This window comes from Momordica charantia (assembly GCF_013281855.1).
Source record: "Momordica charantia cultivar OHB3-1 chromosome 9 unlocalized genomic scaffold, Mcharantia_2.0 BLBB01000009.1, whole genome shotgun sequence".
NCBI lineage: Eukaryota > Viridiplantae > Streptophyta > Magnoliopsida > Cucurbitales > Cucurbitaceae > Momordica > Momordica charantia.
Genome location: NW_028275167.1, coordinates 15,814,450 through 15,886,538, shown reverse-complemented (window position 1 = coordinate 15,886,538; position 72,089 = coordinate 15,814,450). Strand labels below are relative to the sequence as shown.

Below are 72,089 nucleotides of genomic sequence, written 5' to 3'. Positions count from 1 at the left end.
ACTTCAGGAGTTCTTCCATTGTTGGCTCTATTGTAGAGCACTCCTCGACTTCATCTGAGAGACGCATCGCATCAAGGGCATTGAACGTGACTTGCTCATCATTGACCTTTTTCATGGTGATTTCTCATTTCCTAACGTTAAATACAATGTCACTAGTTGCTAAAAACGGTCTCCCAAGAATGATCGGCACCTCAAGATCTACTTTACAATCTAAAATAATGAAATTCACGGGAAAAGTAAATTTATCTAACAAGCACGTCCTCTATTTTCCCTTCTGGTTTCTTTAGGGCTCTATCGGCTAATTGCAAAGTTACTGTAATGGGACAAGCTTTTCCTAATTCAACTCTTTAAAAACAGAATAAGGCATCAAATTTATACTTGCTCCTAAGTCACACAACCCTCTTCCTAAATTCTTACCACCTATCAAGCAAGAGATAGAGAAACTACCTGTGTTATTACATTTGACAAACAATGGCTTCTCTAGAGCATCACTACTGCATTTTGTTAAAGCTACCGTTTCATGCTTCGGTAATTTCTTATGCCGAGAAATGATATCTTTTAAAAACTTGGTTTAATTGCATCTATCAATGAGATGTTAATATACAACTGATTCAATATTTCAAACAATTTCTTAAAGGTGGAGGCATTTTTAAATTACCTACCTGTGAAGTAGTGTTGCGCACTACTTACTTACCTCTGTCAGTTTCCTTACTAGTCTCATCTAAACCTATTGGTTTGGCTTTCTTTTCTGATTGTGGTGTAGGCACAAATGCAGGAACAGGTGTAGCTACATTGATTCCTTCATCTGGAAATGTGGGTCTGTCATAACTCAATTTGTTTCTCGTGGTAACTACCTTATATTGCTCTTTACCTTCTCGCTTAGGATTTTTTGTGTCCTGGCAATATACCTTGGGGTCTTGACTTCAATTCATTCGCTAACTGCCCCACTTGCATCTCCAAATTTCTCATGGTAGCGTCATTCCTTATCATGTACTCTTTCATCATGGCCTCCAAACTTCCATTGTTACCTCCTTGTTGAGTATTATTCTGCACTCTCCGTTGGTTGTATTGTTTTTGGGGTAACGGTAGGTCGAGTGGGAATCCAAGATGGGTGTAGTTTTGCTTGAATTGTTGAGCAGGTGCTTGAGCGCTGCTACTAGCTCCTCCTTGATTGGTCCAAGAAAAGTTCGTATGGTGCCTCCAACCAAGGTTGTATGAATTCGAATATAGACTGAAATTTCGCTAGGTGTTAAAGTTGACTTATTATTGCAGAAATGTGACATGGTAGGCCTGTTTAACCATAAAAATGAACTCTTTCCCATCATTATTAGCTAAAAAGGCTTACATATTCTTAATGTAGAACATGCATAGAATATTTCTGTATAATTTGCAATATATGGTACTTTAGGAAAAATGTGAGAAAAACGTGGTCAAAGTTCGAAGAAAATCATAAAATTATGTTTTGCAAGAAAAGTGCCTAGCGCATTTTGCCCTAGTCAAACCTCCTAAACGTGCATTTCATTTAATGAGGGGAAAGGGAGTCATTTCCAATATGTTTAAATGAAGCAAAACCATGAGTCCAAGTCAAAGAGAGGTTGTTTGGAGAATCTCAACCCATTTTCTCCTAAAATGGTGGGAAGTTCAACCTCCTTGAGGGCCTGTATAAGGGAGCCTCTCCCCCACCAGCAAATCATCTCATTTTCAACTTCATTTGTTTCATTATTAGTTGTAGTTTTCGTTCATAAGCTTTGGAGTTTATAGGAGTTATGTTTTAGTTGTTGTTTCCTTGTGTTGCTTTTAATTGAAGTTCGTACTTCCATTCTTCATCTATTTTATTCTTTTAAAGTTCTTAAGCAAATTTACACTCCCCTCACACTAGAAAGATAAGAAGGTTAAGCTAGAACTCCTTATACGTCGTTATTATTCATTTAAATTCAATGGAAATTCCTTCTTTTATGTTTTCGTGCGTTTTCATTCTTTTAATTATGCACTAATTTATTTATCAACCTCTCTGTGGAATGCCTTAGCCAAAATGATTTGATTTTCAACATGCTCGGGATTTGCCCAGGTGGTGCAATCTTGGGTTGATTTCTAAAAATTTCTCTTTACGCCTTTTTTTTCCATTTGACCACTGGGAAATTGATTTATGAACTAAAGCTCAACTTTGAGAAGGGTGGGTTAGGTAAAATAATAGGAAACCAATATGGGATGTGACTTAGACATAAGCGCATAAAACACGGTCCTAGACATAGGCCCTCTGACCCATAAATAAAAATGAGTTGATAAATACTTTCTAGGATTGTAATCACACATAGAAATATGATTGTAGGTTACCCTAGCCCCTACAGCAACCAAAAGCGGTTCGTGAAAGAGTAGAACTCATATTCCCAAGTTTAGCCAGATTGTGGCTAACGCATTTTCCCCCAAGCGTGTCTTTCATATTTTCCATCAAAAGCTAAGGTAGGAAGTAGAGAGGTTGTGTTTTATAAAATTGCTTGATATTTGAAACCCTAAACAGTAACAGTTTATCACTATTTCCTTCATAAACCACAATTGCATTTTTGAACCATTTCAGTTCATTAATTGATTTTGAAAGCACAAGTCCCTAAGGATTTGACCTTGGATTACTCCCGAGTATTACTTGTGACCGTCTACGCTTGCACGTGTCTCTTATCTTTTAAATGTAGAGAAATTCCCAACACTGGGTACCTTGACCTACATAGTAAATAGACGCTGGTTAGCTGAATAATTTTCATATAAGAGGTTATCACCACAATAAACACAAGATATATCAGAAATTTGCAAAATAGAATAGGGGTTAAGAATAATCGTTGAAGTTGCGGCTAGCAATTTATTGGGCTTCTCCATTGTTAATGCTTTTAACATTTGGTTCATCGTTGCCATTTCAGCCTACATAGAAGCGGCAGTGTCTAACTCGAAAATTCCTGTTGATGCTTGCTTTTTTGACAGTGACCTTCCTGATTTTCCTTGATCATTAATGTCTGTCATCTGATTCAAGTTGTCTACAATCTCGTTAACTGACTTCTCTAACAATGAATCGTTGGCTGCAGTGTTCAACATCATTCTTGATGGACGATCCAATCCTCTATAGAATTGTTTAGTTTATAGACATGTGGGCAATCCATGGCTTGGGAATCTTCTCAACAACTATTTGGCTCGCACCCAAGCTTCTTTAGTGCTTCATTCTCCTTTTGTCAGAAAGAAACAATATCTTCTCGAAGATTTGTGTTCCTTGTCAGAGTATGGTACTATGCCAAAAATTTCTTCGTCAGTCCCGTCCAAGTGGTGATCAAATTTTGTTCTAAAGCATTGAGTCATGTTCTCGCATTGTCCTTGAGAGAACAACTTAAGTCTAAATGCATCTTCAGAAGCACCGGGAATTTAAAATGCATTAGCAATTTCAATAAAAGATTTAAGATGGGAATAGGGATATTCGTTGATCAATCCTCCAAATTGTCCCATCGTCTGCAACATTTGGAACATGACTTGCTTAAACTCAAACTGCGCGTTTGAGGTAAGGGGTTACTTATCCCGGAGTTTAAATTATTGAACGTATGAGTGACATATTTATGCATGGCTACATCTTAATTATCAGCTAAAAGGATCGGGTTAGGAGTTTTACCTACTCGGTTTGCTCCTTCACCAATCATGTCTCCATTCAAAGGTGGATCTTGTGGAAGTGGTGGATCTTATGGAATAAGTGGATTGCGTGGATTAGGATTCATCTTGATGGTCTCTTCAATTTCGTTCTCTTTTTTGTTTTCTACTTGTCTTCTTAACCTCCGGTCACGTTTATCTTTCTAAGGGTTCTTTCAATTTCTGGATCAAACTTCAACAAGCCAGATCATGTTCTCATACGCAAAACTCCCTTTAAGATCGGATATACCAATTATATTCCAACAACAGAGGTATACACAATCACAATAAAAACCACCTCACTAAAAAGGAAAATAATTTTAAAAAATAAGTCCCTGGCAACGGCTCCAAAAACTAGTAAGGACTATCTCTACCTTAACGGATAAGAGACATGTGCAAGAGCATGGTCACAAGTAATACAAGGAAGTAATTCCAAGGTCAAAAATTCTCTGCGACTTGTGCTTTCAAAATGATTCTAATGAGGTGAAATGGTTCAAACTGCAATTAAGTTTTATGGATAAAAATGAGTGATAAAGTCATGGTTTTGAGTTTCAAATATCAAGCTTCTTTATAAAACACAATCTCTATACTTCCTGCCTTAGTTTTGATAGAAAATACAAAAAATACACACTTGAGGAAAAAGTTGCCAGACGCTACTTGGCTAATTATGGAAATCTAAGTTCTACTCTTTCATAAACCGCTTTTGTTTTTGTAGAGCCTAGGGTAACCTACTATCATATTTCTATGTGTAATTACAATCCTAGAATGTAAATATCAATTAATTTACTTTTATCAGTCAGATGACCTATGTCTAGAACCATGTTTTATGTGCTTATGTCTAAGTCACAACCCATATTGGTTTCCTATTATTTTACCTAACCTAACCTTTTCAGTATTGGGCTTTGGTGGATAAATCAATTTTCAGTGGCCAACTTAAGAAATGACTTGAAGAAAATATTTTAGAAACTAACCTAAGAATGTGCCAGGCGCATTCTGGGCTTTTTCCCGACCGTGTTAAAATAAAATAATTTTAGCTAAGGCATTCCACAAAGAGATTGAAAACTAAATTAATGCATAATTAAAGTAAATAAAAATGCACAAAAACATAAGAGAAGTAATTTTCATTGAATTAAATTAAATAATAACAGCGTACAACGACTTCTAGCTTAACCTTCTTCTCTTTCGAGCTTGAAGGGAATTTAAACTAGCTAAAGAACGTTAAAAGAAATGATTAGATTAAGAACAAATGAAAGAGCTTGAATTAAAACAAGAACAACACTAGAGTTTTCGAAAATTATAAAGAAATAACAAGATAAATAATTACATGAAATCTAAGATTGAAAATGGATGCTAAAAGCTCTTCGAAGGATTGAGAATGAATGGAAAGAATGCTTAAACTGCTGGGGGAGGCTCTCTTTATATAAAACTCCAAGTTGGTTTAAATTCCCCGCTAGGGTTAAGCAAAAGGTTCTGAAAAACCGATCCGATCGATCAAAACCGATGGAACCAACGTCAGTCGATCAGTTTGATAAAAAGATCAGTCGGAGTCGGTTTTTCAAAAATAAAAACCGACTTCTTTTCGGTTGGGTTTGGTCCGATATGTTATTTCCAACCGAAATCGACCGAATGTGTTAGACATGATATATAAAAAAAATTAAATTAAAAGCATTAAATGCCTGCACTGCACGGCGCCTTGGGAAAACTAGCTAGCTAGTTTGGCTTTCCCATGCACCATTATTATCTTTTTTTTAAATTTAAAAAATTTCAAAATTTTCTCTCACCTATCACCTCATTTCTTTTTGTCTTGGTTCTTCTCTCTTTTTCTTTCTTCCTCTATCTTCTTTCAATCTGTCTTATTTCTTTAATTTCTCATCAGATCTTCTCTTAGAGTTCGGTTTTCTTCTCCCCTCTCTTCCCCTTTTTTATCAAGGTTCGTCTTCCTCGTATCTTTTTCTCCATTATTCTCTATTCTTTCTTTCATATTACTCTTCCTCCACCTATGTTATTCTTTACATTTCTTGTCCTCATTGCTTCAACTCTAAAATCGACCAAAATCAACTTACTGAAGGTATAATCGGTCGGTCAGAATGGTATTGTCTTCAAACACCGACGAGCTCCGATCGATGAAAATCGATCTGTCGGTGGTCGACGTCTGTTAGAGTCCAAAACCAACTCCGACCGACCGATGACCACCCTTACTCCCCGCCAAAATAGGAGGAAAAGGAGTTGAGATTATCCCAACAATTCGAATATGACTTGGATTGGGCTGATTTTGTTCCAACAAAACACATGTGAAAGGAATCTCATGCCCTCCATAAGTAAAATGCACGTTTTGGAAAAAAAAGTGGCAAAAATGTAGCAGGCACATAATTCTTGCAACATGAGAATTCTGTGAGTTTTTGCCTAGTTTGACCATGTTTTATCTCAACTTTTCTCAAAACACCCTATATTGCACATTACCCAAAAATATTTTCCTTATGTCCTATTTTAAGAATATGTAAACATTTTTAATTAAATATGAAGAAGAAAATGTTTGTTTTCATGGTCAAACATGCCAAAACAATAAGGTTCTACAGTAAAAAGTCAAACCACCAGCCTACCACACTCTAATGCTTAAGTCAATGTATGAGCCTGAGTGAAGAGAAAGAAGGAATGGGTTGGGAGGCATTGTGTAACTTGAATGGTTTTGGCCCCTTGTATTTATAGGCTATTAGTATAGGATTTGTCCTTTTTTTTTTCAAGTAACATGATAGCTATTAATGAACCTTGTTTTCATGGTTCAAAGATAGGTTTTTATGATACTTTGGAGTGTAAACAATTTATTCGTGTCCTCAAATTTCACATATCGAGCACATGATGTTAATAATTGAGTAGGACACATCATTAATACATTAGTTTTGAAATTAAACACTTTGTGGAGCAAATGTATCGAAAACTTACGTTTTTTTCATTATGCTAGCCAAAAAGCATCTGACACTTCTCTACGACTTTTTTTTTGTAAAACACTTCATTTCGATTGGAAGGCATCAAGAACATTTCCAAAGTATACTTTCCAAGTCAAGTCAACGCTGCTAGAGTCACACGTTTGGTTGAACCAAATCCCATGACTTTTGTTTCAGTCCACTCCTATTTTAGCGGCAAGTAGCAACCATACCCACTCTTATAAATTCAAGGGCTTCCTCAGCAGAAAAGCATCTTAGTTCGTCTCGATTTTAGTTTAGAATTAGCTTTGTTCACCATTTTCTTTAGTTTCTATGGTTTTAGAGTTCTTAGTTCATCACCTTTTTGATTTATTTATGTTTAAGTCTTGTATTACATTTCTTGAACACTTTCCTCTACATTTTATTCCTTGTATTTCATTTATTTCAATTATAAACACTTTTATAGCGAGTTTTATCTCCTTTCAAGTTCGAAAGAGAAGAAAGTTAAGCTAGTTCTAGTTGTTACTTTGTTAAATTTCACTTATTATCAATGACAAGTATTTATTTTATTTCCATGAGTATTTTATGCGTTTTAATTATGCACTAAATTAGTTTCCTCTTCGTGAAATGCCTTAGGATTATTTATTAAAAATACAACACGAGAGAAAAGCTCCAGGTAGTGTCTAGTGCTTTTGGTTAACTCCTCAACATGTTTTCTCGAGCGATTTCTTAAGTTGGCCGCTAAGAAGTTTTGCTAAACTGAAGCTTAGTACTGAAAGGGTTTGGTTAAGTGTTTAATACGATGTTAATATGGAATGTAGCTTAGACATATTCACATAAAATAGATCCTAGACATAGGTCCTCTAATCCATAAAAAACGATAAGTTTGTAGTAATTTCTAGGTCGTAATCACGCATAGACATATGACCAATGGTTGCCTAAGGCTTTGAAATGACCAAAAGCGATTTGTGGCAGGAGAAGAACTCAGTCTAGTAGAATTCAGAAAAGTGCCTGGCGCAATTTTTCATACTTGTGTTGTTTCTTTCAACTTCTAATCACGACTTCATTAACTATTTTTACCAATAAACAGGATTACAATTTGAAACTCTTCACAACATTCTTTTGTAATCAAATTTCCTATGGACACGAACTCAAAATACTGATTCCCTATATTACTTGCGCCAGTGTGCGCTTGCACACAACCTATTATTGCAGGTTCCCTCACACGACGTGCTAGGTGAGCGTCGCATCAATCAAGTGTCGTATTGATCGATGTGCGCATTAGCCTACCGCGCTCTTGGCCATAGGCCGCAACGGTAGCCAAGAACACTGTAGTGGGCCCTTTGGGAAAGAAATGTCTCTACGCTACGGCAGGTTCGACTTGAGCCTACCATGGGTAACCCTTCGATCAGGCTGTGCCCTGGACCTTTTGGGTTCCTCCGATAAAAGGCATAAAAGTTGATGTATAAATTACATTAATATTTGTAAGGCCTTTCTTAGAACAATATAATTTTTTGACATTCTCAAATATAAATAAATAAACACAACTATTCAAATATTTGTAGACATCATTATAAATTTTCTTATAAAATAAATATGCCTATCTAAAAACAAATGGACCATTTTTTTCTTTTTTCTTTTACCAATAAAAGAGGAAACTTCATTAATGGATATTTTTTATCACAAAACTGACCAAGTTGGCGAACCTCGACTCGGATGGAAGATGACCTGGAGGATGAGCTGAAAGCTTGCTGATTAGGTGACCTGCAAAATAGAAGACACTCTGACGCCCAAGTCAAGTGTTGAGTGTGTTGCCCTAAACTCGTAGTTTGTATTATGTAAAAACAAATGTATATTCAATAAAGTTTTATTCAATAAATTTGTTGTTGAAATATAGCATTGCATTGTCTAAATCCAATAAACTAAACATCCAAGGTTATTTGAATGTAATCGGGACAGTATATATACTGGGTATATATTTGATATACGGATTATATATTTGATATACCCCTGATATATGAATGGATAATATCCCGTGAATAACCAAAAGGGTCTATAGTATATGGATAAGGTTAGATACCTTATCCTGGAAACACTATGGATACGACCCACTCTGTAAAGGTTACAGACGACTCGATCCAGGTCGTTCGTGTGGAGACATGCGAGTGGGGGTATCCTGTACAATGAGTTTGTATAAGACCGGACCACGAAATAGGCAATCTTTAGATGTAACACCGTTAACTAATAGGTTGCTATTTATTAGGATGACCAAGCAAGTCATTCTCAATCTTGAGTGAGTTATGGACTTCTGCCCGTGAGGGCTCGTCCTTTGATCTGTATGGGTGAGAGTGGCCCGAGTTGCCGACTCAACATTCCTACCATGATATGAACCAAGGAGCTACCGTTGTTATGCCTCATGGACCCATTACAAGATCGAGAGCTAGGAAACTTCAACAAGCTTTGCTACTTCATGTCCAAGCGTTCTTGAACTCGACAAGAGAAATAAAGGAAGATGTGCAAGAAGTTAGAACTATGCACTTCAATTTGGTGCAAGTTATGCATTTTTAAGTGTTTTTATGGCAAGTTAAAGTCCACTTGGTCAAGGTCAAAGTCAACTCCATCAAGACAAGTTAAAGTCAACTCATTCAATTCAAAAACCAAGTCAAACACTCACATCCCTCATTATGGACGGGATTGCAATTATTTTGGTTGGCTTTCCATGTTCTTAACCTTTTCATTTGATTGTCTTTTCATTTCTCGTAAGTTATGTCTTTTCATTTACAAGTCTTTTCATTTGCTTAAGACTTTTCATATGGCTTGCTAGGATGGCTATATATAGCCTTGAGATGTCTTGTTGTAACACAATTTGAAGTGGAATGAAAAGTGAGTTTTCTCATTAGCTTGGTTGAGAGATTTATCTCCCATTTCTTGTGCAATTTCTTGTGTCTTTAGAATTTGCATGTTAGGATCATTCAAGCGGTGTTGATCATACCTCTTGTGGAGTGATTCGAATCACGAGTTTAGAAACAAGTTTTCTCTACTCTTGATATTGATCATCAAGGTAATCTGTTCTAAAACTTTTCCTTGGGTTGATTCCATACTTGTTTTCGGGGCTTTTGGGATTGAGTTCTATGGGTCTTGTTCGTTAGCAAGGTTCTTAGATCCAACTCTCAAGGGTTTCTTAACATACCATTTTGGGGATGAGACCGAGTGGGGAGCTGGGAACATAACTTCACAAGATGGAATTCACTCCTCCCCGACTTTATGGGAGTAGATAAGTGTTCCCTTAAATGCTGACTCCGGAACTTGAACAAAGAGCCTCACCCTCTCATTGGCCGAGAGGGACTTCCGGTTATTGGTTGGACATAACCGGATTGTTCATTAGAGGAGCAGTGGTGTTTAAGGAGTAAGATGTAACTCAGGGGTAAAACAGTAATTTGACCCAACTTGAGTTACGAGCACTCGTGAAGGATTGACTCGTCATTTATGGTCGTATATCCGTGGACACGAAAACGTTCTGTAGTGAGAAGAGTGCAACTGCGGGTCTTTAGTGGAATGACCCGTAGTTAACGAATCTTGATTAACTCGGTCAATGAGTTTGACCGATTAATCTCTCATCGTTGGAGCTTCTGATCTGTAGATCCATTAGGTCCCCTTGCTAGCTCATAATGGGTAAAACGAGGATCAAGTTTTTGGAAGAATTTGAAATGTTCAAATTACTTAAGGGATTATATGTATATTGATACGTTATAGTATATAGTTAATTATAAATTAAAACTATATATTATGAGAGAAATTATTTGAATGAGATTCAAATAAAATTAATATGAATAAGATTCATGTTAAAACTATAGGTTAAAAATAATGTGCATAAGATTTAGAACTATAGGTTATACGAGAGAAATGTTATAGAATATGATTCTATTTTTATGATAAATAATTAAGTGTTAATTATTTATTTGATTAATATATATATGTTAATTAATTATTAATTGGATTAATAATTAATAATTCTTTATTAATTAATATGATTAATTAATAAATTATTTTTATATTTTAATTATTATATATATATATATATTAATTATTTATAAATATATATATATTATTAATATTAATATTAATTATATTAATATAATAATAATAATATGTATTATTATTAAACTCCCCTACAAAATTGCAGGGGAGTGAGAGGTTTTGTGACGTGGGGAGCTTCTTCTTTTTCTTCAAGTGTTGGAGAATGGGAAGAGTTCTTTTTACAGAAAAGAAAAGAAAAAAACTCCCATCATTTTCTCTCAAAATTCTCTCAATCTCTCCCTCTCTTCGATCAAGGTGCTACCACAAGCACGGTCCCGAGACCCAAGAGGATAGCGAGGAAGACGTAGTGGTGGTGTTCGTGGGAAACTGTAGAAGAAAAGTTCTTCAATGGTATTTAGTTTCCCCTGCATTTTCCTTCTTTGAAATTCAATTTTGTATCCCGAAAATCAGCAACGAAGAACCGCTTCCACTCCGGGATTCACATCATTTCATCAAGAAGTAAGGCTGAAAGAAGACAAGGTCGGCTCGGCCACCTAGAGCGTCGACTTGGTAATAATTGTTAAAATCGAGGCAATGAATCTTGATCTTATGGACTCACGACCACGTGTAATTCTCTTCAAATCAGGATGTGCCACGTGTTGGGTGAAAACTCACCTCCAACATTGGCCCCCACTATGCTGAGTTGCCTAGTCGGCTAAACAAAGTGACATGCTTTAGTGGCGTCCTGACATGAAGCGTCGCTAAAGAAGAGTGGTTGGAGGTGAAGCGTCGAATTGACGTATACTAATGTTGTCCCTCTCTTTTTACCTAGATCGTATCTGGTCGTTGATTTCAAATTTAACGAATGGCTAAGATGATCTCCACATATGCTATAAATAGAAAGGTTGATTTTGCACTTTTTCTCACTTGTGAAATTGAAATCATCTCAAATTCTCTCTAGCCCCAGAGGTGACTTCAGTTCAGCATTCTTTGCAGGTCAGTCTTCCTTATTTTTTCTTCTGCTCATTCGAGTTCAACTATATCTTTTTCTGTGTTGGGGGGCACAATTATTAGACCCTGTGAGCATGTCGGAAAGATGACGCAGGTCCTAGGATAAAACCAAAGATGGATCAACCTTTTGTTGGGTTTTATGTCCTAAATCCGTGGTTTGTAAACATAAAACAAATATCTATTCAATAAAGTTGTTATTGATGTTTCTTTTAGAATTGCATTAACCCAAATACAATAAACTAACATCCGAGGTTATGTCATGTAACTGGAACAGTATATAACAGATATATAGTATACATTCGATATACATTCCAGTAATAACCTAAAGGGTATATAGTATATGGATAAGGTTAGGTACCTTATCCTAGTAACACTATGGATACGGCCCACTTTGTAATAGTTACAAATTACTTGATCCATGTTGTTTGTGTGGAGACATACGAGTAGGAGTATCATATACAATGAGTTTGTATAAGACTGGACCGCGAAATTATTAATCTTTAACTGTAATACCGTTAGCTAATAGATTAATATTTCAATAGGATGACCAGGTAACTCGATCTCAATCCTGAATGAGTTATGGACTCTTGTCTGTTAGGGCTCATCCTTTGATTTGTATGGGTGAGAGTGGCCCGAGTCGCTGACTCAATATTCCTATCATTTTGAGGACGAGACCGAGTAGAGAGTTGGGAACATAACTACACAAGATGAATTCACTCCTTCCTGACTTTAGGGTAAGTATATGAGTGTTCTCTTAACTGCTGATCTGAGACTTGAATAAGGGGTCCCACCCTCTCACTGGTCCAAGAGGGACTTCCAGTTATTGGTCGGACCATAACCGGATTGTTCATTAGAGGATCGGCGTTACTTAAGGTCTAAGTTGTAACACAGGCGTAAAATGGTAATTTGACCCAGTTATGGTTACGAACACTCGTGAAGGATTGACTTACTGATAATGGTCAAAATTCATGGACATAAAATATTCTACAGTGAGAAGAGTGTTGCTGTGGGTCTTTAGTGGAGTGACTGACAGTTAATGAATGTTGATTAATATGGTTAATGAGTTTAATCAATTAATATCGTATCGTTGGAGCTTCTGATCTGTAAGTCCATTAGGTCTCCTTGCTAGCTCGTAAATGATAGTTAAGAATATTTAGTCTTGAAAAGAATTTGAATTATTCAAATTTGTTAAAGGGAATAGTTTCTTGTATGAGATGCAATTAATATAATGTATGTTGATACATTATGATATAAAGTTAATTTTGAAATGGATTCAAAATTATAAGAGAGATGGATTTTTGAATTTTATTCTAATATAGTTGATTAATTTAAGTTTAATTTAATTAAATATGATTTAATTAAATTAACGGGTCGGATTAATTTGGTTAAATTAAATTAGATTAAATTTAATTAAGTTAAAATTCTTTTTTGCAATTAATTAAATTTGATTTAATTAATTACTATTTTAACTAAAATTGTTTTAATTAAAATAAAAAAAATTGGGAAAAGCCTCACACTACTTCCCCGTCACTCTTTCTTCCTTATAAAAGGGAGGTTCTCCCCCTTTTTTGTGTTCGATTGAATAAGTTTCCAAAAACTGTAACGAGAAACTTCTCTATCAATCTCTCAATCTCCCTCTCAATTTTAAGACGACTTCCATAAACTGAGTTCTTAACATCCAGAGCATAGCGAGGAAAGCGTTTTTGGTGGCGTTGATAGATTGAAGAAGTTTTTTCAAAAGTACGTTTCACTACTTCTATTTTTATAAAGCTTTTGTCCTTTCTTTGTTGTATTTCTAAAATAAAATCGAAGTACAAGCATTCACGTGCTTTCGCTGTGAGATTCGATCCCTTCACTTTCAACTTCAAGTCGACGTGGACATGATCCCGAACCCTTAGCTGACTTAGAATCCTTACCTTCCACATGAACTGAGGCAAACCTCAATACCCTTCGTGGATTATATAGGATCCTTGATAGTATCACCATTAGATTGCCTCAGATCGAAGAACATTTAGACAACCCTCCATCAGGGTGGGTCAGCTTCTATCCACAGATGTTCAACCGCGGTGTCCGCCTACCTCTGCACCCTTTTATCCAAATATTCCTCTTCACGATCAACCTGGCCACAGCTCAACTCGCTCTCAATGCATGGGCTGCTCTGTTGGCGGCCGATACACTTGGTGGGCCTTTAGTGTTGGGGAGGACAGGCTCTTTTTAGATGTAGACCAATTCCTAGCCACTCACATAGTTAAGCGTACAATGAGTTCCCAGGTCGGTATTACATATCGGCTCGGAATGACTTTTGTAAGATAGTCCACATACTTTTGGCCAACAAACATTGGAGAAATAAAGGGGGACTGGCTAGCTACCAAGGATGGAGAGCCATTTTGAAAAGTCACTATCGAGTTTGGGGAAGTGGGTAAGGCTCATCTTAGGTTCTAGTCTTCTTTAACATAGGATGACCCAACTTGACTTCTTGCTTATCTAACTTAATTTTTTTCACCATGCAATTTTGCCCATACTTACACCTTGGATCACCCAATATTTGTGGGAGGTATACGACCTTTTGACTGAGCTCGACAAAATCTTGTACAAAGAAGTGCTTGACGAGGTCAATCTTCATTAGTGCGGGCTTGTACAACTCGATCCAAACCGAGCCGCGAAACTCAACAAGATGGTCTCCAAACTCTTCGCCTCAATAAACAAGAAGTACACTACTGAGGCTTCATATCTAGGTGAGGAGGATGCCAGACGAGGTAAATCTTTAAGTGTGCACGCCTCAGCCCCTCGAGGCTCTAAGGGTCTTCTCGACCTTTCCGAGCTGAACCATTACAGACCGTGATGGCTGCTCCTTCGTCTTCGTACAAAAAGGGTCATCCATCTTTTGAACTAAGGGGAAGAAAGTCAGATGAAGCTTTTTCTCGGTTTCCTACAAAGCTTATCAGCATTCCTTTTTAGGACGAGGCTCACCCCATTATTTTGAAAATGGACTTCAGCTACCCCTTCAAGCTCAACTTCATGGGGGGTCGGTGTGTGTGGTTGCTTTTAAGGCCTACAAGAACAGTTCAGCTCAGATGTTGCGAGAGAATGAGGGGGCCTTTTAGAGCCTAATTGACCAAGGCAAGGAAGGCTAGCTTCATGCTGGAGTGTGAAGTAACTAAAACCATTAAAGAGCTGAAAGCTGAGGTAAAGAAACTTCGTATAGAGAACGCTGAGTTCCGGAAATCTACCTCTTCCCTAGAGAACTTCCTAAGTCAGGCTTGGCTCGATGTAAGGGCAACTAAGACAAGGGCGAAGAAGGCCGAGGAAAAGCTTGCCAAGGAAGCCAGGGATCCTGTTGTTGAGAGGGCTGCCTCGTAGGCCAAATGGGGCAGTTATAATGAGCTCAATCAGCTATCAAGGAGCTCCCAGAATTTGACGATCTGGTTAGAGACCTGGCTGACCGTGGCTTCAACATAGCAGTTGCTGCAGTGAAGAAAATTGAACCTGACCTAGAGCTCTCCTCTGTCAACCAGGTGTTCGAAGTTGAGATAGAGGAAGAAGATGAGGCCCCGATTGAGGACCCAGCCGCAATACGAGCTGAGCAAGATGAGGCCCACAGGACTGCTCGACTACGTTTGTTTGCTACTTTGTTGTCTTTTCTTTTATTTTTGCCTCGGGTCGTAGCGACTGTGCTTTAGCCCACCCTTTTTGTATCATTGAGATCTATGTTTCAGTCATTCTTCTTTTGAATTCATGGAATGAAAATTTTTATCATTCGTGTCTTTGGTTTTTGTTTTTACTTATATGTTTGCTAATATTTGAATGCTTGGTTGACCTGACCTTGATATCTTCTTTACTTGTGTGTATTAAGGTAAAGTTCTTTTTAACGCTCAGTATTTGTTGATGGGAGAATTGACCGACCCAAACTTCGCACTAATCGCGTGCTCGGTTCTAATATCGTTTCTCGACCCCATTTGAGTGTAGCTCAACCATTTGAGGTAGACTTGAATATTGAAAGGTGGTAATTTATTAATGATACAATATAATTACAAGTAGATTCTTTTACACTCATTGATAAATACACACGTAGGTGTCAGCATTCAATGGATGAGGCAGCTTGTTGTCGTTCAAGTCGGCTAAGATGTAGGTGTCAAGCCAGACTACCTCTCGGACTTTGTAGGTGATTACGCTTGTTTACATGCGTAAAAAGAAGGTTTTAGATGCTGTTTTTACTATGTTTCAGCTTTGTTTCGGATTTTTCTCGATCGTTTGAGTTCCAATTCATGCAAAATTCATATACTATGGTTTGTGGATGGCTTATATTGTATTTATGACATTTTAGGACCATTTGGGAGTGCAAATTAATCAAAAGAAGCAAAAAGACGAAAAAGTTACATGGGAGGCGCCAGGCGCCTGGGAAGCCTGCAGAAAAACAGGTTTTCTTCCAACTTTGCCCTTAATGAAACGCGTCTTCCAATGCGTTTTGGTGGTTCCAACCGATGCATACGTGTAGAAGAAGTGTTCCACTATCAGTTTGAGCACGATTTGGTCAGTCAAAAGAGTTGGAAATGGGTGATTCACCATCGTTTTAGGACCTACCTAACCAATTCTGCACAGCTATAAATTCCAGCAACTTCTCCACCAAAATCATCAAGCCTTGCTTCCTTCTCTTGATCATTTTTAGTGTTTCTTTGTTGCTTTCTAAGTACTTTTGAGTTGCTTTCATTAGTTACTTTTGGTTTTTAAATCCCGAGCACTTTACATTCTTTTATTGAACTTGTTTTGTTTCCATTTGTACTTAGTTATTTTCTACTTATTCAAATCTATAAAAATCTAGCACTTTGCTTATTCTCTCTTTGCCTTTACTTTATTTTTAGTTAAGAGAGTTGTGTTTTTGGAGGAAAGGGCACGTGACACTCCCCCTTGCTTGAAAGAGAAGGGCGAAGCTCTCAATCCCGATAAAAACTCTCCATTAGATAACTTTTGTTTTTTCACACATGCATTCCACATTCAACCATTTTACTTGCTGTATTTTCTTCAATATGTCTTTCTAAATTCCCGTCTCTAGCCCGGTTATGGATAGTTAGCCTTTTATGTCTAAAAAGGGTTGCTAAGAAGTAGTGTTTTTACTTTCCATTCATTGCTCAACATGTTTTCCCAAAAAGTTAGGATTTAGAGAAGGCCACTGTAAGTCTTAACAAGTCAATACTGAAAAGGTTGCTTATTTGCATTGTTGAGTGATTAAACCGAGGAGAGGAGCGCCTTAGACATAAGGGTTCCGCTTAAGTAGCCTAGACATAGGACCTTAACCCGAGGTTGCGACTATTTCCATCCTAAAACTAAGATATCTCTCATGATAGACATATTAGGGAATGTCTCAGGACTTTGAACTTGCTTAGACATAAGTCAAGTGAGAAGCGTAGTCGTTGGTTTCTAAAGTAAAATGCATATTGTCCTTAGCATGTCCTTGATTCTTTGATGGCTAACTTGAAGTAATTCGGGCTAGGTTTTATTATTATAAGTCCAAATCCCAAATCCAAAACCATTATTTGTGACCACTTCCCATTTACAAGAATCACTCATTTCAACATTCACTATTCTTTAAAACTTCAGAGTTTGGAAATTGTTTAGAAGTCCTTGAGGATCGATACTTGGATACTCCATCCATTTTATATTACTCTGACAGGTGTGTGCTTGCATCTATATAATTGTTACCACGCTTAGCGCGTGCGTTCAGCATAAACATTCCAGTCAGTAGGCCTCTTCCAATTCGGCTCGAGAGCTCCCACATGTTGAAGACGTTTTTTAGGACGAGATCACCTGCCTTGAACGCCCGTGGTTTGGCTCTAGCATTGTAGTATCGCGTCATGCGATATTGATACGTACTCAACTCGGCAGAGTTGGGAATGAGCTCGTTTTTCTTCGAGGAGGTCAAGATTGAGTATACGTGCCTCATCATTGGCTCGCTGGTCGAAGTTCTTGACTCGCAGCATCGATAATTCGATTTCTACTAGAATGACTACTTCTGACTCGATGGGCAAACTGAAGAGAGTTTTGCCAGTGGATCTACGCGTGGTGGTTTGGTATGACCATAATACCTCAAGTAGGTCCTCGGCCTAGCATCACTTTAGTGACTCAAGCTTCATTTTTAATCCTCGCTTTATGATCTTATTTATGGTCTCGACCAGTCCATTAGCCCGAGGATGGGCGAGGGACGAACTGAGTTGCTCGATCCCAAGGTCGTTACAGAACTTGTTAAAGCGCGTGTTGTTGAACTGCTTCCCATTGTCGGTAATTAAGGCATGAGAGATGTTGAACTGACAAATTATGTTTCTCTTTACAAAGTTTGTCCCCTTTTACTTGGTTATCTTTAACATGGTTCATTTGGCCTTTGCCCATAGACAGTGGTTCGATGAGGTTTAGGCCGCATTGCGTAAATGGCCATGGACTAGAGATCGTCGTAAGTACCTCTAGGGGTTGATGCGGTATGTTGGAAAATTGTTGGCACTTATCACACTTTTTGACGAACTCCTTAGCATCGTGGTCCAAACTTGTCCAATAATAGCCTTGTCGGACTATCTTTGCTACCATGGACCGAGCTCTTGAGTGATTTCCAAAAACACCTTCGTGGACTTCCCTCATGATGTAATTTGCCTCGTCCGGATCGAGTCACCTAAGGAGTTGGAGAGAGAATCCCTGTTTGTAGAGTTGGCCATCTTGCATCACATAATGGATAGCTCTATGCTCGAGCTTTTCGCGCCTCGCCTCGGTCGACATGTATGTTTCCACTAGGGTACTCTTTAATTGGATCCATCCATGCGGGAAAACTTGGTTGTAAATATATCACCTCGACTTGATCGATGGACGACTCATTCAGTACTTCCACTGGGACAGATCATGACAGGTTGATTTGTAAGCTGAAGCGACACAAGCTAATGCGTTGGCATTAGAGTATCGACCATGGCACCTACCAGATCACATACTTCTTAAACTGGTTGAAGAGCTTTCTAGCTTTGTTCAAGTAGTGCTCCATCCGACTGTCTTTTGTCTGATACTCTTCATTGATTTGATTGACGATGAGCTGGGAGTCGCTGAGGATGAGGAGGTGGTTCACTCCCATCCCCCCTGCAACTCTAAGTTCTACTATCAGTGCCTCACATTCAACTTCGTTATTAGAGGCTCGAAAGTTAAACCTTAGTGCGTATTCGAAACGCAACTCACTTGGGTCGAGCAGAAGCATTTCGGCCACACAACTCTTCTCATTACAAGATCCATCAACTAAAACATCCATTGGTCCCAGTCATCGGCCCCCGGCCTGTATGGGATTAGGTCAGCAATGAAATTTGCAGCAGCCTGACCCTTCAGGGCGGTTATAAGCTCGAAACCAATGTCATATTCACCGAGTTCTAGGGCCCATTTCATGAGCCTTCCTGAGGTCTCAGGTTTGTGGAAGACTTGCCACAGGGGGAAATTGGTTAGTACCGTGACGTGGTGGCTTGGAAGTATGGTCACAGTCTTCAAGCTGAAGTCACCAAAGCTAAGGCAAGCTTCTCAATGCACAGGCACCTCGTCTCCGCATCAGTCAGTGACTTGCTTGTATAGTAGATGGGGTGTTGATGACCGCTATCTTCCTTGATAAGAGTCGAGCTAACGACTTTTTCCAATACGACTAAGTACAATCGCAACTAGTCGTCTCAGATCGGTTTTACTAGTAACAGAGCAAAATTGAGGTATTGTTCGAGCTGATCAAATGCTTCTAGACATTTGACTGTCCATTCAAACTTCTCCCTTTTCCTTAGGACTTTGAAGAAGGGAGACACTTGTCAGTCGACCTGGAAACAAATTGGTTCAGTGCAACTATCCGACCGTTGAGGCGCTAGAGCTGTTTTAAGTTCTTTGGTCGCTCCATGTCGAGCACGACTTGGATCTTGGCCGGATTAGCCTCAATCCCACATGAAGTCGAGGAACTTGCCTGAAGCGACGCTGAAGGCACACTTCTCTGTGTTCAGCTTCATCTGATAGTAGCAGAGGACTTCAAAGACTTCAGTTAAGCGTCAATATGTGAGCTGGATGACTTACTTTTGACCAACATGTCATCCACATAGACTTCCATGTTTTTGTGATATGTTTGGCGAACATCATGTTCACCATGCGTTCACACATCGGTCCCGTGTTTTTTATGCCAAAGGGCATTACCTTTTAACGGTAGAGCCATTGGTCCGTAACAAATGAGGTGTGCTCTTGGTCAGGAACATTCTTGATTTGATTGTACCATGAATACACGTCCATGAACGTCAGTAGTTCATGGCAGGCGGTGGCATCGACAAGCTGATCTATTCGAGGAAGAGGAACGGATAGTCTTTGTTTAGGCTCGTGAAGTCAATGCAAACACGCCACTTTCTGTTAGATTTTTTTGACTAATACAACATTAGAGAGTCAGACAGGGTAGTGAACCTTTCTTTATAAAATTAGCTCGTAAGAGCTTGTCAACTTTCTTACTTATTAAAAGGCTACGCTCAGCATTCATAGGCCGACGCTTTTGCTTTACAGGTCGGAAAGAAGGATCTACATTAAACCTATGTACCATGATGTTCGGGTCGATTCCCGGCATGTCTTCATACGACCATGCAAATATATCAACATCCGCTTGCAGGAAGTCAAATGAGCTCTTTCCTTGTCTCGACCCTTAGCTTCGTGCCAATGCTGATCTGTTTGTGTGGACTCAAGAGTGGCATAAGCTTAAACTACTCGGCATGCGTTCCTCGGGTCAACTCATCTGAAGACTGGGTTTCTCGACATAACATTCTCTTGATGTTATCTGTCCACCTCGGATAGTGGCAATTCTTGCTGTAGTTGGGTCTGTCATCATCTAATGATAAGTTGAAGGGATTGCCTTCAACTGATGTCTCAAAAGTCGGCCAATGATGGCATTATATGCTGAGGTACGGTCGATTACGACGAACTCTACGATCGTAGTGACCTGGTGCTCCCCTTCATCGAGGATGACTAGAAGCGAAATGCAACCCTCGGCAGTTACTGACTCCCCAGTAAACCCAATCAAGGGCATATGGCTCGGCTTCAACTGCTTCCTCTCCCATCCGAGGGCGGCATAAGTTGAGAAGGTGAACACATTGGTTGAGGCTCGTTGATGAGAGGAGCAATGACCAAGACGTCATCATGGGGCAGGTAGGCACCCTCAGTGTCTTGTTCACAAAAAGGATGGACAGGATCGGCTCCTTCGAATATGAGGTGCTAACCTCATGCGTAGCTTCTCAGATCAGAGCCTTCCTCTTCTGACCTGACTAGCCCCCACTTGGTCCACCCGCAATAGTGTTGATCACCGGGGGTCGGTCACAGGTGCGCTGCAGTGGCGTTTGAGACCATTCCTTCTTGTCATCCTTATTTGACCTGGTTGGTTCAGCCTGATCCCATGAACAAACATCTTTCTTCAGACAACCTTGACAAATCAAGTCTTCAATCTGATCCTTAAGGGCATAGTAGGTTGAGGTGTCATGGTTATGATCCTTATGAAACCAGTAATACTTGCTCTTATCTTTCTTGTTAGCTGGTCGGTGAGTCTTTCTTGGTGGCGACAGTAGATTCTTTAAGCCACCATCTTCTACAGTCGCCAAGATCTCGACAATAGGCGTGTTCATTGAGGTGTACTTGTCGAACTGAGGACGATGCCTAGATTCCGATCTATTATTGTCCCGACGGTCGGAGGGTTAATTGTTGGATCGCTGACCCGAACTGCAGTCATCATCTCGACGTTTTTGGCGGGTCCGGATTTGTTGTCATCCCGACTCTGGTTGCGCTTCACCCATTGGCCTTTTAGAGTTTTAGGCCATCAATATACTTTCGTGCTCGGATGAGCAGTTCATTTAATGAAGTCGCTGACTTGCTGTCGAGCTCAATCACTAGATTCTTGTCGTTTAGCTCCGAGGTAAAATAGATGATGGCCATATCGTCAGTACAATTGACCACCTTTACATGCTCGCCCATGAACCGAGAAATATAATCGGTCAAGGACTCTCGGTCTTGCTGTTAACAGTGTCGAGGTGAGATGGGGGAAGCTTCATGAACTGTGGAGCAGAAAACTGATTGATGAACATCTTACGCAATTGTTGATAGCTGATTGACTTCGACAATGAATATTGATCTTATGGACTCGATAACAATTGTTAAAATCGAAGCAATGAATCTTGATCTTATGGACTCAACGTCACATGTAGTTCTCTTCAAATCAGGACGTGCCACGTGTTGAAAACTCACCAGCAAGAGATATAGTTTTTTTTTTATAAAAGTGACAAAATTGAAATTATGTAAGTATTGAATTCAACAAATGTGGGGCAGAGAGTTTCCGAAACAGAGATCAACGGGGCAAGCCGGCCGTCCGCCCGAGAAAAAACAAAGGAAGAAATGAAAAAACGTTATTATTTATTTGGTCCGGCTAATTATTTTTATTTTTGTTCACAAAAGTCAATAAAAGAGAGAAAAATAATAAATTTAATAACAATAGGGCGTTTACAATTGGGCAGTCAAAGTTTAGAATATTATTTTCCTTTTTTATAGCTCAATCAGTTTAGTTTCTTTTTAAAGAGAGGATTCAACCCTTTAAAGGAAAAGGGTTAAGAATTTTGTTCCAGTAAAATTGTCTTTTTTTTTTTGACCTTTACACACACTCTCTCTCTTCCTTTGCCCAACCTCCTCTTGAAAATATCAGATCACATCTCTCTGCCGATATCTCATCCCTCACTTTCTGCCGGCGACCACGGCGGCGGCGGCGCAACCAAGATCCGGCACACCTACGTTCGACCCGATCACCACCACTCCGAGCATAGACCCACACCCTTCCCGCCATTGAGTTAAGACGGGTAAATATTCCTGAAATTGTATTTCTGAAATTTGGAAATTTTGAAGCTGTTTTGATATTCATAAAATTAAAATAATTAAAAGAACTTTCAAATTACATTTCCATGATTTTTAACAACTCTCTCGAATTCATCAGCTCTCTTTTTAAATAATAAAAATAAAAAGGAAATAAAACTTAAAAATTCTAAATTATAAATTCATCTTTTTTTTTTACCTAGTAAGAAAAAGGAAATAAATTCCTTTTTAAAAAAGGAAATAAAAGAATCAATGTTTAAATATTCTTAAAATCCATAATCGATTTAAAATTGATAAGCAAATAAAAAAGCAAAATCTTAAAAAAAATTCCTGGAATGCGTTGCATAACTTTCTTAGAGTTGACTAAATAAAATACATTCTAAATTTTTAAATGCTCCGACACACTCATTTTACTATTAAAATGTGAATTAATAAAACATTCACTAATAATAAATTAATAAAACAAAAGTAAAAATGATTTTCGTTTTCATGATAAATTTCAGATAAAATATGGTAATTGTTTTTAAAACAGATGTTGTAGGTGCAAACATTTCGTTGGTTACGACTCTAGACTTCTCCTATGGAAACACGCTTTGAGGGTGGATGGCCACTCTACGTCTACTTCGCGATGATGTTGCCTGAAATTTGGTAGTTGATGACTTGAGAGAAAGATAATTGATTTGATAGAATTGATTTGATACAATGCAAGTTCCTTTTCCGCATGATCTCCATCAGGTCACTCTTTTTCCTTCGAATTGCTTAATTTCCCTTTTGCATTCGTCTGATCATTTTTTTCCGATTCAACGCAAATGGAGGTTGACTTTCTTCCTTTTTCTTGCTGTCTTGCTTGAGCTTTTTCTAGGTTTTGATTTCTCGAATTCCCATGCTTTGTATTACAAATGATGAATGCATCGTTTACGTGCTTGTGTGCGCACATTTCTGTACTGGGTTCACTTGGATCCTCCGCGATTGGGTAAAAATTGGTCGATTGTCGGTGGCATGTTTATGTTCTGACGTGTAGGTTCTTCTCTTGGCATGATTTGTTCCACGCTCGAGAATTGTTGCTCTTGGAATGGTTGTTTTAATTCGATCGACTTAAATGGAGTTTATTTTTCTATTTGTTAATTGTGGTCATTAGACTGAGCATCTCTTTCTCTGTGTGGGTGGAATCATGTTGTGTTATGTGGGCAGTATACTCTGCCACTTTCATAATTGTTATACAAAATAAATAATAATGATGTTTAGGGTCATTCCAGTTCTTGTAGGTCTCCTACTTCTTAGATTGTTGTAGGATATATAACTTCATTCGTAGCTCAATCATTTTATCCCCAGATTGATGGAAACATGTTAGAGGGCAAGCCGCCGGAAAATGGCTCTGTTGAACAAGATGAGGATCACGACGACTCGCTATCTGGAAAGGTAAATAATGCATTCATTTTTTTTAAAGCTTAAAAAATATCTAACCCACTTTTCAATGCTATTCAAATAGCTTTAACTTGTGCATTATATTCTTTAAGAAGTGACAAGTTATATCTTATTGTCTGTGCGTCTGATCCACCCATATATGCAGTCTTTTTGAAGTTTGAGTAATTATTGAAGTGTGTTTTGTCAAAAATTTTGCCATTCAAATAAAAAATTTCATGATTTGGGTCACTTTCAAGCTCAATAAGAGAAACTTTGTTGTGAAGTGTGGGCGGTGAGAAGCTAACGAAGTTACCTTCAAAAGAGAGAATTATTTTCATTAAGAGAATTTCCAGGAATCAGACAGTATCTGCTTTCTTCCTTTGCAAATTAAAGGCCCCGTGGCCTAAGTATCCTCATATGGTAAAGGCTTGTTCCCAAATCACTGAGAGTTTGAAGTAATAAGATGTACCTTTTTTAGTGGGATGAGTACAAGTTAGAGGTGTGCCATTTGGAAAAGCAGAGAAAAGGGAGTCAAGGTCTTTCCTTCTCACATATTCCAAGGTGTTCATATGGTTCCACTTGTCTTTGGCAGATTAAGCAGATGATGTACTGATAAATTAATAGTCTTTTTTTTTTTTTTTTTGAACAAGAAACTATTTCATTGATATATGAAATATGATAACAAAAGGGGCCCAAATTGGGCTACAAAAAAGCTCTCCAACTAGATAAGAGAGAGGCGAAACTATAGTGATGAAATATAGGGGAGCATTTACACCAAGATATCACCAAGAAAACTATGGATTCAAATAAGAGATGTGGGGAACGCTCCTTATCTTGGAAGATTCTTTGATTTCTTTCCAACCAAATCGTCCAAAGAAACGCCCGAACAAAATGAAGCCAAAGGCAAAGTTTCTTCTTTTTGAAGGGGTGACCGGTTAGGGTATAGTCCAGAAGCATCGATAAATCGGTAGGTAAAGCCGTCGACCATCCAAAAAGAGAAAGGAGCTTTTGCCAAAAACTTGAGGCTAAATCACAAGAGACAAACACATGACCACTAGATTCGCCATGTTTTTTGCATAAAGTGCACCAGTGAGGAGAAATATTCATGAAGGGCATACGTCTTTGGAGCTTTTCCTGTGTATTGATAGCATTGAGACTAGTTTCCCATAGGAAGAACTTTATCTTCCCCTTGGGTAGTGATCTTTCCAGATAGCACTGTACAGAGAGGAAGTTGTCTGTGATGTTGCTGTTTGGTGGATGTTTTTAATGAGGGAGGAGGTGGTGAATTGTCCATGTGATTCCAAACTCGAAATAATAGTATCCCGATTGGTAGAAGGGCTGATGGGGGAAAGATTGTGGAGGAGAGATGCTAGCTCATCAATCTCAGCATCCTTTAGGTGCCTTCGAAATTGGATGTCCCAATTGTTATCCGACAAGGACCAAAAATCGTGTACAGAGCCCAACTTTCTGGAGTGTAAGGAAAATAGAAGGGGGTAGGCTTGGCAGAGGGGTTCTCTGGTGAGCCAAACATCAATCCAGAACCTTGGGAGAAAGCCTGTACCCACTTTATAAGTGATTCTGTCAAAGATCAAGGATTCTGCTTTTCAATGTCTCTCCATAAACCTTTTGTTGAAGCAAAAATCTGGTTTGTATGAGAATTCCGGTGGTCGGAGAAGGCATATTTTGCCAAAATCACTCTCCTCCAAAGGGCAGTTTCTTCCAAAAGAAATCTCCAGCTCCACTTGGCTAAAAGAGCCCGATTTTTGTCCTTGATACAGCATAGACCCAGCCCACCTTCTTCAATTGGTTTCTGTACTTGATCCCATCTAACCAAGTTTTGTGCCCCGTTGTTGTTTGAACCCTTCCACAAAAACTTCCGGATGAGTTTTTCCAAATCCTTTGCCACTTTAGTTGGGATAGAGAAAATGGATAAGTAATATGTGGGTAGATTGGATAAAGTGGCTTGGATGAGGGTGAGCCGACCTCCTTTCGAGATGATGGAGTGATCCCATGAACTAAGTCTTTTCCTCACTTTCTCCATGACCGGGTCCCAAAAAGATGCTGATTAAGGCTTGCCATGTAGAGGTAGGCCAAGGTAAGATGCCGACCATGATCAAAGACTGAAGGACAGAATCATCTATATTGATGCCAAAAATTTCAGATTTTTGTAGATTGGTGTTAAGGCCGGATGCCTCTTCGAAGGACTTTATGATTCTGAAGAGATTTGTTACCTTGGAATCCTCCATGATAGAGAAGAGAATAGTATCATCAGCAAAATTGAAGATGGGTTATCTGTAGAGGCGGACTACCAATAGAGAAACCTTCAATAGACTTGTAAGCAGATTCACTGATCAACATTCTACTAAAGCAATCCATAATAAGAATAAAGAGGAAGGGTGAAAGGGGATCACCTTGCCTAATCCCCGAGAGGCCTTGATCTTGCCTCGAGGTTTCCCATTGATGATGATAGAAAAATTTGCAGAAGAAACACAACCTCTAATCCATTTTCTCCAACGGAACCCAAAGCCCTTAGCTTCTAAAATGCTATCGATGAAATCCCAGTCGACTTAGTCGACTTTATCAAACGCTTTTTCAATGTCAAGCTTTATCACCACCCCTCTTTCTTGTTTCCTTTCCCAAGCATCTATAAGTTCATTGGCAACAAGCGATGCATCAGAATTTGTCGATTGGCAACAAAGGCAGATTGGTATTCAGTGATGGTAGAGGGAAGAACCTTTTTAAGCCGCTCCGAAAGGACTCTCGCTATGATCTTGTACAAACAAGAAGTCAAACTTATGGGGCGGTAGTCACTGACTATACAAGCATCAACTTTTTTCTGTATTAAGCAAATATAGGTCTCATTGAGGCTTGCATTAATGATGCCTTTTCTAAAAAAGTCTTGGAACACTCTCAAAATGTCTTGTTTGAGAATGTTCCAATACTTTTTATAGAATTCAGCAGTGAAACCATCTGAGCCAGGGGTCTTATTGGTTCCAAGATCCTTAACAGCATGCCAAATCTCAGCTTCCAAAAATGCCACTTCAAGGAGGTCTCGTTGTAGGTGGGAGATGGGGTCCCAGTTAATAGATAAGGGAAGTTGTTTGGAACCAGTCTTTTTGGTGTATAGATCTTCAAAAGGATAGGAATTCGGTCTCTATATCTGTGTCGTCACCAAGCTACTACCATTCTGTGAGAGCAGCTCGAGAATAGAACTCTTTTTACGTCTGGCAGCCACCACCCTGTGAAAAAACCTTGTATTCAGGTCCCCATAGTGCAGCCATTTCAGTTTGCATCGCTGGTGCCAGTGAGCCTCTTCAGAAATGGCTAAAGACAGCAGCTGTGCTTTTAGTGAAGTTCTTTGGGTAATTTGAACTGCATGTAAAGCACCCTCCTCTTCCAGCGAGTCGAGAATGGCCAATTCGGACAGCAGCTGCATTTTTTTCCTCTTTTCCTGTCCAAAAGTCTCAACTTTCCATGCCCTTATGACTCCTTTTAAAGCCTTCAACTTTTGAATGAAGCCGTGGCCAGGCCATCCACTAAGCGGGGTGTTTCTCCACCAACTCTCGATCAATGGAAGGAAGGAAGCATGCTGTATACAGGCATTATCAAAACGAAAGGGAGGGGGGCCCCACTGGTTTATGCCCAAGGAAAGCTGAATTGGATAATGGTCGGATGTTTCCCTGTCCAATCGATAAACCAAAGCATTAGGGAATTTAGTTAGAAAGAGCTCAGTGCATAAAAACCTGTCCAGCAGGGAGAGATGAGGAGTTTCCCTCAAATTTGACCAAGTGAAGAGGCCATTATTAAGGGGGAGATCCATCAGCTTAGATTCAGCAATGAACTTGTTGAAGAGATGCATACTGCGAGTGGGCCTTGTATGAGAAGATTTTTCAGAAGACTATCGAGTGACATTAAAAATCACTGCCCAACAGCCATCCTTCCTTGCAAAGAGATGAGAGTTCTTGCAATTCATCCCAAAAGAGGCCACGGTCTCTGGCCCTTGGGGGTCCATAAATTCCTATCAACCATAATTTGATACCATCAGCAAGGGTGATGAGTAAAGAAAGGGAGAAAGATCCAATTTTGATATCTTCCAGCATAAGAACAGGGTCATTCCACATAATGATGATTCCACCGAAGCCCCAATAGATTCTTTGAACGCCCATGCAATATTCCTCGAGCTCCATAAGGATTTGATTAGCAGTCTATCCACCTTGGAAACCTTGGTCTCTTGGAGAATAGCCATGGTAGGATGATGCGGTTGGATGATGCTCTTCACATGGGCTCTTTTCTCCTTTGAGCCAATACCACGAACATTCCAAGAGAGGATATTCATAAAGAAATAGATGGCCCACCGATGGAGAAGGAAGATGAGGGGCCATCATAGTTGACAGACGAATAAAGCCCAGCAACATATTTGGCTTGTTTTTTCTGGTTTTGTGATTTTTTAGGGGTCTTCGTAGGTAGAGGTAGAATGCCAAGACCCACCGATGTTAACCAAGGGACCACGACTTGGAGATATGCCGAGGGGTGAGTGGTGGGATCAATGAAGGCGGGGAAGGGGGGGGGATAGGTAGAATGGATTCGTCAATAGGTTGCAGGGGATCCGAATCAAGCGAAGGTTGAGGTTCGGGGGGGAAAAGAGTGAGGGGGTTAAGGGTGGAGATGGAGGAGGGAGAGTGGCGCATGTAGAGGGGTAGGGACTGGAAATGTAATTTTCAGAATCTGGTTCGGAGGGAAGAAGATTTGTGGTCTCCTTATTACCAGTCACGAGGAAGGTCTTTTTTGATGCCATTTCAATGGGTTTAAGGGGGGCATTGATGAGAATACTAGGGTCTGGAACAGGGGACATATTAAGGTTGGGTGTTAAGATAGGGGGAAGGGCAGGGGGAGGTGCAGGTCTGATGGAGGCAAAGAATGCCATGGGTAATAAGGTTGTATGCTGGAAGAAACACAGTCTCCCAAAATATGTTTCCCTTTTAAGCTATTAACTCCAATCTCCAAGGAGGGCTTTGTCTGTGGTTCTGCAGGGATATCCAAAAGGGGGATTTATGGGCCGCTCTTGTCAGAAAACAGAGAAGGAAGGACGGCTGGCAGCTCTATTTCGTCTGAAACACGGCAAGAAGGACTGTCAGATTGTGTTGCTCGAGGGTACGGTCCTAGGATTCCATCACCACCACCGAGTGGTTGGAAAACGGGATTTTCCGGCGGTATATCTCCATGGATTCCGGCTAGATAACCAACGTAATACTTTGTGGTAAAAAAAGGGTCAATCTGTACCATCGATTGAACATTTTCAGCAAAGCTTAAAAGGATGGTTGCTGGGATGAATCCAGTGGGGTTTTTTGTGACCCGGATAGTGGCTTCCATGAGATCCAGACGAGAGAGGGTTTTCTTTGATGCCTCTATGTATCCTCCACAACTGTTGCCTATAAAGCGCAGGGTTTCCTCGTTCCATCTATCTAATGGCAGATTCCGAATTTTAATCCATCCCCCATAAGAAGGAACCATGGGGAAGGCTAAGGAAGCCTGGCTATTAATAGTCTGCTATTTAAAAAGGCATATCTACGTGTGTCCTTGGACTGCAGCTTAGGTGGCCTCCCTCAAGAATATATCCTGATGTGCCTTGTTGTTGTCCACAAAATGCTTAGGTGTGTCACTTGGAGGGTGCAGAGGAGGTCATCGGTGGAGCCAACGAATTTACAGTCCATCCCTATTAACGGCTCGGGCATTGACATGAGAAGAATAAATTCCAAGCTTATTGATAATCCATGATCAACTTCCTTTTGTAGTACCCTACTCCCAAGGGAAGTCGAATCCCCCGCTGCCTCCTTGAAAGAGAGATGTCTTCAACGATTAGATGATGGGTGCATACTTTCTCGACTGCCATCATACTATGATCATAATATGAATAGTTTTTTGAAATTGTCAACATAAATATACAGGAATAATTTGAACATCACCAATGCTCACAAGAGGTAAGCAGAGAACGGGTGCCTGTAGCCAACCAAGAGCACAATCTCGAGGCCATCATCATGCAAGGAGGCGAGTGCAAAGAGAATAGCAGTAGGACTTGGTAGATGGACAAACGTGCACGTCGTGAGCATGCAAATGAGTGTGGAACAAAGGTTATGCGTGACACATGTGCAGGATGCACGCCAGATAGGCGAACTAACAACCATGCATGTGCCAATAGGCAGCAGTTCATTGACACTCATGCCTTCAATATAATAGCATTCCTCTTCAAACCATATGCAAAAATGCTTGTTCTCAACATAGTAACTATGATTTCCATGGTAGGAGCAATATTAAAAGACTAAAAACTGTATCTTAACCACTTAAGCTACAACTACAATTTTCAATGGTTACCTTTAACTACAGGAAATGAGGGTTGATAGGAAGGAGAGGGATGAGAGAGAAGAGAGTATACTTACCTTAATCACATATAACAATCTTGAGGATGTCTAACCGCCCATAATTGCCCTTGACTCCCATGGATCCTTCTTGGCTTGCCACATGTCCTCCATGCAAGGCACACCTCCTTTAACTTCGCCATGCCATCTCATTTGTGCAATGTGCCAAAGCTCGAGGCTACAACGAAACTTTGACCCATGAGACAAGGCGCAATGCTGGCACACTCGTACCATCCGACATTGTCATTGAGATTTTAATCCTCAAAGGAAGTCACCCAAGACACTCGTCCACGCTATGAACATATGCATATGCCATGGGTGTCCCACTTAGGCTCTCATATGGCCAAGGGGTGGTGGAGAGCCAACACCATGCCTTTCCCTTAGGTACTTTCTAAGGCGTTTTAACTATGGCACCCATGAATGCCATAAGTCGCGAGGAGCGTGCTAGTGTGGAGCACATGCATGATCTTCGATGGACATGCAAACTAGTGTGCTTGGATATCTTACTACTAATATATACATTTGACCCAAAGCAGCTCGTCCAAGCTCTCGATGCAGGTCCGAATTCTAGGGTCATGGCTTGGGACCCCAACTGCCCTTCACTAAGCTTGTCAGTAACACCACTGATGTTGCCGTTGCTTCTAATCTTGCTTGTGTTGCGCCTTAGTTAGCTTTTCTTACGCACATGGTCTTGGTGTGTTAGGTGATGCACCATCCTCTTTGGTTGCATCACGACACTTCTCTTCTTGGCCCTCAACATAGCCCGATGGGTGATACATGCATGTCACTACCGCTTGCTCGCTCAGGTGGGATCTCAACCCACTGTTTTATAGTAGGGTTGAGACATGTTGCACATTGCCTCTTCTCCATCGATGCACATGCTCACAATTTGCGTGCTTGTCCATCTTCCAGGTCCTTGCGTGACGATGGCCTTGAGGTTTTACGCTTGGTTAAACTCAAGCGCCCCTCCTCAACTTGCTTGCCTCTTGTGAGCATTGGTGCTAGCCAGTGACCTCCCGTGCAACCTCTTCTTGTACGCCCCACTTGCAATCACGAACCTTCATGTGTAAGGTGCAATGGCCTCTAGTTATCGTGGGTGTCTCGTTTTGGCCTCCTACTAACACTGTTGTTTGAATTGATTTGTTTGTCCTGCCTCCACCTTGGTACCTCCAAGTGTGTGCCCTCCTTGGAACCTTCACTGTAGTTCCATTTGAGATTGTACAACCAATAAGTTTAGGTCTTGTACTTCTGCTATTGCTCTTTGCTTTATGCTCGCAATTTTAAGACTTAGAGTCATGTAGTTTCAAAGTGTTGTGCTCTAAATCTTTAACCTCCAAAAGAGTTTTTACGATGTAGGATAGAAAAAAAATTGAATAGTGGGAGGACTAACTCCCAATATGTGCTCAAAAACATTGTAGCAAAGCTCTATTCTAGTCCTAGGCGGCCATGTTTATCAATTAGTAAATTATTTATAAGCATGGCCTATGACTAGAAAAGAAATTTCTTCAATATTTTTGTGGGCATATTGGGAGTTATTCCTCCCACTATTCAATCATTTATCTATCCTACATCATAAAAACTATTTTGGAGGTTAGTTTCATACTAGTCATGTAGAAGATGATTTAGTTTGTTTATTTAATAAATGAAACTAAGGATGTGTTTATGAAGACTTTATTTTCAGTGCATCTTTTTCTTGCTTGTGAACCTTGGTAAGGCTCACAGTGTGAAAAATGGGGGATGACTCCGTATTTAACAAAAAATGCATCTACTATCATTAATTTCTAGAGAAATGTTTACTCCGACTGACGATCTTTTTTCTTCTGATGGCTTAACTTTTCTCAATATGTATAGACTAGCATTGATAAAGGGAAACCCCCATCACTGACCTGGCAACGAAAACTAAACAGCGAAGGAATCTCGCTTTCGCAGTTCAGGTTGCGTCTGAAAGAGATAATTCATCTGGTATTTTGAATTTAAGATAATTACTTTTAGATCTCTATTATTCCTCTTAATATCATGTGTGTAATATGGATGGTGGCTGAATGGTTCAGTATTTCTTGACATCTAAGAAGTTGGTATTCATTATTTTGTTTCCTAATATATACTTTCATCTAGGGTTTAGTCTTCTTTTATATCTGAATTATGATAGATTGTAAATAAAACCGCATAATTGCCTATTTCATAAAATAAATGTTTCCAGGATCATTGTGTTTTGTATAAATTATTTCTCTTTTTCTATACTAGGCTCCAGTAGGGTTCAGGCTAATTCGCCATATCCGAGAAGAATCTGGGAAAGGAAGGGTAACGATCTATATAGTAATATATGCCTGGATTAGTTTCATTCTTAGGTTTGTAACCGAATGGATCTAGCAATTATTGAATACTTTTTCTTGTCTGCATTTCAGGGTGCAATGATAAATCCCTTTGCCAAACGCCGTATAACTGATACTCATGGCATTCCTCTAGGTGGTATTGGGTAAGTCTTTCTATCTTATTATTTTTCTCTCTTCAAATTTAGTATAACATGTGAAGTATGATTTCCCTACTTGATATCTGCATTCATTCACTTACCACCCATTTTCCATAACATGTATGCTTTTAATAAATGAACATAGAAATACTTAAAATAGAAAATAAATAAATCAAGTTGGTCCACATCAAGAACATGGAAAATTTTCCTTATATTTTATTTAGCCATACAGAATAATGCTTAGGACCTTCCACGTACATAATATGCTAAGTTACAGGTGATAGGGACAAGTATTGGCCACTGAGGTCGAATATGTAACTATTAGGAATTTATGCCCCAAATGTGTTTTTAGGGGCATGTATGAGAATGATTTTATAATGAGTGATTTTAGTCAAAGAGATTTAATGATAATTGATTTTGTAAAAGTTATTTTTATATAATTATTTTAACGTTTGGTTACACACTTTTTCAAGTGATTTTTATATAATTAAAAGTGATTTTGAATGATTAATATTTGGTGATTTTGAATGACTTTGGTCGTTTGTACAAGTTTAAAGAGAGAATTTGACCAACGTTGGTGAGGAACAAAAATCTTAGAGAGAGAAACTTTAGAGTGAGAAATTAAAATTTAGACAGAGAAGTAAACTTAGAAACGAGATTAGAAATAAAAATATTGAGAGATTGTAAAAATTTTAGAGAAACAAATTAGAGAGATAAACAAAATTAAATAAAGTTATAGAGTGACAGAAATTTTAGAAAAAAAATTCTCAAATTTTAAGGTAAAAATAAGCTGAAATAGAAAGGCAAATTTGAAATTTAAAACAATAACTATTTTTAACGCTAATTTTCGATTAATTTTTTTTACCAAATATCACTTGGGAATCACCTCTGAAGTGATTGACTAGTCAGACACTTAAAGTGATTTTGGATTCTTCCAAAATTACTTGAAAATTATTATCAAACATGTCATTGTAAAATGGTAGTGATTTTGGCAGTGAAAGTGCTAAAATCACTTTCTAAATTCAAAATTTTTAGTAGTATAATGGATTTTGACTAACTGAAGGAAGTATGCACAGATTTTACATTGACATTTGCATGTAGCTTTTCTGCAATTTCATGTTAATAATCTATTTTATGAAACATGTATTTTTTGCTTGTTATCTTCCCTTGCATGTACGTGTGGACACATATTTGGAAATGATCTTTTTTTTGTTTTTCTTATTTTGTTGTTTTTTGTTTTTTGTTTTTTTTTTAACAAGATACGAACTTCTCATTGAAATTGTTCAAAGATACAAACTCTCGAAAGAGTGAAAATAGAATTAAAGCTCAAACTTAAAAAATGGTCATAAATACATCCCAATTAGAGTAAATTAGACTAGGGGAATAAGATTTAAGTAACGGCGATAAAGAACTCCATTGCGAGGCTTTAAATCTAGCGATGTCGAAACGAGCTGAAGGGGGCTGCCTCTTATCTTCAAAATCCCTAAGATTTCTTTCATACCATATTTCATACACCACTGCTTTTACCGCATTAATCCACAGTAAGGATGCCTTTGGATTTAAATAAGGCCCTGAGAGAATTTGGATCATATTTTCTGCCACTGTCTTGTCAAAGACCCAAGCCAAGTTAAATTTTTCTAATAAAGAGTTCCAACAATACTTAGCAAAAGAACAGAAGAAGAATAGATGCACCAAAATTTCTTCACTGGATTGACAAAGAGCACAAACCGAGGGCTGTAGACTGAGATTCGGGATCTTCTTTTGTAGAACTTCACTTGTATTAACTTTCCCATAGATTAGAATCCAAGTAAAAAAGCTGACCTTCTTTGGGCATTTAGATTTCCAAATGGCTCTAAATAGGGCATTTGGCATAGAGGAACCAAAATGCAACTTACAAATTGAAGCCACGGAAAACAAACCTGAACTGTCCAGTGACAATAATCTTCTATCCGGTTCATTTGAAGGAGAATGAGAATGCAACAAGGATAACATCAAACTGAATTCCTCAAATTCCTCATCTTTTAGTGCTCTTCTAGTTGAAATTTTCCACGCTAGTGTCTGGACATCCCAAAAATCAGCAACTGACACATTAGGATTGAGAGAAATTCGGTAGATCTTCGAAAATCTATCTTTGAATGGCTGCTCTGCTCTCCAATCCATTTGTTAGACCAAAACAGAATACTATCCCCCGAACCAAGCTTGAATACTGCAAACTGACTCCACTGCTTCCAATGATGAGAAATGTTAATCCATGGTCTTCTTAGGCAGCCATTTATCATACCTCCGGAGGACCAACCCAAATCCCGACGATCCATACAAACTTACTATAACTTTGCGCCACAAAGCACTAGATTCGTTTCCAAACCTCCAACCCCATTTAGGTAAAAGAGTGCTGTTCTGCTTGGAAAGACCTCCAATCCTCAATCCTCCATCTTCCAAAAGCTTAGTCACCTTGTTCCAATGTACAAGATGATTCAACGCCCCTGAAGAGCCACTCTTCCAAAGGAAAGATCTCATTTTCTTCTCAATTTGTTTGCTTACTCCTGAAGGCATTTGAAACAATGACATATAATAAAGAGAGGCTGGATAAGACGGACTTACAAAGTGTCAACCGACCTCCTCTTGAAAGTTGAAACCGATTCCATCTATCCAACTTTTTTTCAATTTTCCATTATAGGGCTCCAAAATGCTGCTGATTTCGGATTGCCTCCCAACGGAAGCCCTAAATATGAGAATGGAATGGTAGCAATGTGACAATTCAATGAATCAGCCCTCTGTTTAACTTTTTCAGCTTGTATATTGATGCCACAAATTGCCGATTTTTCCCAATTGACGGAGAATCCCGACATTCTTTCATATGCTTTAATAGCCTGAATAAGATTATCCAACATGCCATCATTATTTTTGCAGAAAATGAGAATATCAAATTGCAGATGGGAAATATGGATCTTGTCCTTGCCAACCAGAAATCCTTCAAAAAAGCCTGCCCTGTGTATGCTGTCCAAAACGCTGCTGAAGACGTCTCCTACTAGAAGGCAAAGGAAAGGTGAAAGGGGGTCACCTTGCCTTAAGCCCCTAGAAGCCAAGATACGTCCTTTAGGTCTTCCGTTAATGAAGATTGAGAACTTAGTTCCCCTTACACATCCATTGATCCAACTCCGCCACTTTTTCCCAAACTGTTTTTGAGTAAGAACATCATCTAGAAAGGCCCAGTCAACCTTTTCAAATGCCTTTTCTAAATTTAACTTTAGCAACCAGCCACTGCATTTCCGTGCCTTGTAATCTTCCACAGCTTCATTGGCTATCAATATTGGGTCAAGGATATTTCTTCCTTCAATAAAGGCACTTTGGTTAATTGAGATTGTAGAAGGCATAATCCTCTTGAGGCGTTCTGCTAAGACCTTAGCCAAAATCTTATAAATAGAAGAACATAGGCTAATAGGTCTAGAATCTCGAATCTGGGCTGCCTTTGCTTTTTTGGGATAAGACAAATAAAATTCTCCTTGAGGCAAGCATTAATACACCCATGACTGTGAAACTCTTTGAACAACCAAATAAAATCCGCTTTCAGTTGCTGCCAAAAACGAACAAAGAATTATGAAGTAAATCCGTCTGGCCCCGGAGCTTTATTTTTGCCAAGACCCTCTACTGCCAACCTGATTTCTGATTCATCAAAAGACCGCTCCAACCATACCCGATCCACAGATGAGATAGGACGCCAATTAATCCCCCTGGGAGACAATCTAGGACCAGATTTTGCACTATATAACCTTCCGAAGAAGGTAAAAATCTCTTCCTTAATTTCATTCAAATTAATCAACGTTTTACCATGCTCATTAATCAGCTCTGAGATAACTGTTTTCCATTTACGAGCTGCAAGATATTTATGGAAAAAACTGGAATTTTCATCACCCTCCTTCAGCCACTGAATCTTGCTTTTTTGGAATAAATTCCTTTCAATTTCCACGTATAACTTCAGTAAATCCACCCGGAGATCAGATCTATTTTTAATTTCATCAGTAGATAAGCCACAGTCTTCCTCTTTGAAATCCAAAGAAGAAATTTGCTGAATGATATTAATCTCTGCTTCCTTCTTATTCTTCTCATTCTGCAAATGCCAACTTCGAAGAGAAGATTTTAAATTCCTCAGTTTGAAATTTAGAGTACAACCTGCCCAACCATATGATTGATCATTAGCCAGCTTTGTTTAAATAATACCAATGCAGTCTTTATTGGACAACCACGAATTGAAGAACCTGAACGGACTTGGTCCCCAATGGAAATTACCAGCTTCCAATATGATAGGAAAATGGTCAGATGTAGTTCTTTCAGCACGAGTCATCTTGGAGTTAGAAAAGGCTTCTTCCCAACCAACAGAAACCATAAATCTATCCAATAGGGAGTGATTGGATTCTAGACCAGGTTTAGACCAAGTATACTTACCATTGGCGAGTGGAATTTCTACCAGTTCTAACTCCTGAATCAATTTGTTAAATCTCTTCATAGCTTTGGTCAATCGAGTACAAGATGATCTTTCAGAAGGCCATTGGATGATATCGAAGTCGCCACCAATACACCAGTATTTTCCAGGTAAAGATGAGATGTCACGGATTTCTTGCAAGAAGAATTTCCTTTCTCTGTAATCTGTTGGACCATAAACAGAGGTAAGCCAAATATTGTCTATGCCAGAAAATGAAATAGAGATCTACAGAGAGTACCACCCTTTGATTACTTCTTTCACACTGATTTGGCTTTCATCCCACATAATTAAAATGCCTCCAAATTTTCCAAGAGCATCTACGACTGCCCAACCAATATCTTTGGAACTCCACAGGGATTTGATGGTTTCTGGATCAAACTACTCAGATCTTTGTTTCTTGAAAGCATACTACGTCTGGGTAATGATTCTGAATGAACTTCTTGACTTTCAATCTTTTGTCATCCTTGCACAGCCCCCTGATGTTCCAAGATATAACCTTCATTGTGATTTAGGGATAGGCACTAGATTGATTCCTGCTTCCTTAAAGAAAGAAGGAAAAAATGTCGGCTCTTCGTTCCCAGCTTCTTCAAAGAACAACTGGTTCAAATCTGCCTCGATCGTTGCTCACTAAGAATTTCATCCGAAGTGTCAAAAGAATTAACAACCGGTGAAGAATCCGGGCTGCTAATGCTAATTCTGAATTGTCACCGAGAGAGATATCTGGAGATGGAGGCGAGGAAGGAATTTGATTGGTAGTGAGGAAGGAATTTGATTGGTAGAATTAATGGCTCCTTGTGAAAGGGAGGGAGGAAGATGGCCATCGAGTTCCTTTGATGGAATCGAAACCTTACCAGAGGAAGGGCAGCCTCTTTCTTCATTAAATGCTGTGATTAAATTGGTTCTTACTTCTTCAGCCTTATTTAATCTCTCGAGATCATTATTAGCCACCTTATTCCCCCTATTTCTTGAATAAAAGAGCGGGAATGGCACCACCCAACTGTTTGGCTTCCTTGCTGTCATGGGGAATGAAGATAATTTAAATACATTTGGCGTTCCATCCGAGCTTTTATTAAAGCCAATTTCTTTTGGAGCATTTTCACTAAACGACAGCGGGCAAGGAGAGGCTGTCTTTTAAGCTTTCTCTTTTAGAGTTCCTTGATTAATTGCCAACTGTTCAGGGGATTGAGGCCGTCGCCTATCATTGGCCGGAAGTCCAACCGATTCATTACCATCTTGGGGCAAAAAAAACAATCTTGTATTTGAGTAAATATCAAAGCCATTCGGAAGAGACCTTTCAATTCCCATAACTGTTTGGTATCTGGCAATGTCCAGGGAGTTAGACTGTGACGCAAATTCAAAAAAAGAGTCTCCTGGCCGAGACCTACTTGACGGTTTACAATCTGATATGCGAACTGAGAATGGCCCCAACTCCTTATGGCTTATCTTTACCTCTGCCGGAAGGAAACCACACTTGATGTAGTTAAGTAGCTCTTCATAGCTTTTCTCGATTATTAGCTACTGTTATAGCTTTTATTTTAGTAGCTTTACTTTTACTGCACAGTAACAATAGTTACTCATGTAATTCTTAAGCTTGAAACCTCTATAAATAGGTTTAGCCTTTTAATGAAAGTGCATTGAATCATTTCTTAAAAAAACCTTGTGAGGTGCTGCATCAAATTGGTATCAGAGAATCCCGATTTTCTAGGTTGTATGGCGGGAAAGAAGTCGATCAACATTGGTGACTCTTCTATCGTCAACAAAGAAGTGGAGCAAGCCTCCATTCTCTCGCCACGATCATCAACCACACGCTTGCTGTCGGTTGAAGGAGAGGTGAAAACCATCCAGCAGGATGTCGGCGAGATTAAACAAATTTTGGAGATCATCCATGACAAGCTCGAAGCAATGAGTGTACAGCAAGCTATGGTTAGAACTCCTCAAAATGCTACAAGATTGGATCAAGAAATGTGGATGGAGGATCAAAGGACTAATTACCTACCGGAGAGGTACCATACTCCACCAAGAAGAGTCCAAGAAGTCAATCGGAGACCAAGAAACCTCCAAGAACAGCACCTTGTGCAGCCTAGAAGGTACCAAGATTATGTTCTTGAACCAAGAATGCTCCAAGAACTGAGAGCTGTCCGGCAAGACTTCAACCAAAATCTTGGAGTTTGTACAGCAAGAAGGTATCAAGAAGGTTCAAGCAACAATGTTGGAGTTTGTACGAATTTTAACAAATTAGTTTCATACAAGACTAAGGTATTTTGCCACCAAACTCCAAACAACAGCCATGGAATTTTTCTTTCTTTTACAAAACTCCCAGCTAGAGAAAAAACCCCAAGTGATACCTTAACCAAGATGGGAAGATTTTGCCACCAAAAGAGTGAAGACACTTCAAATGATTTCATAAGACCAACAAAAATTTCAGAGGATGCAAGAGGTAACTCAATTTTGCCTCAAGTTGCTGCCTTCGATGTTGATTTCAGAAATTGTGGAATCCAAAACTCTTCTCAGGTTGTGGCAATTGAACAAGAGGATGAGTTTTTTCTTAAGTTTGACAATTATTTTGATGGGGAAGAAGAGGTTGATGAAGAATTGATAGGAACAGATGATGATTCTACTTTTTCTTTGGCTACATTGTTCTTTGAAGTGGAAATGCAATATGTTAACGGGCAAAAGAATCAACAAGAATCTTTATTGAGATGTTTGGGTCAAGAATTTCACAAGAATTGTCAAGATGAACCAATGAAGAGGGAGAATCTTTTACTGGCTTCTGATTTTTTCCAAAGAAAACTCCCTTGGATAAGTTCAAATAACATAGAGGATGAATTTCTTTTGAGTTTTGCTGATTATTTTGATGAAGGAGATGAAGATTCTCCAATTGAACTTCAAGAACATCGGCTACAAGAAAATGCAAGAAAGCTCTTCCTTCCAAGTAGACTTCAAGAATGTAAATACAAGAAGAAGAAAGTGGGTAGTTTTACGAAGGATCCCGAGGAAAAGAATGTTGATAATTTGGAACACTTTTGTCTCAACAAATTTATTGCATCAAAATTTCTTGGGATTTAATTCAATTTGGTCACTTTATCATTTTTTTGATGAGTTAAAAAAGACATTTTCGATTGGAGTATTTTTGAACCACAAGAAGAAGCGAGTTTCTAGTTTGCGGATTGTTCACCGCCTTCTAACTCCACTACTTTTCAACTCGAGGACGAGTTTCATTTTGGGGTCGGGAAAATTGATGTAGTTAAGTAGCTCTTCATAGCTTTTCTCGATTATTAGCTACTGATATAGCTTTTATTTTAGTAGCTTTACTTTTACTGCACAGTAACAATAGTTACTCATGTAATTCTTAAGCTTGAAACCTCTATAAATAGGTTTCAGCCTTTTAATGAAAGGGCATTGAATCATTTCTTAAAAAAACCTTGTGAGGTGCTGCATCAACACTTGTTCTGAGGAACTCTAATCATTGCTTCAGTGGCATCTAAAAGATTTAACGTTTTAGATGAAATTTCAACTAATCCACCACAGTATTTACCAATTGCTTCAAAACAATATCTAGACCATAAGAACAGGGGAAGATCATGAACTAAAATCCACCCTCCATAGCTTTTGATAATCTCCTTTCTACAGTGGCTTTCAGGATTCCATAATTAAATTTTGATACGATATTCACCAACAGAGACCCATCTCCCAGATAATTCCTCTGAATTTAATATTCTGGAGTTACTAATTAATAATGCTTTAACATTCATGAGAAGATTAAGCATACATGGCTGAGAGTACTTTTCTTTCAAGGCTAAAGCAATTTTGGTCCATTCATCATGGTCACAACATCTGGACACTACCATCAAATTATTCCAATCCATATCAACTACTTCCACTTCCTTTTTAATCCAATGCTCAGAAGACCAATTCTTGTTAGAAGTTGGTTTCTGGACAAAACGTCGAGGAGACTGATCACTGTCAACTGGTATTTCAGGATATTTGCTTGCTTCAGGAATGAATTTAGAGGTCATTGGGGGCGCTTCTTTTTTCCTAACTGCCTCTGCGTAAGTCTGAGGGTTGTGATCTTCCTTCAAACAAGACTATTTCTTTGCCGGGAAGGAAGTATCTACAACTTTCGAGTTTCTGAGAAATGAAACTTCCTTTAACTGTCTGAAATGATTTATTCTCCTCTTTACTGCATGCTTGTTTTATTTTCATTGTGGTATATTATTGAGCTGTTTAAAATCTCGAAAACTTGGTTCTAGAGTTATTCTTATTCTATTGGACGGACATAAGGGTGATTGGTTCGTTCAAATTATATAAGCTCTCGTAATTTCATACATCAATCAAATTGTTTCTTAAAAAAAAAAAAATTATATAAGCTCTTGGTTCGTTCAAATTGATCTGGGAATACATGTAGCTATACTTTGTTCTTTTGCTATTTTAACACTCCAAAATGTACAGATCAGGAAGCATTGGAAGAAGTTACAGAGGTCAATTTCAACGCTGGCAACTATTCCCTAGAATATGTGAAGATAAGCCAATTTTAGCAAATCAGTTTTCTGTGAGTTCAGTGAATCTAAATTGCCTTCCCTTGCTGTCTCAATATGACTCTTTATGTGTATTATTACATGCACATCGCACTGTCACTCCATCTATAACTTCGCAACAGGTTTTTGTTTCACGTCCAAATGCGCAGCAATATTCTACTGTACTATGTGCACAGAGCCCTCAAACACAGAGGTAGTTGTTATTAAACATTTTATTTGTATCATATCATATAATACATATTTCTTGACATCAAGTTTCCTCTGTCAGGGAAGTTGAATTATCAGGTATTGGGTCCTGGGACTGGAATTTGAAGGGTCGAAGATCGACATATCATGCTCTGTATCCAAGGTCTTGGACAGTATACGACGGTATATTATTTAGGTTCCGTTTGATAATGGCTTCGATTTAATTTTCTCTTTTTTAAAATTATGTTTTCTCTGGTATGCTTTTTCATCTTTCTTCAAAACACAAAACTAAATTTAAAAAAAAAAAAAAGAAGCAAGCTTTTGGAAACTACATTTTTTGATTTTCAAAATTTGGCTTAGATTTTGAAAATGGTTGTAAAAATTTGATAACAAGACAAATGAAGGTATAGGTGGAAGTAATGGTTGTAAGTTTAATCATCAAAAATAGAAAACCCACAACAAAATGATTGTCAAACAAAGCCTTAATTTTTACATTCACGTTTCTTAAGTTGATCATTATTTATATCCAAGTCATTTTTCACCCTTTCTTCTTCACTGCAGGTGAACCAGATCCAGAACTTAGAATAGTTTGCCGTCAAATTTCACCGGTTATTCCCCATAATTACAAGGAGAGCAGCTACCCTGTCTCTGTTTTTACTTTCACGGTAGAAATGGATTTCGGTATTTCCTTTTATTTTTATCTTATTTTTTGCTCTTGTTGTTTGTCTTATGAATTTAAGTTCATTGTTGGTCTCGTGATTTACGTTTCTTCAGTTGCACAATTGTGGAAAAACTGCTGCTGACGTCACTTTGCTTTTCACCTGGGCAGTATGTGTTCTTCATGAATATCGATTTGATTGCTTTAATTTTTTTCTCTAATACTATGTCATTAATGAATTCTTATTCTTTTAGATTCTTTCTTGGATTTTGTATATATTATATTTAGATAGATGCATGAGATTCTTTGGACTTAGTTATTTTCTTTTTTTTTTTCCCATGCCATTCAGAATTCGGTTGGAGGGCTTTCTGAATATTCTGGAAACCATATCAATTCAAGAACGAAGTAAGAAAATAACATTAACTTGACCTCATTTTTATCCTGTATAATCAGAACTATGGCTGCAATTGTTTTTCTAACTAAATCTAGTTTATGCGTTTGTGTTTGTATTATATATTTATCGTAAATTCAAATCTAACCTACAATATTCATTACTTTTTTAGGAAGAAGGATGGCGTGCATGCTGTGCTCCTGCATCACAAGCAAGTGCCTTTCTTTGTTATTGATTGCAAATAAAGGAAACAAAAGGGGATTGGGCAGGGTCTGATTAGTGAATTAATTATATATTTTTTTATATTTTTATTATCTTCTCTTTAGATATGCAATACGGGACGACAAGGGTCTGATTAGTGCATTAATTATATATTTTTATATTTCATTATCTTCTCTTTTAAATATGCAATACAGGACGACAAGTGGATTTCCTCCGGTGACTTATGCTATTGCAGCACAGGAGGGTAATGGAGTTCATGTCTCAAATTGCCCTTGCTTTGTAACATCCGGTAACTTCCAGGGCATATCGGCCAAAGATATGTGGCTTGAGATCAAAGAGGTATTTAGTTTGGTGTATTTAGCATCATTTCTTGATGATGCTTAGAGATTAAAATGAATGTTAACTTTGACCATCTGAAATTCTCGGATATCTTAGTTAGCATATTATTTTGTTGAGATATTCTTTTACATTTGAGCAGATGTGGAATTTTTAACTGTATCACTCCACCTAAAATTCTTGGACACCTTAGGTAATGAATGATTTTATTTAGAACTCCTTTAATGTACCTTGCAGGTGTGCAATTTTCAATTATTTTTACATTGTGGTTGAAGTTGAAGTACTATCGATAATGAATATTGAGTAATATTATCCTCAAGGAACTGCTAAATGTGCCCATTCAAATTAATTGTGATCATTAGAAATACTCCTACTTTTATTTACACTATGACTTTTATCTTTGATAGAAGATTGATTAACTTTTTTAAAGGAGGGTGGCCTCCATTTAGGAGATATTGCTCAAAACTTTCTTCTTAGGAGGCACTAACCCTCTTTAGGAGGGTCTTTGTTAGAAAATTTGATCTCATGAAGACCCTACTTTGAACTTGGTCGCTTTTTATTGAGGTATCAGTGAATCCCTTAAAAAAAGGGACAAAAGTGGAGACAGGAGGGTGAGGTGGTAGTGTTGAAATTTTTAAATTCTGTTAGATGAAGGTGGTGCATGCACGTGCTTAGTATGATTGGTAACATCTTTTCGACCTTGAGGCCAATTATACTGAGTGTGATCATAGCCATTGTGTTTAACTGGTCCATAAAGAGCACTCAAACTATTAGCACTTTTAGTTTGTTCCCGCAGAGGTGGGATGAACAAAGTTGGGTTTCCTTAAAAGGAAAACCATGAGCAATGAAATCTCCACCTTGATTGTCATGTTTAACACAGGTAGACCATACCTTTCGAAGTTTGCACCATCTTCATTGAGTTCTTTATTAGAGTTGAAGGAATCAACTCATTTTGTAGGGTAGTTGACAAGGGTGTCACATTGTGAATGTACAAATATTCCAAGAGGACCAGACTTTGTGGAGGGAAGCTTGAGAGATTCAGTTGTCTATTATTATTTTTTTAATTATTATTATTATTATTTTTAAATTATTCTCCTTTCATTGCTTCCAATTGAAAAGTTTTTTCTATTAATTGCATTGAATTGAAAGACAAAAGATTGGAGAGAAATGTTCAAGTTGGCAAAATCCATTTCTCTTCTTGGATTTTTTTTAGATAGAGAGTTTAGCAATAGCAACTATTTCCCTGTATAGTCACACAAATTGAGGTGGGATTTTGTTTGTAAGCTTCATTTTGAGTTTTTCCTGTATGTAATACTTGATTTAGATGGAATAAAATACTTGTATTCAAGTGAGAAATACACAACCTTCTTATATAGGAGAAAGACACAATACATAAAAGGAATGTAAATAATAATTTAATATTTACAACTAATTACAACTAATATCCACAAATAAACCAACACTCCCCCTCAAGCTGGTTTAAAGATATCTTCCATTACCAGCTTGTCAATCATCCTGTCAAATTGTATTTTTGGTAGTCCTTTTGTCAACACATTAGCAGTCTGTTCTATTTTTGGGAGATGAGGGATACATATCACATCGGTGTCCACTTTTTCCTTTATGAAATGTCTGTCAATTTCAATATGCTTAGTCCTATCATGTTGAACTGGATTGTGGGCTATGGAGATGGCAGCCTTGTTGTCGCAATAAACTCGTATGGGTGCCTTCTGAAAAACCCTCAGTCCTTCAAGCAACCTTTTTATCCACAACTCTTCACAAATACCATGAGCTAAGGCCCTAAATTCAGCTTTAGCGCTGCTTCTGGCTACTACATTTTGTTTTTTACGTCGCCAAGTGACTAAGTTACCTCCAACAAACAAACAGTACCTAGAAGTAGATCTTCTATCTATTGTACTTCCTGCCCATCAGCATTGGTACAAACTTCAACCGGTAAATGGTTGTGTTTTATGAATAATATGCCATTTCCTTGAGTTCCTTTCAAATATCTTAAAATTCTATAGGCAGCTTCAAAGTGAACTTGTCCTGGTGAATGCATAAATTGGCTTAGCATGCTCACTGCAAAAGTAATATCTGGACGTGTGTGAGATAAGTAAATGAGTTTTCCCACAAGACTTTGATATCGTTCCTTATCCTTTACTTCTTCTTTCGCAGCTTCCAATTTCATATTAGGTTCAATAGGAATCTCAGCTATCTTGCATCCAAGCAAACCTGTTTCTCCAAGCAAATCAAGAATATATTTTCTTTGATTTACAAAGATACCTTTCTTAGATCTGGCAAACTCCATTCCTAGGAAGTATTTTAATGTTACTAGGTCCTTGATTTGAAATTCGCATGCAAGTCTTTTCTTTAAAGTAGCCAATTCTACTTCATCATCACCTGTAAGCACAATATCATCTACATAGACAATCAAAATTGCAATTTTATTATTTTCAGAACGTTTATAAAAGATGGTATGATCAGCTTGACTCTGAAGAAATCCATAGCTCATAACCACTTGTTAAGGACAACAAGTATCCCGAGTACTCCACATAATCTCCACGATGGTATGATATTGTCCGCTTTGGGCATAGCCCTCACGGTTTTACTTTTGGTTTCACCCAAAAGGCCTCAAGGATGCAACACAGCCTTGATAGAGCACACCCACGGATTACACCATTATTACACCTTCTGAGGCTCACCACTTCTTTGTTCGACACTCGAGGATTCATCGACATAGCTTGGTTTAGACCATGGCTCTGATACCAACTTGATTTAGATGGAATAAAATACTTGTATTCCAATAATATATCTCAAGTGAGAAATACAAAACCTTCTTATATAGGAGAAAGGCACAGTACATAAAAGGAATGTAAATAAGAATTTAATATTTACAACTAATTACAACTAATATCCACAAGTAAACCAACTATAATACTTGGTAGACTGGACCTTACATTATCATTTTTTCACTAATTAATGAAGAATTTTGTTACTTGTTTCAAAAAGAATAATGTGGCTCTTTTCCTCCCTTGTGTCAGTATAAGAAAATATACTGATTTAGTGAGAACATTTTAAATTTATACTGTTATTATTTTCTTAACTCTTCATGCTGCGACAACTCTTAATAAAATCATAATTTGTATTATTACTTAAATTTGGAGCTTGATTAGCCTATTTTGTTCTTGTAGCATGGATCCTTTGATCGCCTTAACTTTGCTGATATGTCAATGCCCTCTGAAGTGGGTTCATCCATCGGTGCGGCCGTTGCTGCTTCAGTTACGGTTCCATCTGATGCAGTTCGTACTGTAACATTTTCATTGTCATGGGACTGCCCTGAAGTCAACTTTTGTACAGGAAAAACTTATCACAGGTTAGTACAAAATTGTACGAGAAATATTTCTATATGAATTATTACATACGTTGTTAAAGAAGATTTTATGGGCAGGCGTTACACCAAATTCTATGGTAACCTTGGAGATGCTGCTGCCAATATTGCACGCGATGCAATACTAGGTAATTTTAATTGTAAAATATAATTAGGTTGTTTGGACCATAATTAGTCCCTTTTATGTGTTGAAAATTAAAGTAGTGCACAAATTTGTTTATTTTTTATTTTTATTTTTTTGATAATGTTAATTTGATAAGGAAAAAATAATTCTCACTTGATTACTACAAATGATTGATACAAGGCTATATAAGTAGTAGTCACAAAGAAGAAACTAAAAGAAATTCTTGCTTATTAGGACAAGGGAAACACTTATGTATTAGAACAAGAAAACCCTAACCTAAATACAATAGGAAACCTTTAAAATAAAATAAACTATAATTTAACACTCCCCCTCAAGTTGGTGAATGAATATTTTCCATTCCCAGTTAACCAAATGCTCAAAGTTGTTGTTGTTCAATCCTTTTGTAAGAATATCTGCTATTTGATTGTTTGTTGGTACAAATGGAGTACATATGAGGCCACTATCTAACTTTTCTTTTATGAAGTGTCTATCAACTTGAACATGCTTGGTTCTATCATGTTGAACCGGATAATGTGCAATACTGATGGCAGACTTGTTATCACAATAAAGTTTCATAGGTCCTTCCCATAGAATCTTCAAATCTTCTAAAATAATCTTTATCCAGAGTAATTTACAGATACCTAATGCCATTGCTCTAAATTCTGCTTCTGAACTTGATTTTGCAACTATATTCTGCTTTTTGCTTCTCCATGTCACTAAGTTTCCACCTAAGTAAGTATAGTAGCTAGAAGTTGATTTCCTATCATCTATTGATCCTGAATAATGTTCATCTGTATAAACTTCTAGATTGAGTTTCTCGCTTTTCTTAAATAGTAATCCTCTTCCAATAGAGTTCTTCAAATAGTGAAGTATTCGGTATACTGCTTGAAGGTGGACTTCTTTTGAACTATGCATAAATTGACTCACCACTCCTATAGCATACGCAATATCCGGTCTTGTATGAGAAAGATATATTAATTTTCCAACTAACCTCTGGTAAGTTTCCTTATTTACTGCGGGACTCTCTTTAGCTGCACACAGTATATGGTTTTGATCAATTGGTGTTCCCATTAGTCTGCTACCAAGCTTTCCTGTTTCAGAAAATAAGTCAATCACATATTTCTGTTGTGATAAGAATATGCCTTGTTTACAATAGGCTACTTCTATCCCAAGAAAATATTTCAGTCTTCCCAGTTCTTTAACTTCAAACTCTTGGATTAAACAATTTCTCAATTTATCTTGCTCATTATTATCATTGCCAGTGACAATAATATCGTCCACATAAACAATCAATACTGTTACTCCCCTTGTAGTAGAATGTTTTATAAACAATGTATGATTTCCTTGACTTTGTTTATAGCCCATCTTTCTCATAACCTGAGAAAATCTACCAAATCATGGCTTGGGAGATTGTTTTAATCCATACCACACTTTTCTCAATTTACAAACTTTATTTCCTGCTTGCTCATACCCCGGTGGAATCTCCATATAAATTTCCTCTTCTAGATCGCCATGCAGAAAAGCATTTTTAACGTCATATTGTAACATGTCCCATCCATGATTGACAGCGAGAGATAGAAGTATTCGTACTGTGTTCATCTTGGCAACAGGTGCAAATGTTTCAAGATAATCAACTCCATATGTTTGAGTATATCCTTTAGTAACTAACTATGCTCTATACCTCTCAAGTGTTCCATCTGCTTTATAATTCACAGTATATACCCATCGACAACCTACTGCTTTCTTATCTTTAGGCATAGTAACCAACTCTCATGTTCTATTTTCCTCTAAGGCCTGCATTTCAAGATTCATTGCTTGTCTCCATTCTTTATATTGTATTGCCTCCATATATGTTTTTGGAATATTTACCTGTGTAAGGTTCACCATAAAACTTTTATACTGACTTTAGAGTTTGTCATATGATACAAAGTGAAATAATGGATATTGAGTACAAGTTCGTTTTCCTTTCTTCAAAACAATAGGTAAATCCATATCTTATTCATCATTACTGGATACTATAATGTCAGACTCATTACTGACACTTTCCTCGTCAATTTCAGTTCTAGAGATATGTTCAGACTCTTGGACTTACTTATCTTTTTCAATGTTCCTTCTTGAATAAACCTGTAATGGCATAGTAGTAGGAGGGTTAGATGGATCTAATGAGGGGTCTACAGATGAAGAAGGTTGGTTGAGGTCAATTCGAGTAGGGTTTGGCATAGGTGATGGTAAAGGGTTTGAAGGAAAAGTGAGATTAGGAATAGGTAAATTCTTATCAACCAACAATATTTCCTCCCCCTGAAGATAAGGTGAAGTAAAGAAGCTAGCATCTTCATAAAAGGTAACATCGGCAGAGATGAAATACCTTTTAGAAAAAGGATGGTAGCATTTATATCCCTTTTGAGTGTTCGAGTATTCAACAAAAATACATTTGAGTGCTCGTGGCTCAAGTTTACCTCGTTGATGACTATGAACGTGAACAAAAACTACACAACCAAATACTCGAGGAATCAAATTATTTGTTATGCGGAAGTCAGGGTAAAATTTCGATACAATTTTCATGGGAGTTTTTTGATCTAGAGTAGCAGATGGTAACCGATTGATTAAGTAGGTGGCTGTCAATACAGCTTCTCCCCAAAAGGATTTAGGAACATTTCTTTGAAAAAGGACACGGGTCACAGAAAGGATGTGACCAATTTTTCTTTCGGCCACCCCATTTTGTTGAGGAGTTTCCACACAAGACGACTAATGAATAACTCCATGTTTTTGAAAGAATGATGTTAAGGTTTGGTTGAAATAATCTCAAGCATTGTCAGAACGAAATCGTTTGGGTTGGATTCCAAATTGATTTTTGATCATATGGAAGAATGTTTAAATGGTAGAACCAACATCAGATTTTTGTTTAAAAGATAAACCCATGAAACTCTAGTACAATCATCGATGAATACAATAAACCAACGAAATTTGGAAGTATTCTGTCATGTTCGATTACTTTGTTTTGTTCCAAAGATACGAGTTTTGATATCAAATATTTTTGCATCGTCTTTTACTTTGGAATAAGTTTGTTCCATTGTTTCCCACATGTCCTTTGCAGTCTTAAAGAAATATACATGTATCACTAACAGTCGGAGTCATCGAATTCCATAACCAAGACATGACCATTGAATCTTCTTCATCCCACACATCGAACTTTGGATCTTCTGGTTTGGGTCCTTTCCCAGTAATGTGGTTCAATTTTCCTTTTCCTTTTAAGAATGTTTAAACAAGTTGAGACCATTTTAAATAATTTTTTCCATCCAACCTATAACTAGGGTGGATGTATTGTAGCTCTCCAGATTTATAATTTTCTTCCATAATAGTTTCTTGTTAGACTTTGATTTTAGGAAAAAACAAAGTAAAATCGGACCAAACCAAGTAGAATCAGACCAGAAAAAGGTTGAATCATACTAGAAAGAAACAGAAGCAGACCAGAACTAGATCAAACCGGGCTGAAACTGAACCAATACGAACCGAATCGAGCAAAATCGAACCGAACCGAAAACCGTGAACCGAACCAAGCAATATTTAGTTCTCTTTTGAAACCCTAGTCGCCACTCTTTGAGAGAAATACCTAGCAGCCACGAACAGTTCAATCGACGGCCACACCGAAAAATAATGAACACAAACAATCCGACGACCACGAACGGCACACCCAGAACCTGACGACGGCGCTTCTGATGACGACTCCGATGACTGAACAATCAGCGACAAACAAGACCTCGGAGGAAAAAACGACGATTGAACAGCTGCGACAATGCAGACTTCGAACGGTGGTGACAGTGGCGTATGAATAGCGACGGCAACGACGGCTGAATGATGGAAGAAACCCACAAACAGGAAAGAAACGGGTCCAAAAAACAGTAACGGAAGAAACCCACCAACAAGAAAATAGTCGAGATGAAGGCCAATCAACAAAAAACCTCATTGCTCTGATACCATGTTAATTTGATAAGGAAAAAATAATTCTCACTTGATTACTACAAATGATTGATACAAGGTGATATAAATAGTAGTCACAAAGAAGAAACTAAAAGAAATTCTTGCCTATTAGGATAAGGGAAATACTTACCTATTAGAACAAGAAAAGCCTAACCTAAATACAATAGGAAACCTTTAAAATAAAATAACTATAATTTAACAGATAAGAATCTGCACTTTCATTGAGAAATATGAAAAGAACAACAAGAAGGGCATACAAAAAACATCCCCAAAAGAGGACACCCATTAAAGAAAAGGGGTCCAATCCAAAAGAATAACATGTAACGGATAATTACAAAAGGCTTTAGAGACTGAAGCCCAGAAAAAAGTCTTAAATCTAACAAGGTCCCGAACAGAATCCAACGTCTTCTCCACCCCCCTAAAAATTCTATTGTTCCTCTCCAGCCAAATACCCCACAAAGTAGACAAAAAACCTGCCTACCACAAGAACCGCCCCTTATCACGAAAGAGGGGGGGGGGGGGCAAACAGCATCTCCTCTAAAATGCGCTAAGATCCCTAGGAAGGGCTAGCTCTACCCCAAAACAGTCAAATAAACGAAGCTAGATCTTATGAGCATACTGGCAAGACCAAAACAAATGCTCGAGGTACGTAGATTGATGAAGAAAAAAATTAATATAAGTACTCTTTGATTTAGGTAGTTTGGGTTTTATCTTAGAGGTGTTTTGATTGGGATTCTTAGTCATTCCCATTTTTATCTATTTGAACTTGAATTTCTGGTTTTAGGTTGTTTTAATTGGGTCGTTTGTACAATGACTCTAGCATGGTGAAGTGACGCCTTGGAATGCTTGGTTCAACCTCTTATGAGTGTATGGGTTCGTTTTTAGCTTGTAAATTGTAAGTATTTCTATTTTATTCTTTCTGAACAAGGAAAAACTTTTCATTAACATATATGAAGAAATAGAGAGGTTCAAAGATACAAATTCTCAGAGGAATAAAAAAGAGTAAAGATAGAGAAGAAATGCATAAAATAAATACAAACGACTAAGGCCCTAAAAATGTCTCCAAGAAGAACAAATTGTGGTAAGCGAGAATAGTCCTTGAATAAGACCGAGAGAACGCTACCGAGAAGCTTTAAATTTGGCTATATTCAAACAATAAACCAATCCCTCCTCCTCTCTAGTTTTTAGTTCCCTAATTATTAGGAAACATGACCAAGACTTGTGGAGAAGATGGAAACATGAAATGCTATTGAGGAGAAAGTGGAACCTTTTCTCTCTGCTCTCTAGTTTTTAGTTCTCTAATTGTTCTTGAAGATTCAAGTTCGTTCATTATTAAGTTATCTGAATCATGGATTTAAGGAGATGTTCTTTATCCACTCATCACTGAGTTGTCTTTCTGAGTTGGAAGAAATAACAGATAATCACCATTTTCACATCTCTCTTCATATGAAGTAGCTCATTTGGTTCAAGGAGGTTATTGTGGATTTCATGCAATATCCACTGAGAAAGCCATTTCTCTAAACAAACAAAGGAGAAAATCGTTAGTTGATAACTTCGATCCAGTGAGTGAAGGTAGTTCTATTAACATCATTGGAGTCTCGAATGTATTTCAGTCTTCCAATTAGGAACGGAAGGTAGGATAGTGGTCCCCATTGGTATCAATAAAAGAGGTTGATTAGTGTTTTGGAAAATGATAAAAGACTCAATTTTGAAGCAAAAGGAGATTAATCTATTTTTTCTATGACTAATGATGATGAGATGGGTTTTATTGTTAAGAAGTAGGATTGTTCAAAACAATCCAAAAAACTGATCTGATCGATCGACGACCATTGATTTGGTCGAAGGGTTTTTAATTTAAAAACCGAACAATCAATCGGTTTGGCTGGAAAACCAAAAAACCGACCGATTGATAATGCATTATTAAAAAGAAAAAATAGTACACATGCAGATTGGAATTAATGCAGTCTGAAAAACATCTTGAGAAAATTAGAAGCACAAACTAGTACTTTAAAATTTAAAAAAGTTCTGTTTTGATTTTTTTTTTTTTTTGTTTGAAATTTGCGCTTTGTCTCCCCCTTTATCTTTGACTCTTCCCTTGATTGGCGCCCCCTCTATTTTCTTCCCCATCTCTACTTCCATGTTTTTCTCCCCCCTCCCTTTTCTCCCCCTTCTTTTTCTTCTCATCCTTCTTGTCTTCCTATCTCTTCTTCCCCCTTCTTCTCCCTCTTTCTTCTTCTCCCACCTCTGTCTCCTTTTGGTCGGTTTTGACGTAAACTGATCGCGGTCTGATGTAGTCGGTCGGTCGTTGTTGCAGATGCTTCGAAAACTACCACCTCTGTCGGTCGGTCGGTCCTCTTTCTTCTTCTCCCACCTTAATCTCTTTTTGCATCAGTTACGACCTAAACTGACTGAGCGTTTGATGTAGTCAGTCGGTCGTTGTTGCAGATGCTTCCAAAACTGCCAAGCTCCGACCAACGAAGATACACAAAGACTAATCTCGTTGTAGGAAAATGCTTAGGTTAAAGTTAGACAGGAAGTTCAACACAGCATATGGATCAAAAAGGGAAAAATGTGATTTAAATGGATTGGGATTATTTGATGGTTATCTAGACTTGGTGTTCATGAAGATTGGAAGGAGAATACCATCGCTTCTGAAGAAAGGTGATCCTATTGAGGAGTGCTGCATGAAAATCATGGGGAATTTCATCGATTCATTAGAGGAGTCTTGTTTACCGAAGGAAGAATTATTTGGTTGTTATTGTTCTTATTCTAGTTGTAATGCTCCGTGTTGAGCCTTTAATATGTTCTTTTTTCATATTCTTTTTCTTTTTAAAAGGTGGCTGCACCATTCTCTGATAATGTTGTTTTTGTTTCGTTCAAAATAATCCAAGATTTTTTGGGATTTTTCATGACTTTTCAAAGCGGATTCATCTTTCTCAAGGTATAGTTCATTCACCAAATGATGATTGCTATTAAAGGAGCTTTAAATGGGTGGCCTCTTCTTGTTGTACTCCCATTTCTCTTCATGAAAGTGGTTTTTTTTTTCGAAAACATAATAATAAGTCGTGACAGAACAAAAGGGTAAGTACGCTCTCTTCTTCCTCTTCTCTCTCCTCTTCCTCCTTTAGGCCTTCATCTCAGTCGATTGTTCAAGTTTGAAGCCTGTTCACATTTGAAGATTGCTTGAAGTTTCTATCCAAGTTTTAGAAAGTATGTACTCGAAAAGTTGCTGTATTGGGAACAAGTTTTATTGGGTTTGGAGTGAAAATGACCGTTTTTTTCTTAAAGATTCTAAGACCGTTCATCTTCCTCTTCAGGAGTCCCAGCTCCATTAGTTAAAGAGTGCTTTGGTGGATTGTTTGCAACTTCCATTAATTTTAGGTTTTTCAAGCAAGTTAGAGATGAACATGGGACTTGTCGTATTCAGAAGAAGTGCTCCATGCTTGGTTGGGTATTGGAATTAGTTGCGAAGAAAATATATTTATGTGCTTGCTCGTTTCAATAAATTTGCTTGGTCAGGTTTTTGGGAAATTATAAGTGACTAGTTGTTTTCTAAGGTTTCCTCAAACTTGTAGTCATTTGATGAATTTGTAGAAGGTGATTCAAAGTCTTTTAATCCCCAGATTGCCTTAAGGGAGTCAGTGGATTTTGTCAAGGCAGCTCCATCGACTTTTTGGGTTAGGAAAGAAGATGAAGTTGTACAGTTGGATTGGGATAACCTTATGATTATCACAAGGTCTTGTGCTCACGACGATTGGGAGTCAGTGGATTTTGTCAAGGCAGCTCCATCGACTTTTTGGGTTATGAAAGAATATGAAGTTCTAAAGTTGGATTTGGATAACCTTATCGTTATCCCAAGGTTTTGTGCTCATGACGATTTGGAAGAAAATCACAACCGACTTGCAAGTTCACTTTTCACAAAGTTGTCAAATCAACCCTTTTATGGTTGTCAAAACCTTGCTAAGGTTTGAGGATGGTCGAATGCTGAAGAAAGACTTTGTCAATGGGAAATGTCACAACTTGGTATCTTTTCACGTAAAAATTGAGAAATGATGCTTTAGCAAACATAGCAAGAAGGAGGTGATCCTAGGGGATCGAGGTTGGGTGGTGAGAGTTTGTGACTTTTACCTCTAGAATTTTCGAATAAGCAATATTTCAAGGCTATTGGAACACATCTTGGAGGTTTAAAGAGTATTGCGTCTAAAACCCTTAATTTATTGGATTGCCAAGAAGCTTGAATTCAAGTAGAAGACAACTTTTGTGGGTTTTTACTTGCCTCGACCGAGATTACTTCTCATTCTCTGGGTTCCTTTACATTCCGTGTGCTTGGTTCGATTAAGGTAGAAAGTGACTTGGATTTGATTTCACACTTGATCGCAGACTTTTCAAATCCGTTGGATATTCAAAGATACCAAAGAGTTTTGGCAGATGAAGAGTCTTTGTTTGGGAAGGAGACCTTTTTGTTGAAAAAGAGAGCTGGGGAGAAGACACATATATGGGAAAGTTCTTGGATCTGGAGTTGTTATTATAACGGCAAATTGTAGCCCTAAGACTCAGCGGGAATGTAGCCCTAATTTTGATCGGGTATAAACTTTATTCCTCCTCTACCCTTCTTTTATTCAAGAACTTATGCCTAGAGATTTCCTATGGATTTCGAATCTTCAAAGACAGCTGGCATATTTACCACCAATTTGGAAAAAGTCTTTAATGAAGAAAGAGAAAAGCTAGGAAAAGTCTAACGTCAAACGTGTCCCCTTCGATTTGAAAGTTTTTGAATTCCGCAAACATGCCCCTTCAAATTCAGTCATCCCTTGAAGCCAATTTGGAAATGGACTTTAATGAAGAAAGAGAAAGGCATAGCAATAATATCACGCAATCTGCGGCTCCTTCGGATGGTAAATCTTCGATTTCTGCAAAGGAGTCTCTTCAAATCCAGGAACCTCTTACGCTCGGAATTATTAACTCAACCAATGATGCAGCAAAGAAAAGATTAACGGATTCTACTAATTCGGGTGATGAGGAAGATTTAAATCTCAGCATGAGTAGTCAAGATTCCCCATCTTTTTTAGAAATTCAGGACTCTTTTCAAGAGGACTTTTTGGGATTTTCTTTTTCTAAGGATTTTAATTCTCTTCAAGGAAGGTCCATCTCCCGCTCTAAAGGTTTCTGGTTGCGACATCAAAAGGAAAATTGCCGGCAAAAAGATGTTTGTTTGACAAAGAGGAAGCTTTGAGTTTTAAAACCAAGAGGTTGTCTCTTTTTGAAGCTGTTGGAATCACTTTAGTTCCAATATTACCAAATCTTTGAAGATCTTCTGTTTTGGTAAAGGAGCGTGATCTTAAGCTCTAGTTTTCAGCTCCTCTTTTAATATCACTCATTAGATTCACATAGCATTCCCTTGGCCCTTGATGGAAGGTATTTTCGAAGAGTTACCTATGATATTCAAGCGCAGAAGATTTGAGTTTCGTTTGAGCTTGTCCTAGAGACATTTTTGTTTGTTGCATTTGTACTCAAGCTTTGTTGGTATTGGTTTATGGGAGGCTTGGTCTTTGGTGTTCATTGTTTCCGTTGGCTCGAAGAGGCTTTGGCCAAGTTTTATTTTTCAACTTCCAGAGATTCTGGTTCGATGCTTATGGTCGTGTTCTCTTCAGCTTCTCATTTTGCCGATGGGCTCTGGTTTTCGGTTATTTTTAGCAGGCATTCTATCTCTGTTACTTGGTTACTTTTGCTTTTCTCTTCGCTTCCTTTTGGAAGTTTGTATCCTTGAACATTTTTCTTCCTTTTCATATTTTCAATGAAAAGTTTGTTTCTCTTTCAGAAAAAAAATGAGTTTTTGGATTTCAGCTGGGAGGCTTGGTCTTTGGTGTTCATTGTTTCCGTTGGCTCGAAGAGGCTTTTACCAAGTTTTATTTTTCAACTTTCAGAGATTCTTGTTCGATGCTTATGGTCGTGTTCTCCTCAGCTTCTCATTTTGCCGATGGGCTTTGGTTTTCGGTTATTTTTAGCGGGCATTCTTCGTTTTTGTATTCTATGGATCTCTGTTACTTGGTTGCTTTTGCTTTTCTCTTCGCTTCTTTTTTGGAAGTTTGTATCCTTAAACATTTTTCTTCCTTTTCATATTTTTAATGAAAAGTTTATTTCTTGTTAAAAAAAAAAAAGAAAGATAGAGTTTTTGGATTTCAGCGGGGATCTGGAAGTTAGTCATAGCACTCATTCTGATTTGGATTGTAACAAAGATCGAAGTAATTTTGGGTTGTTTCTTCCTTCTCAAAGATAATCTTCCATTCTTAAAGGAGCGTCATATAAATTTTTAGATATTATTGAAGATTTTTCTCTCTTTTTCAGTTCGATAGGGATGAATGTTTGTGAAGTGGTTAAATTTTGTACCTTGTGTTTTATGGAGAGTTAGTTTTTTCCACTTTCAATGTTCAGAGCCAGGTTTGGAAGCCCATTACTCATATCTTTGATGGTTCATGGATTCACTTTTGAGGGTCTGCGATAATATTTATGATCTTCTTAGCAGCCTTGGTTTTGAACTGAGAAGTACGGTCATGGACATGGACATGACAAGACACGGCGATACGTTAATTCCTAAAATAAGACACGGACACGTCCGGGATTCGTTATTTTTTTTATATTTTTTTAGAATATATGTAATTTATATTTTTTTACTGTGGTTGTGGCGCATTGTTTTCGTAGGTGGGGGAGGGCTTTTTCGTGAAGTGAATGCGTCGGTGGATTGAAATTAGATCTCGGGTTTTTTTTTAACTTTTAGTTTTTAAAATTGTTAATGGACTTTGGGTTTCTTAATTTGGGCTAGGAATGGGCTTGAAAACAAAATAAAACTCATGTTCACGTGTCCCTCCCGTGTCCATAGAGTGCCCAAGCGTGTTCGAAATTTAAAAAATTAAAAATCAGATACGTAAAATAGCGTGTCGGACACGTGTCCAGATGTAGTCATGTCCGACATGTGTCTGACACAGATACTTCACCCAAAAAGGCGTGTTCGTGTTTCATTGGTTTTGAAAGATTTGCAAATCTTTTCGGAGCTTTGTATTTTATTTTTTCTTTATCTTTCACTCCTTTTAGGAATTTGTTTCCCGAACGCTTCTTGTTTCTTTTCATTATATCAATGAGAAGTTCACATCCTGAAGTTCACATCCTAAAAAAAAATTGTTTAATTATGTTTCTTTTAAAGGTATGGGAAATATGATCCTCACTACCTATAAGGAATCACTCTCATTCCTCTTGATCGTAGTTATCACCCCTGAAGTAGGTCTTTGAATTCCTAAATTAGTGGGAATGGCAACCCATGATAGTTAGGCAAGAACTGAGTTGGTTGCTCTGGAGGAAGTAGCGATAACTACCTCACTCGTTTCACTTTAGCACCTCCCGCTTTTCTACCTGGGATTCCCAGCTGCACGAGCAACAGAACCTCCACCAGCTTAGGCAGGTCCATCTACTTCTGTACAATTTGTCACAAAGGAAGAGTTTTTTGAAAAACTCCCTTTAAAAAGCCCAAAGAATGAGAAGTTCACTAAGGAAGGGTTTCCTGCATAGTCATTTCTGTTCCCCATGATATTTTACAACAATGAAGTTATCTTGAATGTGGTATTGACTAGAGTCCAGGATATACCAATAGTGAAAACCGTTTCCAATAAACACAATCATCTAAAAATTGCTTTTACCTCTTTGTTCAAACCTTTGACTACTTGCACCAGAAAATCTTTTAGTTGGAGAAATAAGCTCTTTTTGGAGAACCTTCTGGCTGCTGGCCTGACTTGCAGCAAAAGTTGGAGTACGGTACTACTTTAATGTAAGAATTTCCTTCAAAATTCTGTTTTATTTTTGGGAAATCTTCATTTGCAGCTTCCGTTAAAGAACTTGTTTATGAGACTGATAAAGTCCTTACATCTTGAAGGAATGATGAGTTTGGATTTGTTTCCATTGTTCAGTATCCTTCTAACTTTTGCGAAACAACTTCTTTTGTTGGTGATTTTTTGTGTCAAGATGAGTCATGGTGATTTTTTGTGTCAAGATGAGTCATTCTTTTTTTTTAATCAAGATATGAAATATTGATTGTCGAATAAATAAGCTAAAGTCTTAAAAACATATGAACTCCTATAGGAGTGGGATAAAGTACTAAGGAAAAACAAAAGCAAGATAAGAAAAAGGAGTAAACTGATAATCTAAGAGGAAAAAATAAAAGCATCCCAAGACCAACAAATAAGACTAGGAGTAGTTCTCAGATAAATTAGAAAGTGAAAACTTTGCTAATTCAAAACACTCCAACCAATCCATGCTTGTGTCATGAAAAATTCCTTTGTTCTTTTCAAACCAAAGCTCTCTATTGGCTTTGGGAAGCTTCCTTTGGAGGCTGCTGCAGTATTCAAATTCCCGCACAAGAAAATCCAAACAAAAACACTGACCTTCCTTGGACTTACCGAATTTCATATAGGAGAAAGAGTCTCCTCTGGTAAAATGTTTCCGTCTTCCTTGAGCAAGATAAAGGCTTAACTGAGAACTTACCAGAGACTTCTAAATTCCAGCTAGGAAAGAAGTGAGATGTAGTCCTTAGCCTCTAAATCTTTAAGGCTCCATCAGGTTTCAATTTTTCAACAGGACGTGAACCTGTCCCAATTATCAAATCCAAACAAAAAGGATATTTGATTACCTATAAAGATGAGAAAACCAACCTGGAACGAAGAATCCCAAGCCAAATGTCCTGCCAAAAGTGTGTGCGCCTACAATTGCCAACCTTAAAAGAAGAACAGTGCTGGACACTACTCCAGTGCTTGAAAATACTGGTCCGGGGGCAGCTTCAACCACTGTTTCTCCTTTCCAATGAATGCCAATTGAACATATCGGTGCCATAAATGCTGGCCACTACTGAGCCCCATAAAGAAGAAGGTTATTGAGTAAATCGCCAACCCCATTTAGCTAAAAGTGTTCGATTTGTCTGTTTGAGATCACAAACTCCAACGACCTTTCTTCAAATGAAGGGAACTAATAATCCAACGAAGTACGTGCTTAGTTTTGCCTCCAGAATGGCCTTCCCAAAATAAATTCCTCTTATTCTTCTCAATTTCCTTGAACCGTGACATTTGAAATAATGACATGTAATAAGTTGGAATATTAGCTAAAACCACACATTACATAGAGTTAATATTCTACCTTATGAGAGTTGAAATCGCCTCCATCTGTCCAATGTCCTCAAAATTTTCTCTTGAATGGTATCTTTAAACAATCTGGTTTCTTTTCATATATCAATGAAAAGTTCGTATCTTGTTTCAAAAAAAAAATATCTCTTGAATGGGCTGCCGAAAACCAAGAGTTCTAGGATTTCTACCGAGAGGCATACCTAAGTAAGACACTGGTAGAGAATCCACCTTAAAATGAAGTCTGGATGCAATTTTAGATATTTTGGAATGATCTATGTTAATCCCACATACCGAAAATTTGTCTCAATTGAACTTCAACCCAGATAACTGTTCAAAGGCTTCCATAGTCTTATTAAAGAATTCAACATAGAATCATCATCTTAGTTGGTTCATTAGAACCATATAAACCGATACCCAGAACTCCCATTAACAAAAAAATGGAACCTCCTGCAGTGTACAAAATAAACTTTGTAGCTGAATACAACCGTTTCTTTCCTCCCCACATCGATAGAAGTAGATAAACGGGAATTAATTCTAACTCCCACATGATAAAAGAAGTCTGTTGTCTGCAAATTGAAGATGTGACAGAAGATGTGACATGTGAACTGTATTTCTACCCACAGTGAAGCGTTCAAACAAGCTTTTTGAATTGATATTCTCCAAGAGACTACTCAAAACATCGCCAACTAAAAGGAAAAGGAAGGGTGAAAGGGGATCGCTGTGTCTTAAGCCTCTTGAAGCCATTACTTGGCTTTCCATTTGTAAAAACAGCTCCTAATCCACTTCAACCATCTTGAGGGTGAAGGGTGAGTGTTCAGAAAGGGAGGAAATGGTGGGTAAGGAAGAGCACGAGAGTGAACATGAGAGAGAGTGCCATTAACATGATGACGACAAGATTAAATATTAGTTCTTCCTTTGATGAACTAAGCTAAATCCATGAAGTAGCTAAGCTGTTGTAAAATGTTTTATAGTTTGATTGAGATAGTATTGGATCTATTTGTGATTCTTATTCTTAGTTATTATGTTCAATCCTTTCAAAATTTAAAACTTAATGCTGAATGTTTCTGTTTCTGACTTAGAACATGGAAACTGGGAGTCGCAAATTGATGCTTGGCAAAGACCTGTGCTTGAAGACGAGAGGTTTCCTCAATGGTAGGCTTAGATATATCATTTATTATTAATGCTTTATTCCTTCAGATTTTACAAGTGTCCTGGTTTCTGCAGGTATCCCGTTACTCTCTTTAATGAGCTTTATTATCTAAATGCAGGGGGGACAATTTGGACAGGTATATTTAAAGTTCGTAAACTACTATTTTCTAATTGTCCCTTGCTATTTTGATTAAATCTGGATAATTTTCTTGACAATATATCTATAGATGGGTCACTTCCAATTCAGAGTTTAGTAAGCTTTGGAGAAAGAGGATTTTGCCTTGATCAATCCAGATTTGGTGTTCAGAGCATAAATGATAAATCCCATGAAAATGATACTGCTAACCATATTCTTGGGAGGATGACTTCAACACTTGATGGATTACGCACTTCAGTTGCATCAAATTCTGCATTTGGAGTGAATCTTCTTCAAAAGGGAGAGGAGAATGTTGGCCAATTCCTCTATCTTGAAGGGATTGAATACACCATGTGGAATACTTATGACGTTCATTTTTATTCCTCTTTTGCGATAATAATGCTATTTCCAAAACTTGAACTCAGCATTCAACGAGATTTTGCAGCGGCAGTAATGATGCATGATCCCAGCAAGATGCAACTTCTTGATAGTGGGAAATGGGAAGCAAGAAATGTTCTTGGAGCCGTTCCTCATGATATCGGAGTTAATGACCCGTGGTTTGAAGTGAATGGATATAACCTTTATAATACGGACAGGTGGAAGGACTTGAATCCGAAATTTGTCCTCCAAATTTACAGGGATGTTGTAGCCACAGGGGATATGAAATTTGCAAAGGCTGTTTGGCCCTCTGTTTATCTTGCCATAGCTTATATGGACCAATTTGATAGGGATGGTGATGGGATGATTGAAAATGATGGCTTCCCTGATCAGACTTATGATACATGGTCCGTGACGGGTGTTAGTGCATACAGTGGCGGTCTATGGGTGGCAGCCTTACAGGCTGCCTCGGCCATGGCTCGTCTAGTTGAAGAAAAGGATGCTGCACACTATTTTTGGTTCAAATTTCAGAAGGCAAAACGTGCCTACCAGAAATTGTGGAATGGTTCTTACTTCAACTACGACAGCAGTGGTGGGAGTTCAAGTTCATCTATTCAAGCTGATCAATTGGCTGGACAGTGGTATGTATATGCTATCTTAAAGTACACTAAATAAAAATATTTTTAGCATTAAATGGTGTAAACATTTCCACAAGAACATGAACAGAACTAAGTATTACAAAATAAACTTGTTGAGCTCTAGAATACTGAACTACCATGTGACTTTCTATTTATGCTAAACTCATTACCTTTCATTCTTCTTCCATTCTTTCTTCACACTAAAAAATTGGGTCATATTCATATGATACAAGAGAGATAACCATCATTTTTCCTAAAATAAAATTGTGAATGTCCTTAACATTTTAACTTAGTAAAAACTAGATAAAATATGTGAGTATTCAATTGTTTTTGGATATCAGCTTACTTAATATCAATTTGCACTTAAAGAGTATGTATCTAAACACATTTTTGTAACTTTTTACTCATTAATGAAAAGTAATTACAAAAATACTAATGTGCAAGGTATGCAAGAGCTTGTGGTCTTGTTCCCATTGTTGATGAAGACAAGGCGAGGAGTGCACTGGAGAAGGTATACAATTACAATGTCTTAAAGGTGAAGGATGGGAAGCGGGGTGCAGTAAATGGGATGCTTCCAGATGGAACAGTGGACCTCTCATCGATGCAGTCGAGAGAAGTATGGTCAGGAGTAACATATGCTGTTGCTGCTTCAATGATCCACGAAAATATGATTGACTCGGCATTTTCGACTGCGGCAGGAATTCATGAAGCCGCATGGTCTGAAGATGGCCTTGGGTAACTCAGTCATATTTACTTTTCCTTTTGTTCATCCATTTATTTTATGAAATAACTGGTTCTGTTATTTAGTTTGTTTTCATGATAGTCTAGACAAGTGCCGATGCAAGAGGCTTGATGGTCTGCAATGGATAATAGTTTTAAAACATCAGTCTTAACACCAATTTTGAAGTTTCTTTTTCTAGAAACCATATTAGATAGGACAACAGTAATGGTGGCAAATAGTTTTGCCATATTTGAAAATATAACAAATAAGATTTTGCAAATACGAAAATTTGGTAGGGCAAGTGTTTATCATTAATGGACTTCTGATCACAACCAACATAAATCAGTGATAGGATTCTATCACTTGTCTATTAGTGATATACATCTATCACTAGGCTGATACACGAAAATTATCCTATATTTTGCCTATCTTTTTGGCCGAATTGTTCTGTGTCTTTTTCTCTTTAGCACCTCACCTTGAGGTTTAAGTAAACAGGTTTGTTTGACTTATAAAGTGAGCGACTTACATGATATATTAGGAGCGGATGCTCCTATGGCTTTCAACTGTCATATTTATAGACTGTATGTTGTTGGTTGTGGTCAGATACAACTTTCAAACACCGGAGGCTTGGACAACGACAGATCAGTACAGATCATTGTGTTACATGCGGCCTCTCGCAATCTGGGCGATGCAATGGGCACTTTCCAAAAAAGTACCCATCAAGGAAGGGTTGAAAGAAGTTGATAATGATGCCATATTAAGACACCACGCTAAGTTTTCGAAAGTTGCCCGCCTTCTAAAGTTGCCTGAAGATAACATATCTTCAAGTGTTCTACAAACTGTCTATGATTACACTCTCAAAAGGTTTTTCTAAGACTCTTACAGTCCTCTCCATCTATTGATTTGATAATATTGACAAATAAGCTATATTGTTACTATTTGAACCTTCTTCATTGTGCTGTGAGTTTAAGAGGAAATGAATCTAAACCTCTCTAAAAGAGGTTTTATTTTCCCATCTTGAACTTTTGGTTATAGAATAAGGGGTTCATATGTTCAGTTTCAAGCTTGCTTGTCTTCTTTTTGGACGTGTAATGTAGTAAGAAGACAGCAAAGTTCTGGATGCGTGAATATGCATGCTTTTTGCTGAAATGCTGTTGTGGAACATTCTTTTCTTTTTGGTTCAATAATTTTATATAGTTCAATGATTTCTCTTATTTTTATTTTTAAAATAATATTTTATTTAGAATCAAGGTATGTTTGGTGTGGCTTCAATTTTTTGGATTCCAATCAAAGGTGCAACTGCAGTAATGATCAAAATTAATAACATGTTTTAAAAAATGGTCAAATCTATGAGATATTGTAATAATGGCGAAACAACTTTTTTTTAAATACTGAGAAAATTTTAGACAAATATACTCTGGTAACCAATTAGGTATATATGAATAATTTTAGGGATTTATAATTTTTAACGAATAGCAACAGAAATAATGGGCATTAATATTAGGGAATGAACTGTATTTAATAAAAAGTAAATGGAATCAAAATAATTATTTTAAATCTAATTTAAAATCGCTAATTAGAATTTGAAAGTAGATTTAAGAAAAAAATTGATAAGAGTGTGTTAGGATAGATTTTGAAATTTATCCATCTAAAATAGAAAATTTCGATAGTGTTATTAATGTTAGGGAATCAATTGCATATAATAAAAAATAAATGAAATCAAAATATTTATTTTAAATCTAAATTTAAATCGCTAATTATAATTTAAAAGTAGATTTAAGAAAAAATTGATAAGAATGTATTGAGGTAAATTTTCAAATTTACCCGTATAAAATAGAAAATTTCCTTTCTTTTTGAAAAAAAAAAACCAATTTTTTTTTGAAAAGGAAATATTTAAATCCAAGACTATTCAATTACTAAGACTATTCCAATTTTTTTTCGTAAATTTTCAGATTGATGGGATAGGGTATTAATACATCTAACACATAATTTAAATGTGGGAATTTATCCTCTAAAAAAGGAAATATTTAAATCGCTGATTAAAATTTGAAAGAAAAACATTAGGGTTTAGGTCCACCAACCTCAACTGCCCAACCCTTCGCCTCGAACCTTTCATCTTCAACTTAGAACCATCCTTCACCTTCATCTCATTTCGCTGCTATAGTCTCATTGCAGCCACCGTCGCACGAAGCCTGACTTCGTCGCACGGTGCTGCCATCCGTTGAATGTCGACATGAATCGTCTCGCCGCACATCGCCTAGCCCGTTGTTCTATTGCGTGCAGTTCTGACCAAGATTGCCCATTCCGTACAAAAATCCACCCATTCTGCCGTCGTTTAGATCTGGTTCGGCCGCCTCGTCGTTCCGTCCCACCGCCGTACCATCCGTACCAACCTAGATCTGTCCCGCTGTTCGCCTAAACCAGATCTGGCCGTCCCACTGCCTCGTCGGACCGTGATGCCGTCACCCCTTTGGAGTTGCTATCTTTATTGCACGCCACCGCCGCACAAAGCTGGACTTCGTTGCACGCTGCCGCAATCCGTTGAATGCCAACGTGAATCGTCTCGCCCTCGCATCGCCCAACCCGTCGTTCTACCACGTGCGGTTCTGGCCAAGATCGCCCATCCCGTACCAAACTAGATCCGGATGTGGAACCATTGCCCTGCTCATGTACGCCTCCCCAGTGCTAGCTTCCTTGCGCGCGCCACAGCCCCCATGGGCACCCCCACCACTTGATGCCGCCACCTCTTTGGCGCCAACAAGAGTTGCTTGCCACCCACTCTTGGAACAATTTAGGAATCTATTTTCCTAAGAGTAAAAGAGTTTGATTTTATTTTCTTTTATTTATCGATTTTTGGCATGTTTAGGAATTTATCAATTTTATTCTTTTTTTAATTTTGTTATTTTCCTTGTAAAGGCGATCGGCCTTAGCCTATAAATAGACGTGTACCCTTCGTGTTTTAGACATCTTTTGAAGCTTGATTGAATAAAACTAGAGAGATTTTTCTCACCCCTTGTCGTGTGCAAACCCTCCCCCCTGGTTGGTCACCAAACTCGTGCAGTGTTTCCAGCTTTGAGCATAGTGAGTATTCTGTCTGCTCGAGGTAACCGACTGCAAAGGTGATTAGTGTAACTCTAAACCTTTCGAGTTGTAACCATCTATACGATTGGATTCAAGTGGCTTGTGGCTCGGGTAGTCCAATACACTTGGGTTGTTGCGTATCAAAACCCATTTACCTTCCTTTCTCGAACTTTATCCTAACAAACCGATGTTCGACATAAATTGTGTCATCTTATACTGGAATGATAACTGTTATTATACACGAATTCCATAAGAGACGAATAAGTATCCTGACTACCTTTGAACCGCAAAACATAAGCTTGTAACATATTCTCAGAGTTCGAATAACTCTCTCTGACTGTCCAGTTGTCAAAGGATGAAATGTTGTACTAAAATATAATTTAGTACCCAATACTCTGTTGTAGGTTAGGCTCGAACTTAGAAACAAATTTAGTGTTCCTGTCTGAAACAATAGGCATTGGAGTTTCATTCAACTTAATATTCCATTGAAATATATATTAGCTAACTTATGAAGAGAATATGTGATCTTTATAGCAAAAATAAATCAAGCCGTCTTTGTTAACCTATCAACTATCACTCAAGTATCATCAAGACCACCTTGAGTACGGAGAAGTCCAAATAGAAAATCTATAATATCATGCTCTCATTTCCATTATGGAACCAAGAGTGAAGCTAGAAGTTTTATAACTTTCTAACATCCTGACTTCACTTGTTGACAAGTCAAATATCTAAACACATATTCTGCTATTTCCTTCTTCATACTTGGCCACCAGTAACATTCTTTCAATGCTCGACTCATCTTTGTGCTTTCCTGGGTGCATGACATAAATCAAACCATAAGCTTCCTCCAACATCTCATTAAAATTCAAATTATCAGGTACACAACTAAACTCCAGCATTTCTTACTGAATAATATGTTCGTCAGCTACCATGTTACTATCTTATTCAATATTGAATCATCAAGTTGAGCTTCTATAATTCTATCAGTCAACATAGGGCAAACCTAAATGTGAGCTAATAAAACACTCCGAAAATGATCAACACTCTTTGCACTGAAATTTTTAACCCACCAAGGAGAAACTAACTACATCAGGCAAGCTTTTGAACAACCTAGCTTCCCGCTTAAAGCATGAACTACAACCTTAGCTTTTCGGTATACTACTCAATAGCACGATTATAATCCTTAACAACTCAAGCCACCTTCTATTTCACCAATTTCAACTTTCATATTCAAGGATGAACTTGAGATTTTGATGATCTCTATATATATTGTCCTTTTTGCCAAACCTATAATGCCGCCAAACTTTTAACGCCCTTACTACCGCAGTTAACTTTAAATCATGCCTTGGAACTTATACTCATGCTTTCCCCACTGCCTCGACCATAAGCTATCACTTTTTTGTTCTACCTCATAGTACACCCAAGACCTTTATGAGAAGCATCTCTATAAACATCAAACTATACTTCAGGTGTTGAAAGTGATAGTATATGGGCATATATTACTCTTTTCTTTAACTCTTGGAACTCCACACATTTCTATCTTTACGAATTTTGAATTCTTTTTAGCCAAATTCGCTAGAGGAAGTACTATCTTTGAAAATTTTTCAACAAATTGGCGATAATATCATGCTAAACCAAAGAAACTACGAACCTTTGTAACTGTAGTAGGATGTTTTCATCTTACTACCGTCTTAATTTCCCGTAGATCAACATATTTATATACCTTTCCGAGATGCTACATGACCCAAAACTTCACATAATCAAGCCAAAATTCACACTTACTCAATTTGGCATGCAACTTCCTTTCACATAACATCTGCAACATAATTTTAAGATATTTTACATACTCACCCTAGTTGCCATAAAATACTATTATATCATAAACAAACAATTACAAATTGATCCCAGTATGGATGAAATATTATGTTCATAAGCGATTAGTAGATACCGTTGGTGTGTTCATTCAGCCTAACTAACATAACAAAAAACTCATAATACCCACGATGTGTTCTAAACACAGTTTTCGACACACTTGCTCCTCTTACGTCAAGCTTGTGATTTCAATTTTGAGAATAGTGAGACACCTTTAAGATGTTCAAACAAATCACCTGTACAAGAAAATAAATATCTATTTTGTATCATTACATTATTCAACTGTCTATAATCGATACACAACCTCAGAGCATCATCTTTCTTTTTCTCAAATAACACCTGTGTGCCCCACGATGTCACACCAAGTCTGATGTAACCTTAATTAAGTAACTCTTGAAATTTCCTCCTCAATTCTCTTAAATCTGATGGAGACGGTAAGACTGTTCTTACTTAATTTCTATTTGACATCATTGTTTATTTTCAGGCAACTGATCTTACTAACTTCTTCTTTTCCCTTATGCTTTACGTATAGTAGTACTTTCAGTTTCAAATTCTTAAAACATGTGCATTCTGCCACATCGATGCATGACTTTCTATAATGTAATGCATATCACACATTCTTTAAATGAATTGTAATGCATGTACTTCTCATCTAATGCAGGATCTTAATGCTTTGATACCAAACTGATACGACCCGTCCCAACATACCTACTAGTTCAAGAATGGGTCGCACCGACCATGGACCCCACTAGGTGTGGAGTCTATAGTCGAATTTCTTCTATACTTTTAAACTAACTTTTACATTACATCTATTCTTACATCCTTTCTAAATACACTACTTAAGATGTACCTACAAATGATATACAGTTTCTCAACAACTCTGGGTGGCAGAAGTTGGTCCACTATCTCTTGAAACTCAAGTACAACCTGGGCAAAGACTAAAGGATAAAGATTGAACTAAGAATGTTCGATGAGTGGTAAGTTAATACGAAAATAATCTTGCAAGGCTATTTTCCATAAAACATTATAAAGCTTAAGTAATAAATTTCTTCATTCAAACTTCATAAAAGTACTTGAGCAACTAAAAAGTCAATAAACTTCTCATAAGAAACTTATAACAACACACTTTCTAAATAAATTTGCAAAACATTATCTTGAAACATAAAAATACTAGGAAAAACACTTGCTAATATCACTTTCTAAATACATGTAAAATATCATCTTTCAAACATAAAACGAACTATGAAAAACTTAACACCACAGCTGTACCCATATTCTATTATGGTCTACAGGCGTAGAGTAATCTCAATACGCATAGTAGAAAATTCTAATTCTGGTCTACTAGCATAGAGTAATCTCAATATACACAGCTGAATAATTCTCTCAACGCGCGAACTAGAATGGTCCGAAAGACCTTCTATTTCTATGTATACTATAAAAACACATTCATAGAGCATACGTGTGATCACCTAGGTACAATAACATGGTGGTTTGAAAACTACTTTCTGCATGAAATTCTCAATCTCACAAACAATTCTAAAATTATTCTTTTATTCTTTTTGAGAACTTTTCTTTCCCAAACCACTTCTAAAATATTTCTTTCTAACTTTCTCAAACCTTTCTTTATAAAAACATTTCATAAAATTCTAAGTAACGTTTCATAAAAGTTTCTCAAAATTCTTTCTAAAATCTTTCTTTCCATAAACTTCATACATTTATCTAATAACATAAAACATTTCTAATTTCTTATTAAATATAGTTATTCTGAAAACATTTCTAAAATCATTAATTCTAACCGTATTCAATAAACTTAAAACATTTCTATAGAATCATAAAATATTTATATATTCTGAATCCAATCTAGCTCTTTCATTAAAACATTTCTTAAACTTCAAACATTTTTCTAAACTACAAAACATTTCTCCAAATTTTAAAACATCTCTAAAATCTCAAACAACCAGAATTATCTCATTCTCAGCAGAAATACTAAAACATACGTAATACATAATTTATACTTGAAATACTATAGTAATACATATCTAAAAACATTTCTAAAATAAATCACTCACAAAAGTAACCACTCACAAATCTTTTAAAGTGGGTCATCCACTACTTGAATATCTACCTTGACCTTAAACTTCAACCAATATCAAATTAATTCACTTAATTCCAACTTAAATCACATTATCTTCAAAATAAAACCAATTATCCAATAAACAACTCATTCTCTTTCTTGTTAAAAACCTACTTCTTCTCCCTCTTACTACCTTCAATGGGTCCCACAATCCACTCAATTCCTCTTCCTTTTCATGTCAATCTCACCTGATAAGCCCCAATTTCTAATCATCTCTTTTTATTCTTCATATTTAATTTTACCTCAAACTTTTTTCCCTTTCTTCCATCAACAACCTCTATCTTCCTCTTTTTCCTTCTCCGTTCAAACGTGGCAGTCCCTCACAGTTCACCTCTCTACCAATTCGTCGAACCAACACAAACACTCCTCATTTTTTTCAACAAACCTCAATTAAACTCTAACAATTCTATTCCACATTAAAAAAAAAAAGTTTAAAATCTTTTTTTCCTACTAAGTAGTTTCAAAAGGATAACCTAAAAAAACCAACAAAACCAATGGATTTTAGGAGAATAAAACCCACATACAAATATTGGTTCTCACTTCTTAATCTTTTAAGGATAATGAAAACCCAACCTCTTTTAAGTTTCAAGTATTTTCTTTAACATAAACACAACAATGCATAAAACCCTCACCAACTTCTATTTCTTTTCAAATCTTCAAATAAAACCAGTTTAATTACCTACATTTGCCGCTCTCCGTGGTGGAGCTCTCCAAAAACATAATCGAAATCAAGATTCTCAGCCTCTATTTCTCAGCAGCTTTGTGAAATCTTTCCTCCCTCCCTCCCCTGTTATTTCTCTTTTTCTCCTTCGTTCTCTCTCCCCATTCTATTCTTTTCTTTTCTTTTCTTTTTTTTCTTTCCAATCTCCCTCTTCATTTATTTCTTATTCAACCACATGTCCACTATCACACACGTGCCCCCAACTTGGCTCCAAGAAACTGATTTTATTTTATTTTTTATGCAAATTTAACAAAATGTCCTTGCAGGAGAAATCTTTTCCAATTTTTTCTCTCTTTTTTTTTCTTTTTTTTTTCAAAAGACCAAAATGCCTTTAAAGACTTCCAACATTTTTAATTTTTTTTTTCTTTTCTTCCTTTTTACAACTAAAATAAACCAAACGGTTCTTACACCAACTCAAAGGAACCTTGAAGTGACAAAAGAGGCAAAGACATAGAGAGAAAATATCACCTAATAAGGGAGATTGTGCAACAAGGAGATGTGATCGTCACGAAGATTGCTTCGGAGCACAATATTGCTGATCCATTTATAAAGACTCTCACGGCTAAATAAAATCCTGGTTAGAGGACCAAGATCTTTTGTTCGAGGGTCACCTAGAGAATCTAGGTCTACGAGACATGTATCATTTAGTATAGGGCAAGTGGGAGATGTCACTAGGTATATTGTATACCTTAGTTTGTTGTAATTCTGATGTACATCCCACTTACTTTAGGACAAGTGGGAGATTGTTGGGTTCAGTCTCTTGAGCGTGTGAGTTTGTAATTGGTAAACCTTTTATTTATTATTAATAAAAGTTATTTTATTATTTCACTGCATTACTCCTATTCCAATAAACTAAAATCCAAAGTTATATAATGTAACTGGAATAGTATATATTTGAAATAAATTGTATATATTTGATATATAGTACATATACAGTATATATTCAATGTACAAGTGGATAATGTTCCAGTAATAACCTATATGGTCTATAGTACATGGATAAGGTTGGGTACCTTATCTTGGTAAATTATGGATACAACC

The 72,089-nt window shown here is 37.5% G+C and overlaps 1 protein-coding gene and 1 long non-coding RNA gene across 3 annotated transcripts; both read left to right on the top strand.

The window, feature by feature from the left end:
• The first annotated feature begins 22,260 nt into the window (after nt 1-22,260).
• Nucleotides 22,261-64,454, top strand: LOC111025233 (uncharacterized). 2 transcript variants are annotated; one of them, XM_022303073.2, is made up of 21 exons: nt 22,261-22,462; nt 23,008-23,210; nt 23,808-23,894; nt 32,144-32,254; nt 32,537-32,593; nt 32,698-32,768; nt 41,692-41,791; nt 41,900-41,970; nt 42,046-42,146; nt 42,525-42,628; nt 42,738-42,791; nt 42,971-43,026; nt 43,185-43,223; nt 43,429-43,573; nt 46,759-46,940; nt 47,016-47,083; nt 61,298-61,370; nt 61,443-61,504; nt 61,595-62,522; nt 62,964-63,254; nt 63,844-64,454. In XM_022303073.2, exons 2-21 carry the CDS (start codon nt 23,178-23,180, stop codon nt 64,112-64,114), a joined length of 2,904 nt encoding a protein of 967 aa, XP_022158765.1. In that variant the 5' UTR covers nt 22,261-22,462; nt 23,008-23,177; the 3' UTR covers nt 64,115-64,454. The 2 variants fall into 2 exon arrangements, with proteins under 2 accessions (XP_022158765.1, XP_022158766.1); XM_022303074.2 differs by lacking the exons at nt 22,261-22,462; nt 23,008-23,210 and adding an exon at nt 23,244-23,290.
• Nucleotides 64,455-68,143: 3,689 nt separating this feature from the next.
• LOC148209073 (uncharacterized) lies at nt 68,144-71,876 on the top strand. Its single transcript, XR_015787279.1, has 2 exons — nt 68,144-68,945; nt 69,061-71,876. It is a non-coding gene; the product is annotated as an uncharacterized LOC148209073 (long non-coding RNA).
• Nucleotides 71,877-72,089: the final 213 nt, after the last annotated feature.

Coding starts and splice junctions, on each gene's coding strand:
- LOC111025233 (XM_022303073.2), top strand. CDS start 23,178: ATGCAAGTTCCTTTTCCGCATGATCTCCATCAG. Junction 32,769..41,691: donor ATTCCTCTAGGTGGTATTGG/GTAAGTCTTTCT, acceptor CAAAATGTACAG/ATCAGGAAGCATTGGAAGAA. Junction 42,147..42,524: donor GTCTTGGACAGTATACGACG/GTATATTATTTA, acceptor TCTTCACTGCAG/GTGAACCAGATCCAGAACTT.